The sequence below is a fragment of the Capsicum annuum genome, chromosome 11 (genome assembly GCF_002878395.1).
Source record: "Capsicum annuum cultivar UCD-10X-F1 chromosome 11, UCD10Xv1.1, whole genome shotgun sequence".
In the NCBI taxonomy this organism is placed as follows: Eukaryota; Viridiplantae; Streptophyta; class Magnoliopsida; order Solanales; family Solanaceae; genus Capsicum; species Capsicum annuum.
In genome coordinates this window covers 94,782,438-94,848,977 of record NC_061121.1, presented here as the reverse complement: position 1 = coordinate 94,848,977, position 66,540 = coordinate 94,782,438, and the positions used below count along the sequence as shown (strand labels likewise).

The 66,540-nt window shown below is 33.0% G+C and overlaps 2 protein-coding genes and 1 pseudogene across 2 annotated transcripts; 1 reads left to right on the top strand and 2 right to left on the bottom strand.

Annotated features, from left to right (window-relative positions):
* Positions 1-11,058: 11,058 nt before the first annotated feature.
* Positions 11,059-18,269, bottom strand: LOC107846452 (annotated as a pseudogene).
* A 1,316-nt stretch (positions 18,270-19,585) lies between these two features.
* LOC107847017 (peroxidase 44-like) lies at positions 19,586-21,408 on the top strand. Its single transcript, XM_016691273.2, has 2 exons — positions 19,586-19,874; positions 20,033-21,408. The coding sequence occupies exons 1-2, from the start codon at positions 19,653-19,655 to the stop codon at positions 21,140-21,142; spliced, it is 1,332 nt and encodes a 443-aa protein (XP_016546759.1). The 5' UTR covers positions 19,586-19,652; the 3' UTR covers positions 21,143-21,408.
* A 15,199-nt stretch (positions 21,409-36,607) lies between these two features.
* On the bottom strand, positions 36,608-44,970 carry LOC107847449 (copper methylamine oxidase). The gene is made up of 12 exons (XM_016691699.2): positions 44,408-44,970; positions 42,778-42,887; positions 42,401-42,706; positions 41,540-41,652; positions 41,095-41,425; positions 40,797-41,012; positions 40,474-40,710; positions 39,979-40,164; positions 38,937-39,077; positions 38,126-38,394; positions 37,708-37,789; positions 36,608-37,053 (listed from the first exon to the last, which is right to left on the bottom strand). Exons 1-12 carry the CDS (start codon positions 44,631-44,633, stop codon positions 36,940-36,942), a joined length of 2,331 nt encoding a protein of 776 aa, XP_016547185.2. The 5' UTR covers positions 44,634-44,970; the 3' UTR covers positions 36,608-36,939.
* Positions 44,971-66,540: the final 21,570 nt, after the last annotated feature.

The window sequence follows — 66,540 nt, the reverse complement described above, 5'->3', positions numbered from 1 at the left end:
TTTTGATGATGAGTAGTTAACTGCAAGGGACCAGGTCACTAAATATGCAAGATACAGTATAGTTGGCATGCATAGTCTGCACAGTTTTGTCATCTTATGTAACAAACTTGTAGGTGCTATTTTGTACTGATTAGGATATCTGGTCCAAAGATCTTTCATCCCTAATCATCCTTAACTATAAAAAGAAAGAGAGTCTTCTTCATCAAGTGGTTTTTGATAATTAAAAGAGTGAAGAGAGGCAGAAAAAACCCCATTTCAACACTGCTCAAGACCTTAGCTATTTATGAGAGCTTAAATTGAAAATTTTTCTTAAGTGAGCACTAATTTGTAATTGAAATACTCTTGCTATAAGAGTATTATTTATTTACCTAAGTGTGTTGCTGATTAAAGCTAATCAGTGTAGAAGGTCCTTGGTAGAGTTACCCAAAATAAGCTTGTAGTAGAGTTGCTACAAGAGAAAGGAGCCTAAAGGTAGGATGAAATCTAGACTGTAATCAAGAGGTTAATTACAGTGGATATTTTTAGGTTCCTGTGAGGGCAAGTCGTGGTTTTTCTCTTTCTGGGTTTCCAAGTAAAAATCTTGTGTTATTACTTTCTTGCACTGTCTTTGTTTTTCCAGTACCTCATAGTCGCTTTATTGTTCTTTTGCTTGTATTTGACTTTGATGAATCTGGTCTCTCACTGTGTATGGCAACCCCAAGGGTTCCAACAAATTGGCAATTAGAGCTTCTAAGGGTTTATTTATCTTCATAATTCTTGATATCTCAAGCACGTTACTCTTTCCCAAAGCTTATTTTGATAAAGAATATGTTTTAAATTGGGATTCAAGTGGTTTTAAATATTGTCTTTGGAATCTGGGTTGAGGGTTTTGAATAGTTGTTCTCTTAAATATTGTTCCCATGGTTTATATGAAATTTTTCATGCTTTAATAATGGTTTTAAATGTATGGGTGCATGGGCATGGTGAATAAACTAGGGGGTCGTGAATTCCCCTAATTATGTGGACTTTGATAATTGAATTGGTAATAACCTCTACCTAATATTGTGAAATTGGTTTTTAATATGAGTATATAAATATTGAACTACTCTTGAATTATGGCAATTTCATAAAAAGGCTAATGAAACATGAGAGGTTTGAAAGGCCTTTATGTCTATTGATTGATTTTGAAATTGAACTTTGGAGTCCAGATGGACAAATGGGTTTGAGTCCCAAATGTCTAAAAATTTTGAAGTCCTATTGGTTGATGGGTTAGAGTCCTATTAGATAGAGAGTTAGAGTCCCATTGGCTATTTGATCTGGCATGATGACATTCATTTGCAAGCTATTGTAAGTATAATGATCCCACTTGATATTATCGTAAAAAATGACTCTTTGATTAAAATTAATGGGTTATGTGTTAAATATTTTAATTGGGCTTAAAGAGGATTGTGTAGTTCACCATGAAAGTAGAGGCCTGAGACGAATAATGGAAACCACATTTTCCGTCATGGAGGTCTAAATGATCAGTTGCTAGAGTCACCTTCAATATATGACTGGGAGATTTGAGTCCCCTGTGCATGTATGCTTATGATTATTCTCTAATTCGTATGGCTACACGCGTCGGGGCCCGACCAAGGGGTGAGAGTTGGGGCCCATATCGCCTTTAGGTACTATTATGATGGTTACGCTAAGTCTAATGTTTTAAAGTTCTTGCTAACCCTTGTTTCCTATCCAAGCATATTATATATATATATATGTACACTATGTGTATGTGTATTTTACTGAAGTTTTGACTTAGAATTATTTTATCCCTTCCCAGAGTTATATGCTAGCACTCACCTTGCTAACCATCTCTGGATGTTATATCCCCATGTGATGCAGGGAACAGAGACACATCTACTTTTCTTTCACAGTGATGGGATTTTCTGGGTTTTCAGCAGTCATCTTTGAAGGGGTGATCTTCCATTCTCCATAAAGGCTATCATTTCAAAGTTTTGCTTCATTTATGTCTTAGACTACACTATTGTATTCTTTTGGCTATCATCGGGGACATGTCCCAACTTAGATTGATTTTGGTTTGTTTGGAGGCTTTGTGGACTACTGTGTATTAGGATTTGGTATTATGGATTCTTAGCAATTCTTATTGTTGTGTATTATATCTTGTTATATGTTCGGAATTCATCCATTGCTAGCTATATTGTGTTCTATTTGGCTAGGCAAAGGGAGTGGCCTCAGGTCCATGGCATACTTGAGATACCCACTACGGCCAGGCCCTGGTTTGGGGCATGATAATAATACTTATGATTGTCTAGAAGCTACAAGAGGACCTTCCAAATAAAGTCAAAAGACTTCCAGTTATTGGGGTGATGAAGATCATAAGAATGACAATATTGGAGATTGGTCTTTTATGGCAATTAGAGAATCTAGCTAGGTAAGAACTAATTCTTGTAATGAATGTTCTAAATTACAAAAATTTCTAGATATTTCCATAGTTGATCTAAATAAAGCCCATAAAGAAGAAAAGGCCTTATTAAGAGAAAAAAAAGACTGGAACTTAAACTTGAAGTTTGTGAAATTGAAGTAGACTTTTGCAAGAAGAAGTTGATAAATTAAAAGTCAAAATTAAAATTTTGAAAAATCTACCAGTCACAGTATTGTCAGACCAATTAAGTTGACTAGCTCTTCTAAGTCAACTAACAAATCTGACAATGTTAGATCTATGTATAATACTAGATATTATAGTTGTTAAGGATCTCAACAGTCAACTAACTTTAGTAAGTCAACCAAAGAAAATAGTCAGAGTTGTAAAACCTATCATAAGAGATATTATAGTTGTGAAGGATCTCAACAGTTAACTAACTCCAGTCAGTCAACTAAACGAACCAATCACAGTCATAATGCCTATCATACTTGTTCAACTACTGAACAATATTATAATTCTTAGTATTACTGTGGAATACCTGGTCATAAATATTATACTTGCAGATTTGTCCTAAAAATCTTGTTAAATGGGTTTAGAGTCCTAAAACTGGGTCTACAAATCTAAGTACTAACTCAAAGGGACCCAAAAATGCTTGGGTACCAAAAAATAAATAATATATCTATTTTACAGGAACTCCACTCAAAATATAAAGGAAAATGGTATCTTAATAGTAGATGTTCAATCACATGATGGGAAAAAAGGTCTCTTTAAATCAGTAGGTAACTTTGATGGAAAATATATAAGTTTTGGAGACAACTCAAAAGGAAAAGTAATAGGTATTGGTGCTATCTCTTTTAATGAATCATGTGATATTACTTATGTTTATTTGTTCAAAATCATAAAGTACAATCTGTTGTGCATAAGTCAACTGTGTGATGCTGGTTTGGAGGTAAGATTCAAGAATGGATGTATAATTGAAAGGTATGGAAGACAACTCCTTGAAGGAAATAAATATAGATATATGTATGTTCTAAACTCTATCAAAAGAACAAAAGGACACATGTGTCTTGCCTCAAACTTTGAAGACCCTTAGGTTTGGCATAGAAAGTTAGGCCATGGAAGCATAAGACAAATTGAAAAGCTAGTCAAACATGAACTTATTATTGGTCTTTCAAAGCTTGATTTCAAAAAGACTCACATCTGTGATGCTTTCCAACTTGGCAAGAAAGCTAGAAATTTTTTTCCTATTAAAGGTATTGTCTCTACTACTAAACCAATGTCGCTACTCCACGTGGACCTATTTGGTCCTGCTCTAACTACTATCATTGGTTGTAAAAGGTATGCATTTGTAATAATTTATGAATACTCTTGATTTACTTTGGTTATGTTTCTTTATAACAAAGATGTTACTTTACAGAATTTTAAAGTTTTCTGTGCAAAACGTTCAAAGAGACAAAGGTTACTATATCTCTGCCATTAGAAGTGATCAGGAGGAGAATTTGAGAACAAAGATTTTGAAATATTTTGTAACAATCAAGGTTACACTTAATTTCTCTGCTCTAAGATCTCCTCAACAAAATGGTGTGGTTGAACGCAAAAATAAAACTCTTCAAGACATGGATTAAACTATGGTCTGTTAACACTCTCTACCACATAAATTTTGGGTAGAAGTTGTTAGTAATTCTTGTCATGTTTTGAATAGGTGCCTTATTTGATCATATCTGAAGAAAAATCCTTATGAGCTTTAGAAAAACAAAGGTCTAATATTGGGTACTTTTATGCATTTGGATCTAAATATTTTTTTCACAAAAATGGCAATGATAATATTTGTAAGTTTGATCCATGAAGTGATGAAGGTAATTTTATGGGATACTCTAATTCTAGTAGATCCTATATAGTTTTCAATAAGTGTTGTTTTTGCATTCATGTTATTTTTTATGATACTAACAATATTGTAAAGAATGTTAGTACTGTGGACTATGAGCTTGAACAAGTAATTAAAAATAAATTCACTTTTACTGAAGGTGACTCTACCACAAAGTCTACTGATATTAAGACTGTTCAGCCAACTACAGCCTCAGATGATGAATTTGCACTTGAAATGGTTCCAAATAAATGGAGAAGTGAACCCAGTTATCAGGGAAATTTATCATTGATGATCCAAATGAAGGTAATAAGACAAGGGCTTCTAGTAAAGGAAATGCAAATATAGCCATAATATCTCAACTTGAACCAAAAAAAAAATCAATGAAGCTTTAGAAGATGATTGTTGGGTCAACACAATGGAAGAAGAACTTGAGAAATTTGACAAAAACAGTATGTGGACTCATGTTTCAAAATCATAAAATGCCTCAATCATTAGAACCAAGTGGGTTTTCAAAAATAAGATGGATGAATCAAGTAAAGTTGTGCAAAATAAAGCTCATTTTGTCACTCAAGGCTACTCAGAATAAAAAAGAGTCTACTATGATGAAACTTCTACACGATTAGAATCAATTCAAATTTTACTTGAATATGCTTCTTACAAATATTTTAAATTATTTCAAATAGATGTCAAAAGTTCTTTTTAAAATTTCTATATTGATGAACGGGTTTTCGTAAAACAACCCCCTGATTTTAAAAATCTAAAATTTCCCTATAATGTATTCAAAAGATCAAAAGCACTTTATGGTTTGAAATAAGCACCTCATGCTTGGTATGATGGGTTAAGCAATTTTTTAACTGATCATGATTTTATTCGTAACAAAATTGGCACTGCCTTGTTTATTAAAAGAACCTCTTTTAGAAATCTTACTATTCAAATATATATTGATGATATTATCTTTGAAAGTTCTAATGTTGCTCTGTGCAAGAAATTCTCTAACCTTATGAAAAGTGAGTTTAAAATGAGTATGATTGAACAGTTAACCTTCTTTTTGGGATTACAAATCCATCAGTCAGTTGAGGGTACTTTCATCTTCCAAGGTAAGAACATCAAAGAACTCATTCACAAATTTGAGATAGAAAATACTAAACCATCTAGTACTTCTACGAGTTCTACAGGTGTTCTTGAATAAATCAATGAAGAAAATAATTTCAATGAAATAAACTATCGAGGTATCATTGGCTCACTTTTATATCTCACTGCTAGTCAACCAAACATTTTTTAGTATTTGTAAATGTGTCAGATTTCAGTCAGCTCCTAAATAAGCTTATTTAACTGTTGTAAAACGTATTATCAGACAGCTTATTGGCACAGGTTCTTATGGCTTATCGTATCCTAAATCTAATAAAATTGATCTAAAATACTTCTCAGATGCAAATTATGCAGGCAATAAAGTTGATAGAAAGAGCACTAGTGGAACTTGTCAATTCATGAAAAATCTCGTCCTGTGGAACAGCAAGAAACAAAATTGTACTTCTCTATCTACTATTGAATTTAAAGATATTGCACTTGATTTGTGCTATTCTCAAATTCTTTGGATATCTCAGCAATTCAGTAATTATGATTTATCCTTCAAACCTATGAAAATATTTTGTGATAACTCTAGTGATATATGCTTATCTAAGAATCTTATGCATCATTCTAGAGCAAACATATTGATGTTAAGCATCATTTTATTAGAGATAGTGTTTTAAAGATGATATTAAATTATCCTTTATTAAGATTGATTTTCAATTAGCTGACATTCTTACTAAACCTTTATTGGAAGAAAGATTTTGTTCTCTTGAAAAATCTCTTGACATTATTGTAAAACCTTTTTGAAAAATATTTTTCCACATCCGCTGAGTATCTTTGTGTTAAAAGTGCCTTTTCATTAATCACAATTTGATTGATGTATATGTCTCTTAATTTTACTTCCTTTCCTGCCGCCGGACACTAGGTTCCATGTAAGGAAATTATGACATCTATCCATTTTCTTAGACAATTTTTTACTCTTCTTTAACTTTATTTCACATACTTTGTCTCTTTATATAGTTTCCCTTTCTTTTTTCTCTGTCATTATCTTCTTTCTTTCTCTAAAAGAGAGTTAAAGGCTCTAGTTCTCCTCTTAAGGCAACAAGAAGAGTTCATATCAACGAGAAAGGGAAAACCTCTTCCCTAGTCCCTCTTATCTCTGAATTTTCTGATCAAAACATCCCTCAAGCCTTCTCTGAATCCTCTCACTTTGGTAAGCATCCCATTGTTCCTGATGAATCTGAGTGTTCTAAAATGAAAGTGAAGTTCAATTTTGATAGTTCTCTAAATATCAAAACTGATTTTCGAGACCTACAAATGAAACTCTTTTTCACTCTATGAAGGGGTTATCTCTTTTTCATGGTAGATTAGTTGATCTAGATCTCTTAGAATCCCTACATTCTCCCATAAATTCTTTGTTTGAATTCCAAGGTTGGGGAAGCATCTTCTTCTTCACTCTTAAGGTGTATATGAGCCTCTTGTTCATTTGTTTTATGCAAATTTACGTTCAATCAGATCTGGTGAATTTGAAACCCTTGTCATGCAGAATGAATATTTCTTAATTATGCAATGTTTGATGCTATATTTGACATTAGCTGCTCTAGTTTTACTACTTCTTCAAGGAATCCTTGGTCGTCTGACTTTAATGTTTCTTTTAAAGATGTTAAGTGTGTTATTGCTCTGGATAATTGTGATTCTCTTTATTCTGCTCTTGGTCCTAAATACATGTTCTTTGAAATTTGTGTGATTACTCACATTGTGGCCACCGCTTTACTTTCTTGAGTTGGGTCTCTCTTTACTCTATCGCAGCGAAACACCTTACTCACTTTTTGCATTGGTAATCAGCGTAAGATTAATCACTCCTTTATTCTCAACTATATGATTGAAGCATCACTTGACCCTCCTAGTCTTCCTTATGGGCTCATCATTACCTGAATTATGGAATCCTATAATGTGCCTCTCAGTACTATTTCTTCTATTTCTGTTGAATAATTCTATAATGTGACTATCTTTCCTAGTATGGATTACATTCTCATTAATAATGCATTGGTTTAAAAGTCAAAGAACTGACTGCTCTATTGGTACTCTTTTCTTCCTTTAATTGCATTCCTCTCCTCTTCCTCATCCTTCTAACACTATTGTTATGGATGTTAAACTATGTTTGTTGAAAATTAACTCCAATTTTGAATACTTGAAGTACCTTTTATTGGCCACGCACTTACATCTTGATAAGATTAAGGATACCAGCAAAGAAACTAAAACTGATATTGCTCAACTTCGAGTCAAGTTGGATCAAGTTATCAAGGAAGTAACCAGACTTGTTGCTAAGAGCCAAGCCACCGCTGATACTTTCTCTACCACCATTGTCACTCGGTGTACGAATTTGAAAGACACTACTGCCAAAACCTTAGCTTACTTTTTCCAACACCACCCTCCTACTACTCCTAAAGTTTATGTGTGGACAATGTTTTTGTTTGGTCTATACATGGGTTTAAGCTAATGAATACTTTATTTTTTGCCTTACATTTATTAGTTCCTTTCCTATTATTTTGTCTGTACTTCTTCCTTTTTGATAGATGTCAAAGGGGGAGAAAGGTGGGATATGTTTAACTATGCAGGACAAGTAGTACTCCCTCAAGAGGAGCCAATGCCATAGCTCGGGGGGGGGCCAAAAAGGGAAGTTATCATATTATCTAATTTTGTTATCATCCATCAAAAAGAGAGAGATTGATAATAATAATTTTTATGAATAATTTGGTTCTTGATTTTATTGCAAGAATTTAGAAAAGAATATTCAAATATGTCCTAGCCAATACACAAAAAGAAGAAGTATCTCAAAAAATTATTCAACAGGGAAGAAAGATTAATGAAGAGTATATCTTGGGAGATTATCGTGTCCCTCTCTCCTCCTAGCTTTTACTTGGTTAGATTTTCCTTTCTAGTCTTTGATTATTCTTGAAAATTGAATATCCTTTACTCATTTTCCTAAGAACAAAAAAACTTTTGGGTTGACTTCTAATACTTATCTTCCAACGGCTAGTAACAGTTCAATCACACTACTTACGCAATGGAAGACAAAGAAAGAGACATACTTTTATCCCAACCTTCTCTGGTTCTTTGCTCTACTTATTCAAACATTGTATTTTCTTGAGGTTTATGGTGTATTCAAAAATAGATGAGAAAAATACATAGTTGGTGAGGCATTGTATCAAAGTGAGAAAGAAAGAAAAAAGAGTGTGAGTCAAAGCCAAAAAAATTGACTCAATCCTTATACTTTGATTTAATTCACAAAGAACTAGTAGAATTTCTTGCAACCCAATGGTACTGGAGTAAGACCTATTAGAGGTCCCAACCAATATAAAATATCTGGTGTCATTTCTTTTTTAACACTTTTATTTTTTGAACTCTACTTTACTAACTAAATAGTTGAATATCTATCTAAGCGAGTCGACTAACAATTCAAAAAAGAGTAATTCAATCCCCATTACTACTTTCACACAACCTAAGCAGGAAATAGCAGGTCTCATCTGGTGTAGTGTTGTTCTACCTAAGCACAGGTTTATTAGTGGGTAGCTGCTAAGGACAGACTACTGACCAAATGAAGGATGTAGAGAATGGGTATTATGCAGAGAATATGGTCTGTGAGCTATGTCATGACAATGACCTAGAGAATGTTGCTCATCTGTTCTCAAGGTGTCAATGGATAAAAAATGGTTGGAATGTATCACAAACATGGTTAGGTATCCAAATGTCATTACATGGAGTGCAAGACATGTTATAGATAATCAAATTAAGAACTGATATCTGTGTAAAAAAAAAAAATTGGTGTCAGCTACTTATAGAGCATTAATTTATCAAGTATAGATGGCTAGGAATTATATGATCTAAAAAATAATTAATGTAGATATAATTTTTGTTATACTGCAAGTCCAATATGAAATCAAAGAGAGCGTAGGGATGTTTAGAGGAACAAGGAAGGGTAGATTGTGCAGTTACTTAGTTGACTTACTATATAATTAGTTTTTTTTTTAGGTCTGTTATTTTGGCAAGAGGTCAAGATAATGGATGATCTTTAGGTGTCATTGATTTTGTTGGTATGATAATAGTTTACATTTATTGTAATAAAAAAAAATTATCAGCACAAGCAATATTATCTTTTTTTGTTTTTAAATTGTTTTACTAGATAGAAAAAACATAAATTTTAATCGCATAATTTGAGATGAGCATAAAATTTATCTTTTGACACGTGAATATGATACTCTTTTAACACTTTTTAGTTTTCATGTTGCTCATTTACCTGATAATTTAAACAACCTTCACTGACAAGTTGTTAAACTTATGCCTATAATTATTAATTTAAAATTATGCAAAAACTTATTGAAATATTATATCATAAGTTAATCTTCAATAACTAAAAATATGAAAAGTCATGTTTATTGCCTTGGCAATAATATATACTGGCTCGTAACTTTTTCAATCCACAACCACCCCGCCAGCTGTCTAATTCTTTTTTCTAGAAAAACTAGATATGGTTACTCGTGCGATGCACAGGCCCAACAATGAGGGACTAGCTATTAAGCAAAAAAATTTAAATTTTGGTTTGGTCATAAATTGTGAACAGAAATTCAAGTTTTTAAAAGTTGTGATTTTTAGAACTTAAAATTTTGATCTTTTGATGGCAAAATCTAATTGAAAATTCAACTTAAGTTAATTTTTGAATTTTGAAATTTAAAATTTATTTAAAAATTATTTGTAACCAAACAACAACAACAACAACAACAAACCCAGTGTATTCCCACTTTGTGGGGTCTGGGGGGGGTAAGATGTACGCAGTCCATACCTCTACCTCTGATGAAGTAGAAAGGCTGTTTCCGAAAGACCCCCGGCTCAAGTTACGAGATATCAAACAAACACATAGTACAGCACAGAAGCAGATGACATAACATAGATACTGCAGCCATAAGGAATATAAAACAGAGTAAAGCAGGAATGCAGGAATATAAAGCAGAGGAAAGCACACAGATTCGTAACAAACATAGAACACGGAACACGGAACAGAACATTGAATACGGAATCATACCAGGAATACACCCCCACCAATTACCTCCCTACATTAGCGACCCGAACAGGCCCTAATCCTCTGCCGTAATTCGCGTCTTCCAGACCTTCCTATCTAGGGTCATGTCCTCGGTAAGCTGTAACTGTAACCAAACAGATACATGAAATGAAAATTTTAAAATCTAATTCAAAATTCAAATGCTAGCTAAATAATATCCACAGATATTGCTTAAACTAAGTAAAAATACGATACACAAATCTCAAGCAAATCTATATGAATATAATTGACATGCTAATTTCGAGCAAGCGTTTCATGGTAAAATTTGTTTATCTCAATTCATACAATTTAGTCTATAATATATATGAAAAGAATCTGGTAATGACAAACATATGTATATGTACTATAAATACAAGATTCATCGAGTCAAACTATGCAAAATATATGTACACAAAATACAAGAATCAAAGAGTCAAACAATGACAAACGTATGTACTCGGAACACAAGATTCATCTATTCAAGTATCTTCCTATCATATTTGTTCACTAAACATAAAGCATCTTCTTAAAAAATTCTAAAAAATAACATAGAAGAAACACTATATCAAAAACTAAACCGACAATTATGATGGTGGTCCATGTTAATTCTTGCAAGAGACTGAACTATGATGCAAATGTTACTGTTCTCTTCCTTTTTGCTTGAGCATAAGTATAAATGTTCTCTTCCTTTTTGCTTGAGCATAAGTATAAATAATATATTCTATCACAACCTGCACGATACAAAAAAGTTATTTGTAGATAAACCTTTGTATCAAATATTTTAACGAAAATAACTCTTGGAAGACTTCCCCCAATAACTCACCTTTGTAGGATCCCACTTTCATTCAGTAAGTTTCTTGTCGTTGGAGGAGGTAATATGATATTAGGCAGAAATAGTTCAAAATAAAGTCAATTCATTTCATTTAAATGGAATGACATCATATTTTTTTACTTATAATATTACAAATAAAAGCATTAAAGAAGTCTACTCTTTTGTTAAGGATGTATAGGTTCAAGTACAACTTAAGTTTACCTACATGAGTGAATATTCAATTTTACCTTCCCTTTATTTTATCTTGATCGGAAGGGGCGCATAAATAGTAGTAATTTAAAAAAAAGTTAAAAAACTTATAAAAATTAAAATCATTTAACCTATCAACTAAAAAGTATTAAATGCTAACTAAAATCATAGGAAGAAGATTAAAGGAAATAAACAAGAAGCAAAAAGAACTAAAAGAATGCTTTCATTTCAATGAATAATCTATGCAAGTTGAAACGATGTGTGCAAAATAATTTTAAAATGACTTTGGTTTCAATGATTTAGCATCCAAAAGGAAATTGGAAAGAAGAAATAATAAGATTGGGTGATTTTGAAGAAGAAGTGTGAGATGTTGAAAGTAAATGACAATTGAATATAAGGATTAATTTGTACCTAGTCTGGTTTCATATTTGAAATGCATAATTTGCTAGCATTTTAGCAGAGCACTAAAACAAGAAAATGGGATTGGATCACACTTATATATCCAAAAAAGGAGAACAACAACAAAGTCTTGGCTTTCTCTTAGATACCTATTTATTTGTTAGTGACAAAAATTGAAATAAAGGATAATGAAGGAGAAAACAAGTGATAGGATCATAGATGTAAAGAATAAATTTTCTTTTTATACGTCTCCTACGGATGAATATCCTAAATTATTTCAGTGAGCAAGACAACCACAACATGTCTCAGTTAAACAATACGGAGAAAGGTACACATAAAAAGTAGAAAGCTAATTGAATTTTCAAGCAAGGCTAGAACATTAAAGGTGGAATCAGATACAAAAGAACAATTATTCTGAGTGTCAGATGGATTCAAAATGGGACAACACTCTGTTAAAGTTGGTTATATCAGTGCCTACAAATAAAACAACAAATATTTAGCCATGAAAATTTGATACTCCCTCTGTCCCATTTTATGTGTCGTCATTTTTTTTTTTGATCCATCCCAAAAATAATGTCATATTTCCGTATTTGATAACTATTTAATAAAAATATCCCCATTTTATCCTTACTGGGTCCCACCTAATAAGAAAAGACAACTAAAAAAATTAATAAAGTAACTTTAAGAGGGACAATTTTATAAATTACACAGTCATTACTTATTTCTTAAACTCCATGTCCGATCAAAAAGAGACACATAAAATGAGACGGAAGGAGTATAAAAGATCAAAATACTACTCATAGTTCCTTGATTTAATTACCAGCCCATCTAGGAAGAGATTTGACACATGACAACCTAAATAAATGAGAATTACCGTGTCATAATATTATGTATCAACAAGATGTAGAAGATATCCGACACCTACTCCAATGGAAAGTATACATATGCTTTTATGGAGTTCTAACTCCTAATCATTCATTGAAATCTAGATGTTTGAATAACATTTTGAGCGGGTGAAATTGACACGATATAAATTTAAGTTACTCGAACTCTTCATTTTCGGTGCCACGCCCATATTGACACAACATGGGTATGAGATTCGTATTCGATCAGGTCAATTGATTTTGGGAACTTTAACCAAAATCAACAGGTTCAGACAATTTTAACAATTATTGTAATCAAAACAAAAGCTAAAGTAAACTTGAAGAGAATAGAATAATTTGTATATAGAAATTTCTATGTTACTGTTTTATCTCCTTTAAGGATTCTCCTCTTGATAAATATTTTCTCCTCAAGTGTTCCACATAATGTCTTATAATTTAAATTTTATAAAAATATTTTTAGATACTTGAATTAGATTTAGTCAAATCCCCACAACTATATTTATACTTGGATTCATATCCCTGAATCTTAAAATTGAGATCATGAAGAATACGACCTTTACATACGCACTCCAATTGGACATCTGGAACTGAATTCAAGCAACTTAGATGTAAATAGCTTTTTTTCTATTCATAACAACAATCAAGGCTCTCACCTCCCATGGTTGTAGCTAAATTTCAAGGTTCTGTGGGATGGTACTTTGTAATTGATTTATTTTCTTATTTTATTTTTCTTGGTTAGTTGAATCATTTAACCTGCTAAAATACTTCTTGTGCGTCTAAGTGATGGTAAGACATTCACATTAATTGATCCAAAAAGGAATTCTCCTCATGCTAACAGCTAAATTAACTTAAGTGAACATAAGAAATGAATTTTGAAATTTTTCTTCTCAAAAGCACAAGCAGAGACCAACTTTCTTATTGTGACATTTTGTCAAACATCTAATATGACTGACTACAACTAACAAAATTCAAAACTAGTGATTATAGTTGAAGCACCAAATAAAGTAGCAAATTAAAACAAAAATCAAGCCAATCAAATGAAAAATTGACAAAAGAAAATCTAAAACCAAAAATGAAATAGAAGGTGGTGGTAGTCATAGTGAAGTAAAATACCATGATATTATTTGAAATTCAAATAAAAATCCATAGAAATTCCAGTGGAACTCCATCCTCCATTTTCTCTACATCTTAGAAGGTATTTTATTTCTTGATAGGTTTTGAACAAACATATATTAGGAAATAGACTATTGGATTCTGTACAAGTTATAGGAAGCAACTATACTTATCGGTATCCAATTGACCGAGTAGCAGAATTTGAGTTCGGCAAAAGACCCAAATCAAGAAGCCACCTTACCTTAGATAGAAATCCATCTATTCCTGCAGTATGCCATCATCATAATAAGTTAATTTGGATCAAGGTATTCTAACTAAAGTTGTTAAGGAACTAAAACAGAAAGCCTTGTTTTCAAAGAAAGATTTTATTTTTGTTGAAAAAAAGATTGGTGTCTCAAGGAACTACAAAATCAAATCACAATAGCTAACTTTTATAAGATGAACGTTAACCTCTATTAATAATCTTAGTGTCATTGATACTTATTTGAATTCCTCACAGTTTACTATCAAATTTTCAAAGAAAATGTTATTCCAATTATTCAGAAGTAACTTTTTTGAAATACATATCCTTAGATGATATCAAGACTATAAAGACAGAGAAAAAAAGGATCAAATTACTTCATCCAATCTTTTCAAGATGTTATGAAAAGAAGAAGGCAGGAAGGAAGAAAAGGAAGCATATAATTAGTCCTAGGTATCATTAATAAGAGAAAAAATCTTGAGGCAGGAAAAAAATGTTGTTCCTAGAATGCTTGTGCATTGATAAGGAAAAACAGAACATCATGCAGCATACTTTGCGATGATAAATTTTATAGGTAAATTAGTTCAAGAAGTAATACTGTGATTAAGAGTTCTAAGACCTTCAAATAATATAAAACAAAGCACATTAATCATTTAGAATATTATTAATGTTTTACCTAGGCGCATAGCTTCATACCAAAAATCAATTGCTCTATAGTGGTCCAGCCTATTGGGGGGAAGTAAATCACAAAGAAAATCATATTCCAAATCATTTACTTCACATTGCTGCTCTTGACATCAACAGCATCTGCTACACCTGAATTAAGCTATTCTCTAAAAGAATTATATGGTACTTCAAAATATGATGGAGGTAACCCAGTAGACTGCAAGGCAATAAGTATATTTAGTTTTTCATCAAAAGATAAATAGAATAGGTTGCAACTCCATGGACTGGTAGTTGGGCACATCTCAATCCAGTCTCAATAATTTTTTTTATAATAGTAGTGTTCTGGCCAGCTTGCGCGCACCCCAACTAATTCCACTTAATACCTATCACCTCTCAGTAGAAACAAATATCAGATAATTCTGTCAATCAAAGCTAGAAAAGATGAAAAGAAATCACCAATTATTTTAGTCTCCATTGGGATTTGAATCTGAGACCTCATGGTACTCAAGTCACTTTATTGACCATTACGCCACAACTTTGGGTGCAATCCAGTCTCAGCTATTTCATAACCATAAGGAGCTATGATAAAACCAATAGAAATTCTCTCTCAAAGCACAATAATAGCTAATAAGAAAAATAGATTCTCCCTGCAACAATAGTGGTAAGTGACAAACTATAACACAAAAATATGTAATGTCTAGCAGCTCATACGATACGTATCTAGATTACAAAGAATGGGTTAAAATCAGAGGGATCAGAGGTAAATTTGCACCTTTTTTAACAATACCTTGACAATTTCAAGCCTACGATGCAAGTAATACTAATTATTTGATGATAAAAGGTTGTGCACCAGGATCACCAGCTTTAACTAACAACTAAATAGAAGCATCCCAATTTTCATCATTCTAAATCTTCAAGCTCTGAGTGGAATTCTGTAATAATTTATCAAAAGTACTTTGGAACATCTGGTTTCCATAAATAAACCTTAAAACATTAGAAAAAATTTATTATGTGAGCTGGATGATCATGCCCCTTTAGGTTAAGTGGTTCGGACATAGATAATTTATTTTAAAAAAGAATTCTTGAACATCCAAGATCTAATTTTACTATCACTTACAGGATATATGTAAGTTTCATTTTTAAGTATAATAAATCTTTAAATAGACATCTCCCAACATAATTTATTTGCATAACCTCATTCTTTCTCTCTCTCAGTTAGTTTTACAGAATGTATCTTCTTGTTAGATAAGTTGCAATCAAAAAGTTTAGGTTTAGTTTGAATGTGTCCTCAATTTAACCAGATGCTTTCTAGTATGAGCTATAATTTTATAGACATACAACTGCAAATATAATTCAGTACCACCCGCGACTATTGGAACATGACCCCTATCAAGTATATCTTTGGTAGTTCGCATAGCATCCTCACAAAATTCTCCAACAGAATACTCTGATGACATATCCAAAAGAAAAGAAGAAAATTTATGTGTTAGAATCAAAGAAAACTTTTTCTTAAGGGCACATCATATAGGGCATACCAGCAGTTTATTAAACATGAGCAAAGAAGACAACAAAATTTCACTTTAAATTACAGTCCCACCCCACCCAAATGGCGCAGATTCTCTTGAAAACTGACTCTTGATCATAGTTTGAGTTTTGGATTTTATGTTATTCTAAAGTACAAATATCAGTCATTCCCTTAACCTCAGCAATTTGTATAAACATCGCAAACGCCTTAAGCATAAATGAGCAATGGTGAAATGATAGTTCATTGCTGAAAATGATAACAAATCCTTCTAAAAAGAAATTGAGAAGTTATCTTATACTGGATAGGGAATTACACAAAGGCTTTGTCTAGTCCTGATGTGAAATAAATTAGCAAGAGAAGCAATCAATATTTATGAACTCTCATTAAACTTTTGAGTGGTTTGGAGAGAATTCACATCATTTACAGTAAAAGTCAAACATTTTATTACTTTGGAAATTATTCATCAAGAGAAAGATATAATTGTTAATTTAAGGTTTTAACAAATTAAGGAATTTTTATGTGTACCCTTCATTGATTTAAGTTTCGAATGTTCCACAAAAATGAAAAATAGAGGACTTTTATTGGTCATGACTATCACTACACACAAGCAACAAAAATATGCACCAAAATTATAATTTGTGATAATGTAGAAGGCATAGATCACGCTTCATTGGGCGAAGAGATGTGCTGTGCAACTATTGAAATTCCTACAAATTATTGTTCATCACTTCAAACCATCTAATTTAGACAAAAATACCTTCAAATGGATCTACTAAGTCAACTATATGATCTACCACTTCCTACAAATCATATAGAAAAACAAGCGCCTATCATGGAAACACTCTAACACATAGTTATACCAAAATTCAAAAAGTATTTTTCATTCCTCAAACAAAACAACAGGTAGTAATGAAGCTCCAAAAATTAAGTCACTCAGTACACATTCTCACATGAAATCAAATCTAATATGACTACAACCAATAAAATTCAAATCTAGTGAATATAGTTCAATCACCAAATAAAGCAGCAAAATCAAAACAAAAATCAAGCCAATCAAATGAAAAATCAGTGACTAAAAATTCTGAGACACTTGCCCCTTTGATAAATTAATTTGAGAATTCACTTGGCTCAAAAATCACAAAAGGAAGTGATGGAGTAATAAAGTGGAAGATAATAATCAGTCAATCACCAATACAGTTAGACAACCTACAACTAAGAGCAAAGAACCACTTCAAAATCAAGAAACCATAATTCAAGAAGATTTAAGCGAAAGAAAGAGAATGAGAATATTTCAGAAGAATCAACAATCATTACCTTCCATAAAATTGAAGTTTTGATATAGGATGAGTATTCTATTACTCACAGAATCGAGCTTGGTATGGATGCCACAAGCATGAGTTATCCATTCTTACAAATCAAATTAAGTGAAAAATAAAGTTACTTTTACTTCTATTGAAATTAAGAATTATGGAGGAAATGAAAGATAAATTACACAAACAACAATAAGTAAATTGAAGGTAATGACCCACCAATATTAAAGTAAGAAGCAGCAAAACCCTAAAAATTAAAGGAATAAATTTAGAACTAAAACAATACATGTGGGCAATTGGTTGGTGCTGATGTACTTGCTACACTAACAGAATTAAAAATGCAGGAATGTCATTTGCAGCATGTGAAGTGAGGGCCTGAATTTCAAGATCCATTAAAATTTGTAACATCCACAAAATAAAGTCAACCTCGAGTACAAATGAATCCACACATGAACTAAGATGAAACTCAACATTGTGATGACAAAATGATGGGATATATCTGAATCAAGACCATAATTTGGCACCTGAAGAGAAGAGAGGCATAAAAGGTTGTCCGACCAGTGTGAAAAAATCTTACCTCCTGAGGACCCTGGTCACGAAGAACTTCATCTACTGCAAGTCTAAAATATGGTATATCATACCCAGTTTGGGGGTCGTAGGTCTGCTTGCATCCCATCCAAAAATACAAAAATAGAAGAGGACAAAGATTAAAGAATTGTAAAAGAACATTAGAAATAATAGCACAAACCAAATTAAACGAACATCAATCAAAGAGAACTAAATTCACCAAAAAACTTGATAAATTAGAAGCATCCTGCTGATGATGCAATTCTGGGGGAGTGTATGATCCATTGTTATCTTAAACCAACCCAACGTCTGGATAATTACCCAAATTCTCGGGACTTGAAGACTCTCTATTATCAAGAAAAAACTTTAAATTTGTAGTATAATCTCATAGGCAATAATCTCATAGGCACCATTAAAGTGAAAAATTATCAAGCTTAAAACCATCAATAGTCTAGAAATAATGGAACAACTCAAAGGTGGAAGCGAATAAGAACATGCTAAGAAAATTAAGGAGATAGAAGATTAACAACATTAGCCATGAATTTCACGAAAAAATAGAATTTGGGCAACTGAAAGAAGAGCATACCTAATTCTTAACAATAACATTTAATTGAGTTAAGGTGATGAAGAGACAGAATTAAAAAAGTTCAAGGAGAAACTTATAAGATATCAAACCTTATACTGATGGGAGAAAATATGGCTTCCAAAATCTGAAGAAAAGAGCTAATCTGAAAGAAGAAAGAAGGATTTTTTCTAGAACTATGCAGAATATTCATGATACATTATAAAATAATATTTTTATCCTCATAACTGATATGAATAATAACTCTGCCCTTGATCGTCCTAACCGTCCTGCCCTTGATCGTCCTAACCGTCTCATTTCTATATAGTAGAAAAATATCTTTTGTTTAATCTTCAATAACTTCAAATATGCAAGTCAAATTTCTTTAATTTTATTTGTTTATGAGACACATGTTGACATATAAAAATAATTTCTTTTGACATATTAGATTTTTTTTTCTAATGAAAAATTAAGTTGAGTGATTTTGGAAGATAAAAGTCTTAAGTTGAGTGATTTTTTGATACAAAACAAAATTCAATGACTTTGTAAATAAGTGATTTTTTGAGATATTAACTCCAAAATGTGGGGCTTAAAAGTAGAATCAAAAGTTTAAACATACATAGGTTCGAGTTGTATTTTCCAAATTGAACTCACACGTATTTTATTTTTCTTTAAATAGCTACTGATCATAGAAGGTGTTCATACATCAATGTTTATTCCTCAGAAAATTCTAGTATTAGTAATATTTTATAACATGGACATGCATCCCAGTTATGCTTTGACTTCCAATTTACTAACCAGTTAGTGGCCTACCACATCATTCCTCTTTCCCTCCATATAATAATATATATACCTTCAAACTGTTGTGGCTTCTTTGCTCATTGTCAAAATTTAAATCTGATCAAGGAGTGGTATTCTTTCTTAGGCGGGATGATGGACAAGAAGATATTATTATTACTGTTTTTCTTCTGCATTAGTCTGCACCTAGCAGCAATTGTATCTGCTCAACTTCAAGTTGGTTTCTACAATACTAAAGCTAGATGTCCACGAGCAGAAACCATAGTTCGAGATACGGTGCGAAGCCGGTTCGTGAAGGATCGTTCCATCACAGCTGCGTTGCTGCGGATGTATTTTCATGACTGCTTCGTGAGGGTAAGATATTAATTATATTTCCATGTTAGCTAGTTTCTTTTTGACATTAATATTTGACAATTTTTTAAATTTAAAATGTGTAACGTTGTATATGTAACGTTGACATATATAGCATTTGGACAAGATGGTGATCATTTGAAATATCATGTACTGTGTAGGGTTGCGATGCATCCATACTGATAGACTCCAAAAACACAAAGAACAAAAAGTCAGAAAAAGATGCAGGAGCAAATGGATCAGTACGAGGATACGAGCTGATTGATCAAATAAAGAGTAAATTAGAGGCTATGTGTTCTATGACAGTCTCCTGTGCGGACATCATTGCATTAGCCACCCGAGATGCAGTGGCATTAGCTGGAGGACCGAGCTACAACATACCCACAGGAAGGCGCGATGGACTAGTGTCAGATCCATCACAAGTAAACCTACCGGGCCCTAGCTCAAACGTTCAACAAGCATTCCAATCTTTCAGAAGTAAAGGGATTACAATAAATGAGATGGTGACTCTTTTAGGTGGCCACACAGTGGGAATTACACATTGTAGTTTGTTTCAAGGTGATAGGTTATCAAGGGCGGATGGTAGCATGGATCCCAAATTGTTTAGCAGTCTTAGAAAGACATGTGCTTCCAGGGGTGACCCATCAGTGTTCTTGGACCAAAACACTTCATTCATTGTCGATAACTCGTTCTACAAACAGTTGAGATTGAAGAAAGGGATATTGAAGGTTGATCAATTACTTGCATCAGATAAATCAACTGCTGGGATTGTCGCGAATTTCGCTTCTAATCCAAGAGCCTTCCAACAGGCTTTCGCAAATGCATTGATCAAGTTGGGTAACACTCAAGTTCTGGTGGGGAAATCAGGAGAAATCAGAAAAGATTGTAGGGCTTTTAATCCTCCTTCTCCACCACCACCTAAAGTTTCCATTCCTCCTCCTCCAAAGATCTTAAAAAGTCCTCCTCCTCCTCCACCACCAAAGGTTTCAGTTTCTACAACTCCTCCACCGCCGCCAAAGGTTTCATTTTCTCCTCCCCCACCACCACTGACGAAAGTTTCAGTCTCTCCTCCTCCACCACCTCCAAAGGTTTCAGTTTCTACAACTCCTCCACCACCGCCGAAGGTTTCATTTTCTCCTCCTCCTCCTCCTTCACCACCAAAGGTTTCAGTTTCTCCTCCTTCTCCACCACCACCAACTAACCTTTTAAGTTCTCCTCCTCCTTCTCCACCTCCTCCAGTTTTCACTAGTCCATTGCTCCCAGAAGCTTAACACGGCTAGCTCCCTTCTACCTTCAGCTTTGCGAGCTCCACCGTTGTCAACTGCCGGTGTAGTACTTTTTCCTTCAATTAATTTTGAGTACGTATGTCCTTCCTTGATTTGTTTGTTGTTGGTTTCCATTAGTTTTTTTTTTTTTGGAAAAATAATCAAATGCTTTATTTTTTATTATTTTCGCGAGAACTGGTCCTACGATTGGTTTACATGTGAGTTAATCTATACTTGTATCAGTGAGTGAATGTCATATTCTTACTTTTATTTGTCTCATGTGTGGATTATATTTCTTTTTTTTTTCTTTATCATTAATTAATTTAATGGAGATAATGATATCGTTTTCTCATTTGTGTTAAAAGCCATTTTCATTCTCTTCCGATTTTGGACTACGCACATCTAGCCATTGACTAATCGTATTAACTGATAGTTACCGATAATCATGTTTCCTTTGTTGCTAATCTAGCTAAGCTGCCATTTAAATTCCCTGCCAACTCAAATGGAAGAGCTATTTTTATGATTTTATTTTAAGCAATTATTTTTACTTCCCTCTCTCCTTAATTTGAATTTCGATTATTAGATTTTTTTAAATTTTTACTGCAATTGATAATTCGACTGAGATTAGAAAATTTATGTGCTTACACACTGAAAATTCTAATAATTGTAGAGTTAGGTTATAGGGTCTCGAAACGAAAAGAAAAAAAAGCAGCAGTCATAGCGGAATAATGAATATCGATCACCATGTGGTTTGTAATGGACTGGTCAAACTTCACGGTATTTAAAGTCTGTCAAGCGAGTCCGAAAAATTTTTGTGCTTATACATACCAAAAAAATCAAATATATGTGCTTAAACTTGCCAAGATAGTCATGGCGAAACAATAAGTATCGGTATCATGACATAAAACCTATATATAATGATCACTCTCCTTTAATTATACACGTCAGTTTCTAGTAGAAAATATCTTCGGTCTTATGGCAGATTGAAGCGAATCTATATAATTAAAGAAAATGACATATTTTATCTAATTAACTTAACTATCTAATAGACGAATGAGAACAGATGCAAAAAAAATCCAGAAGTAATAGTTTTTATAAGGTTTATGAAGGAGTTGCTTTGATTTTGCATTGCAATTTAGTGTTTTTCGCTTGAATCATTTACCGTCTTTTTTACAGGACAGTCACTTGAGAATATTAGCTAAAGAATAAGAGAAAATTGGGATAGTGGAGAAAATTGGGATAGTGCTAGCTAGATTGAGCTCCTCTCCATTTTCATTCTCTCCATTTTTTCCAAGTTCCTTCTTGGATGAGAGACACATGACATGAGTTAAAATAAATAGTTAAGATTTGACTAATAAATATTTATATATTTTCTTCCAAAATTTTTAATAATTCCACAATTATAACTATAAAATTATTTTATTCATAAATATATTTTTTTAAAATTCTCTCTCTTCTTACTTTTTTTCCCTAACCATACGATGTAACTAGAAAAAAAAAATTACTCTATGATTTTAAAAAATATTCTACGGTTAAAAAAATTAATAGATACACCCTTATCAATTTTAAAACTTTATTATTTCTTCCTTTTTCGAATTTCTTAACTCTTATCATTTTTCCTCTTCATCCCCCCAAAAAGTAGCTATAAGAAAAATTGGCAAAGCCAAAATCACGACGACAGTAATTTTTTTTCATAAATATGAATCTTTGAGTAGTAAATTATTATAATAATACGGGCATTATTGATATTATAATAAAAATATTCAATCAGCATAACTAAAAAGAAACTTGATTATTAGAAATATTGAAGTTCACCATTTATACTCATAACTAATGGTTAAAATAAAAAATTTACTTAAAGAAGTTGGAAGATAGACGGTGAGTATGAAAATAGAATTAGAAAAAAAAAAAGCAGGGAAATAGAAAGAATTTTTTCTTAAAAGTATATTTGTGGATAAAATAATTTTGTAACTCTAATAATTGTTGAATTACTAAAATTTTAGAAGCAAATAGGTAAAATATTTATTGATCATATCATGTTTAAAATCTTAGTTTAGTTATTAAATCTTAACCGTTCATTCTAACTCATGTCATGTGTCTCTCATCTAAGTAAGAACTTGGGGAAAATGGAGACACTAGAAATGGAGAGGAGCCTAATCCATGCTAGCTATCCTATCCGATCCCTAAGAGCAACTATTTCGACTGACTTTCTATAAGTTATATAATACGTACAAATTTTTAATGGTGAATATATTTTTTTTATTTTCATGCTCTAGTGATTTTTAAAGGGAAAGTTGATTGGATTGTACGAAAAAGAATCAGAGTTTCGGGAAAGAGATGGCAAGTATTATTATGTGCATATAGAGGACCATAATGTAAAATAAAGAGCAATGATATATGACAGACGATGAAATGTAATCTTGTTGCGTCCTTTCAAAAGCTAGCACTACACTGTAATGATTCTCCCATGGTATAATTTAGCGTGTAAAAATTTGGGATAGGATTCTCCCCTTATGAAATTTTAAAAATTTTCAGGCTAGGCTAGTCTTGGACGAATTTCAGGTGTGGCATGGTCTTAGTAAATCCGATAATGGATAAATTCATGATTCTATGATTAATATCATATTTTGTTAGCTAGGAGGTTAGGAGTTCTTAGAAACTTTTGAAATTGAATTTGAGATTGTAGAAATCCAGATATAGTGATTGACGTAAAGAAGTCAGTTCGGGAGATTGAAATCGGAAAGTGTGTTGTATAAATGACAAATAAAGGAAGCTTTCGAACTCATTGCCTCTCCTACCCTATTATAGCGGTTGGCAGGCCCTACAATGGTCCCGTTACAGCAGAAATTGTTCTGCTATGGTGGTAGTCAGCTTTGGTCAGCTACACTATAGTGGGCAGTTGTTGTTATAGTGGGAATCAGGCCTTTATAGTGGGCTATGCACAGTAAATAGCAATTTTTAGACTTGAAACGTATTTTTTCATTCCAAACATGTTAGGGAAAAAAGGGGCGATTTCCACCAGTTTCTACTCAAATTCCACCATTGAGGTAAGTTAATCCACTTCTCTAACTAGATTTTCATTCATTAATCCTTAGAATCTCTAGGTTATGATCATGGTAGAAGTGTAAAACTTGACCTAGGTGAATTTTCTGGTGCAAAGTGGTGAAAAGAGGTATAAAGCCATGAAATTTATACAGTTTCTATACACATCATATACAAAAACATATTCAACACAATAAATATACACTTTCTATACTATAATTATATAACTTCTATACACATTTCTATAAAACCTTTTAGCTACAATTATTGTGCAGAAACGTGTTGTATATAATTACTATACACTTTTTATACACATTCTATACAGTCCCCCCCTCCCTCCTCTCTCTCTCTCTCTCTATCTATCTATCTATCTATATATATATATATATATATATATATATATATATATATATTCTACAGATACATATTTTATACAACAAATATACAGTTTCGACATACATCCTATCCAATTTCTACGCACATATCTTATAGAGATACATATTCTATACAATAAGTATACTATTTCTATACACATTCTATACAATAATTATGTAGTTTCTATACATATCTTATACATATACGTATCTATACACATCCTATACTTTATATATATATATCTGTACACTTTTTTATATATATATCTTGTACAGATATATATTATATGCAACAACTATACAATTTCTAGAAAATGATATTTAATTGTCTAAAAGAACAGAAAAATAAGAAAATTCAGGTAGAGTATACAATAGCAAATCAAAGTTGATACAATGGGGAAGAAACTCTTTTTTAAGAAATATTTTTAAAAAAAAAAAATACTAAATTCAAAAAAAATATATTCAAATCTCCAATTGCATAAACATGTAAATCTAAAGATATCAATCTGAAAAAGATGAAAATATTTTATACAAAAAAACACAAATTCAAAAAGGCAAAATTCATATCTTCAATTGCATAATCATGTAAATCTAAAGAAAAAGAGAAAATTTATCAAATCAATTGTAAGAAATCGAACGACATGTGTGTGAATACACTCAGAAAAAGAAGAAGAGAGAAATTTACAATAATATGGTAAATAAGTAAGAATTGAAAGAGAAAGAAGGAATAAAAATTTAGAAAAAAGAACTTAATTATCAAATGTTGCTATTTTTATTTATTTATATTTGAGGTGGGCGGTCCATCTCTCTTGTTGCCTATCTCTAATTGGCTATTAGTTCAGAATTGTTTGGTCAAGTGGTCATAATTTGATAAAATATATAGACAAACACTGGCCATGTATTTTTAAAATGGTCACTGAGTGTCTTTTTCCTAAAATAATAACCACCATCACAACCTTATCACCACCCTCATGCCACTACCCCAACAAGGACAACACCAAATTCACCGTTCAACAAAACCACAATTCTAACACCATTTTTAAATCATTAAATAAAAAATGTAGTGAGAAAATAATAACATCTCTAACCTATATTACTAATCAAATACTTTCCCCAATTGTACAAAATCCATTTTAGCGAGATAATAACGATTGATATTATTTAATATCATAAAAATCCATCAAACAATTAATTCATTTCGATTCTACTTTTGTTGAGTCGACTACATTTTTTCCATCTATCATTCTACATTTAGGGTGTGTTCGGTAGAAAATGTTTTTCTAGAAAAACAAGTAATTATCTTAATTATTTTTTTATGTTTGGATAGTACAGAAAAAGAAATTTCTCCATGAAGATTTAACCAAATACGTACTATAACATCGGATCCTAAACCTCCGCGTGCAAGGTTGGAGTTAGATCACGCTGCAAGTTAGGATCGGATTCAAACACTAGATTGAAGCAAGAGTCGGATAGTTGGGTGGCAAGTCAAGTTTCAGGGGTCAGGGGTCAAGAATTGAATCTTGGATTGGGATCGGGATCAAGAGTAGGGTCCAAGATAGGGATCGGAGTCGGGTCTTGGTTCAAAGTCGAGATTAAGGCCGCGAGTTAGGTCCTAAGTTAATATCTAGGTCTTTGGTCGAGATTAAGTTTAGGATTAAGAATTAGGGTTGAATCCAGATTGGGATCGAAAGGCATGTCCCGATCTATTCATGGAAGGGTCCAAATTCTATATCTGGTCATTAGCCAAGTCTTGCAGCATAATTCAAAGGCACAACTAGGGTAATGATAGGGAGTCAGGTCCCAACCAGAGAACCAAACCTGGGATTCAGGTTTCCTAACACGATCGATGATCGACTCTCGCCCCCAAAACTCGACTCGACTCCCAACTCCAACCAGGGATCTAGGATCTATCTCCTAACCCCTACCCCAACTCCGTCCGGGGATCCTAGATTTGAGACTCTGCTCTAACTTGAGACCCGACTCATGACTTGGCTCCGACCCTAATCTGAGACCCTACTCATGAATCAAGACTTGACCCCAACCCCGGGACCCTACCTAGGACTTAACTCCTAACCCCAACTCTCAACCCCAATGCAGGATCCAAGAACCAACTCTCGACCCCAACTCAAGACCCTGAGTCAAGAGTCGAGATACGTGTCCTAGGCGTTATCGAATCTTGGGTCTCAATTCAGGGTTAGATGGTGCGATTGAAAGTGTTGTCAAAAATATTTTTCTTATTTTACCTTGAAAAGTTATTTTCCCTAAACTTGAGGAAAATTAGTCAATTTGAGAAAAAAATTCAAAACATTTAACCAAACCAAATATTTGAAAATTAAAAAATATTTAAGCATTTCATTAACAAGAAAAACAAAGTTTGTTGTGCTTGGTTTTGTCGTTGCTGATATTGATGGGGTTTAAGTTTCATATTTTTGTCATTTTTCTTCTTTTTTTCAGTTGAATTATTCTTTTATATTTTTAGAGCACTTACAGAAAATAGTCTATGTTTTACCGATATGGGAGTGCCCTTAGACTAACTTTTAAAATTACAATTTATAGCCTTTTTTTCTCTTTCTTTTTTTTTTTGTTTTCTTTATTTTTTCTCTCTTCCATTTCTAGCCTCTGTTTCTTTCTTTTTTATTTTCTCTTTTATTTCTAACCTTTACTTCTCTTTCTTTTTTCCCTTTTTTTCCTTTTTAGCTTCCTTTCATTTCTTTTTTGTTTTTTATTTTTTTCTTTCTTATTTTTTTATTGTATTTTATTTTACTTTTGAAAAATATGATTACGTCGAACACAAACCATATATGCTGATGAAACATCATAACCACTTATTGTATTTGTATTCATTATCTTTTCTTTTTTTTTTCCTCTTTTTTCATTTTTTTTACATTTTGGTTTTTATATTTTTGTTTTCTTTTTTTCCTTTTCAATTCTTTCTTTTCGTTTTTTTTCCTCTCTTCTATCTCTAGCTTCTATTTCTCTTCCTTCTTTCTTCTTCCTTTTCAATTTTTTTCTTTTTTGATTTCTTTTATATTCTCTTCTTTCTCGTTTTTTTCTTTTTCGTGTTTTTCCCTTTTTTTTCTTTTTTTATATTTCCATTTTTTTCTTCTTTTTTTCCTTTTATTTTCATTTTTTCTCTCTCTCTTCTGCCTCTAGTTTTTGTTTCTCTTTCTTCTTTTTTTTTTCTTTTTAATTTTCATTTTGTATTTTTTTTCCTTTCTCAATTTTTGTTCTATTTTATATTTTCAAAAAATATGACTATATCGAGCACAAGTCATGGATGATAACGAAAATATCACAATCACTAATTGTATTTGTATTCACACTATCACTTAAATTTTTATATTTGTTGATATAATTATATTTGTATTTTATAATTTGAACTAAAAAATAAAAATAAAAATGTGAACTATAAATTACAAATATAATTGTAAACTTTAAAATAAAAATACAAATATAATTATATCATACAAAAATATAAATGATGGTATGAATACAAATAAAATAAGCAATTGTGGTATTTACGTTATCGCCCATGACTTGTGCTCGAGTAGACATATTTTTTGAAAATATAAAAAATGAGAAAGAAAATAAGTACAAAAAGAAAAAAAAAAAAGAAAGATAAATAGAAGCAAGAGATAGAACAGAGAGAAAAATGAAAAGAAAATACATGAAAAATAAAAATGGAAAAAAAGAGAAAAATAAAATCATCTATTTTGTTTTTTTTTTGTTTTTATTTATTTTTACAGCCTTTTTTATTTTCTTTGTTTCTGTTTTCGTTCTTGTTTCATTTTTACCTTTTTGTTATTTTTTCTTCTTTTTTCTCTTTTTTTTTTAATTTTTTTTTTAATTTTTTCTTTTCTCTCATTTTTTATTGGTGTTGTTGTATTTTATATTTTATATTTATTCGTATTATACTATATATTTTAAATATATTTATTATTTATATTTGAATAGTTCAACTGTGAATACAATTTATCATTTATTATTGTATATAAATATATATATGGATGAATTGTATTTACTTGAGTTTAAAAAACATAAATATGAAATGTGCCATTCTATGTAAATGTATTGTTAGTATTTGTATGTCAAGTTTATCATTTATATTTGTATATAAATAAGCATTATTTGTATGCGTATGGTACAAGTTGTATAAATATGTATCATTTGATACAAATGTAATATTTGTATTTATATAATTTATATTTTTATAATTTATCATTTATATTTGTATTGTTCAATTTACATTAATAAAATACAATTCGTATCAATGAATATAAATACAAGTGTTCGTAAAAAGAAAAAATTATATTTTTTTCAGTTATTTAAAAATACAAATGATGTTATCAACTACAAATCCAAATACAAACAAATGAACAAGTGAAATTACATATAAAAATATAATATATGATCGATTTACAAATAAAAATATAAAATAATTCTTTTAAAAATATAAGTGCATCTACGAAAATAGAATACAAATACAAATACAGATAAGAACAAAATAAAACGACAAATACAAATATAATATGCAGTCAATTATAAAATACAAATGCGAAATAGTTCTTTAAAATACACGTGCAAATTTTATAAAATATAAATGATGGCGAGAATTATAAAATATAAATACAAATGTGAATTATAAAATACAAATATAATATGAACTATAAAATATAAATATAAATACATGTGCGAACTATAATACAAATACAATTGTATCAACAAATAAAAAATATAAATGATGGTGGGAACTATAAAATACTAATACAAGTGTAAATTAAAAAAAAAATACTAATGCAAACTGTAAAATACAAATACAAATACAAGCGTGAATTATAAAATACAATATAATTTTATCAATGAATACAAATAGACAAATAATAGTTCAAATACAAATCATTTAAGATTGTGATATTTTCGTTATCACTCATGACTTGTTCTTGACATAGCCATATTTATTGAAAATAAAAAAAATAAAAAAAAATAAAAAAGGAGAAATTAAAAAAGAAAAAAAAAGAAAGAGAAATAGAAGATGTAGATAGAAAAGAGAGAAAAAATAAAAATAAAAAAATGAAAAATAATAATATAAAAAAAGAAAAACAAAAATAAGAAAAAGAAAAGGAAGAAAAGAACAAAGAAAAGGAAAAAATAACAAAAACAAACAAGAAGGCAAATGCAACAACAACAACAACATACCCAGTTTATTCTCACCTAGTGGGCTCTGGGGAGGGTAGAGTGTACGCAGACCATACCACTACCTCAAGAGAAGTAGAGAGGTTGTTTCCGATAGACCCCCGACTTAGGACCAATAGCAGTATAACCAATACAAAAAGTAAGCGCATATAAACTAGTATGGTACACAAAACAAACTAACAGTATAACAAACACAAAAGATAAGTGAATAATAAACTAGTACGAGATGCAAAAAAGCCAACACCACTAGCCCAAAAAACTACAGCCACAACACTACGAACCAGAAACTCCAGACCCAAAGGAGCACTTCCCTATTACTACACGCGCTCCCACCCCCTAACTTTCTACCCTAATCCGCGTCCTCCACACCTTCCTATCAAGGGTCATGTCCTCTATAAGCTGTAATTGCTCCATATCATGCCTAATCACCTCCCTCCAATATTTCTTCGGTCTACCTCTAGCCCACCTAAAACCATCTATAGCCAGAGTCTCACACCTCCGCACTGGAGCATCAGGGCCTCTCCTCATCACATGCCCGAACCAACATAGCCTCATTTCTCGCAACTTATCCTCCATCGAGGCAACTCCAACCTTCTCCCGAATAATCTCATTCCTCACCCTATCTTTCCTGGTATGTCCACACATCCATCACAATATTCTCATCTCTGCCACCTTCACCTTTTGGATGTGGGAGTTCTTAACTGGCCAACACTCCGCTCCATACAACATAGCTGTTCGGACTACTACTCTGTAGAACTTACCTTTAAGCTTCGGGGGCACCTTCTTATCATAAAGGACTCCCGAAGTGAGCCTCCACTTCAATCACCCTACCTCAATACGATGCATGAAATCCTCGTCAATCTCACCATTACCCTGAATTATGGACCCCAGATACTTGAAACTCTCCCTCTTCTGGATGGCCTGAGAGTCTAGCTTCACAACCACTCCATCTTCTTATGACATATCACTGAACTTACACTCCAAGTACTCCGTTTTGGTTCTACTTAACCGAAAACCTTTAGATTCAAGCGTCTGTCTCTAAATCTCCAACTTATCATTAACTCCACCCCGAGTCTCGTCGATCAAAACCACATCATCTGTAAATAACATATACCAAGGCGTATCCCCTTGAATATTTCACGTCAAAACATCCATCACCAAAGCAAATAGAAATGGGCTAAAAGTTGATCCCTAGTGCAACCCTATTAAAACTGTGAAGTGCTCCGAATCTCCACCTACCGTCCTCACACGAGTCTTCACACAATCATACATATCCTGAATCAACCTAGTGTACACCACGGGCACCCCTCTATACTCCAAACACCTCCACAGAATCTCCCTGGGAACTCTGCCATATGCCTTCTCTAGATCAATAAACACCATGTGCAAGTCCTTCTTCCTCTCTCAAAACTGCTCCACTAATCTCCTCACAAGGTGAATGGCCTCAGTGGTAAAGCGACCAGGCATGAAACCAAACTGATTCTCAGAGATTGTTACGATCCTCTTTATCCTCAACTCTACCATCCTTTCTCAAACCTTCATAGTATGACTTAACAACTTAATACCTCTATAGTTGTTACAACTCTGAATGTTTCCTTTGTTCTTATACACTGGAATCACCGTGCTCCACCTCCATGCTTCAGGTATCTTAGCATCTCTAAAAATAATACTAAACAACCTTGTCAACCATTCCAGACCTACCCCGCTAGTGCTCTTTCAAAAATCTACTGGAATCTCATCTGGCCCCGTCGCCCTACCCCGCCGCATCTTGCGAATAGCTCCCTTGATCTCCTTAACCTCGATATGCCTACAAGAACTATAATTACGACCCTCCTCAGATATCTCTAAGTCTCCTAATACAGAACCTTTATCCCTCTCGTCATTCAAAACTTTATGAAAATAGGACTGCCACCTCTCCCTAATGAGGGTATCCTCAACCAACACTATACCATCCTCTCCTTTGATGCACTTCACTTGGTCAAGGTAATGAGCCCTCCGCTCCCTGTCCTTGGCCATCCTATACAACTTTTTATCTCTATTTTCTCCTCTAAAGCCGCATATAAACTCTCAAAAAATATTGTCTTAAGCGTCGTAACCGCTAACTTAGCCTCTTTTCTAGCTACTTTATTCTCCTCCTTATTCTTCTGTCTTTCCTCACCATCCTTGCTCCCAACCAACTTAAAATAAGCCACCTTTTTAGACTCAACCTTTCTCTTGAACTCTTCATTCCACCACCAGTCTCCTCGATGTTTGCCAGATCAACCTCTCGAGACCCTTAACACCTCTCTAGTGGTCTCCCTAATGCAACTAGCAGTCGTCTCCCATATATTATCCATACCCTCTCTACTCTACTAAGCCCCCCTACTCTTCAACTTCTCTTTCATCTTCAAAGCACTAGCCAAAAGTCAAGCTACCCCACTTAATCCTGGGTCGTGCCTCCCCACTTCTCTTCTTTTTGCCTTTATTGATAACCAAGTCCATCACCAATAACCTATATTGAGTCGAGAGATTCTCGCTAGGTATGACTTTACAGTCTTTACATAGCGCTCTATCCCCTTTTCTAAGAAGTAAAAAGTCTATTTAAGTCTTGTCGACAGAACTACGAAACCTAATAAGGTGATGCTCCTTCTTTGGAAAGCTCAAATTTGCTATCCACAACGCAAAAGCCCTAGAAAAATCCAACAGAGAAGCTCCTCATTCATTCCGCTCACCAAAATTGAAACTGCCAAGCACATATCATATCCTCTCGACAAAGACCCAATATGTCTATTGAAATCTCCTCCCACAAAAAGCTTCTCAATGCTCGGGATGCTCCTCACCACGTCATCTAAAACCTCCTAGAATTCCTTCTTCTCCTCTTCATCCAAACCTACTTGCCGGGCGTAGGAACTAATAACGTTCATCGTAGACCCTCCCATGACCAACTTAATAGATATCAGTCTATCACTAACTCTCTTTACCTCTACCACCTGCTCCCTAAGATCTTCATTTACTAAGATACCTACCACATTTCTATGTCTCACGCTACCCGAGTACCACAACTTATATCCATCCACATCTCTCGCTTTAGTGCCTACCCATTTAGTTTCCCGAACACACGCTACACTAACCCTCCTCTTTCTGAGAATCTTCACCAGCTCTATAGACTTACCCTGCAAAGTACCGATGTTCCAAGACCCAACTCACAACCTAGAAGCTTTCTTATCCCACCTAACCTTACTACCCCTAGCCCCTAACCCCAAACTCGATCCTAGACTCGACCTAGACCCAACCCCCCAAACCCCGACCCAGACCCAACACCTCTTAACCCTGACCCCAACCCCGACCTTTGACATGACCCTAGTCTACCATCGTCAATCACAGCCACTATGCAACAAAGGGGGATCAAGATAAGGTAAAAGGGCATACTAGTTAAAATGAAGTCAATAAAGGAGCTAGGGGTACTGACAAAAAAAAATGAAAAACTAAAAAAAATAAAAAAGAAAAAAATAAAAAATAAATAGAAGTTACAGATAGAAGAGAGGAAAAAACGAAAAAAGAAAAAAAAAGTAAAAATAGAAAAAAATCAAAAAGTAAAAAAGATGATGGTGAATACAAACACAAAAAGCAATTATGATGTATCTGTCATCATCCATGACTTATACTCGATGTAAGAATATTTTTCAAAAGTGTAAAAAAAATATAAAATACAACAAAAAAAAATAAATGAGAAAGAAAAAAATAAAAAACAAAAAAAAGAAAAAAGAAAAAAAGAAGAAGAGAAGTAGAGGCAAGGGATAGAAGACGAAAAAAAACCGAAAAAAGAAAAGAAAAGAAGAAAAAAAGAGAAAGAAAGCTATAAATTATAATTTTAAAAGTTAGGGTAAAAACACTCTCATTTTACTAAAAATTAAGTTATTTTTGAAAGTCCTCCATTTTTTTATCTTGTATGGTGTAATTTTGGGGTTCAAGGAAGGTAAGAGTTCTTTGGCTACATAATTTTCTGACATTTATAATCTATAATCTATAATATATTAAAAGTGTGAAGACCCTTAAAAAAGTAATTTAAACTTTTTGTCCTTCATTAAAAGGCTCCATAATAGATAAAATTATTTTTTCATTATTTTTTTAAATTATAATTTAATTATTTTAATAATATTAACTATAATATTGAATCCTAAAATATATATGAAAAGAAAAAATTAAGATTTCTTAAATATATGCTAATAAACAAATATTAGGCTAAAAAGAATTAGAAAAAAAAACTACTAAACTCCTAAGATTTAAGAACCATACGTGTGTATGACTTTACATTTTTTTTAAAAAAAAATAAGACAATCAAACCTATTTTGTATTAAACAAAAAGCAAAGCAAAAGTCTAAAAGAATTATAAACAATGTACAGTAAATGTCCATTTGTAATTGTTTCTAAAGTTGGTAGTTATCTAGAGGAAAAAAATATAAATTTACCATATTTAGATAATTTCTTTGAAAAGACTTTGGACTTCTATAAATTGAGAATTCTTCTACAACAATACAATAGCATCTTCAATAAACATATGAAAAATAAAAAAAATATTTTTGGTCTTAGATCATTCTTTATTGTTTGCTTTAGAATTATTTTTTACGTTAAAAAATATTTCTGTAGTATTTAATTTACTTTAAGGTGCATTGATTTTGTAGGTATCTTGAAAATGGATGATGATAATATATATAGACAGTTGATGATTCGAATTTTGAAAGGTGATTAATTTCGCGTGACACTTTTTAGTTTTGAATGATATAAATTATTGTAACTATTCATTCTTATTCTTTTCATTTAACGATCTTTTCTTTATCTTCTTTTATGATATGATATGTAGTTTATCAAACATTACGATAAAGAAAAATTAGTATGATGAAAAGCATAATTAAATCTGGTCATAGAAAAATACAATAATGGACAAAGAGACACAACAAGAGATAAAGAAAAGAACGAACGAACGTTTCTCCAAAAGTATTCACAGTACGAAAGAGTTGATAAGTGTTTCTCCAAAAGTATTCAAGAATGAAGTAAAAATTCAACGTATAGTACAATCCTTGAGTCTATTTGAGTGTATTTGACAGGACATATGAAGCACGAGGTTTGGCTCAATTAAACTCACCTTTTGAGATTAGCTTCTTTTTTTTAGTAATATTTCGAAAGGTGGAATTGAGAATATTCATTATTATATGGGAATAATTTCTCTTTTGATTAAATTTGGTTCATCTCATATACTCCCTCCGTTTCGTTTTAGTTGACCCTCTTTCTAAAATTATTTGTTTCAATTTAGTTGTTCCTTTGATGAAATCAAGAGAACTTTATTATGTTTTTTCAATACTACCTTTAACATTAAATGACTAAACAAAACGTATTTACTCAAATTTATATTTTTAAAGCATAATTAATAAGGCTAATTTGGTAAAATAAACTTCCTAACTAATATTTTCTTAATGGGTGTGCCAGTCCATAGGGGCCAACTAATATGAAACGGAGGGAGTACATTTAACATTACTTGAATTAAGAAGTAATGGTTGATAGATGTTGTCACCAAGGTAAGTTAGAGATGTTAGGCATTATGCTTCGATTTTGTTAAATATGTGTTAGGATTTCTCCAAAAGTATTCACAGTACGGAAGAGATCATAAACTTTTCTCCAAAAATATTTATGAATGAAGTAAAAATTCAACATACAATACAATCTTAGGTCTATTTGGCAGGACATACGAAGCACGAGGTTGACTAAATTAAACTACATCTACAAAATATTAAATTTACTAATCACTTGAAACTTTTAGTGGTAAAATATATATGTGCGTACAATAAAATATATGTTTTGAACTTTTTTCACTTCATTAAAAATCTTCACATTAGATAAAATCATCTAATTTTAAATATTTAAAAGTTACACGTGCGAAGCTAAACTAGTTAGAAAGAATAATGACTGGACCAATTTGTCTTCGCAGAATTAACCAAAGTTCGGCATGAGATGCATAAAATAGAACCAAAAAGGCAGTTTTGTCATACAGTTTCACATGAGATGCATAAAATAGAACAAAAAGACAGTCCAGTATATTAAAATTCCTGCTATAATAGAACAAAAAATAATATTTTTTTCAGGAATGGAAATTAAGGATAAATAAGTTCACAGGTGTCAAAAGTTAAATACAGCCCGTGCAAATTACACAGAAGAGAAAATTAACAAATTAGAAACAAGATTAATTCAAACAAAGACGAAGTAGGTTATTTGGAGGAAATGACCAATGTAATACACTACGTTAAAAGTGATCTTTAACCAACCCGTTTGGACTCGACAAATTTTGGGAGGGTAGGTAATAACCAGACATAATGCAGAGCTCAACCCTACTAATCCCATGTTCTAGTGTCACAACTCGCAGCGTACTGACCTTTAAGAGACAAAATTGGAGTGTTGCTTTCTCTTAACGCTCCAACACTAACCAGTCGAGGAGCCAGCTTCAAAAATCATTTACCAGTCATGTGCATATCTTGATTCGCTTTTGGCTTTTCAACTTATAAGCCGTAATCCATGACTTATTTTTTAGCGTTTTAAGCCAAAAGTCATAAGTTAGATTTCTAACTTATAACTTTTGACTTATTTTTAAAATTTTAGCTTAAAATTAAGTACTTACTTTTAACATTATACGCATTTTTTAAATATACCCAAACACTTGAAAAGTGCTTAAAAGTCTATTTTGGCTTAAAAACACTAAAAACAAGTCAATCCAAATGGGATCCATATCAGCAAACAACAGGTTTTCACTACAATGGTCCACACCCCACTTAATTCCGGAGTTTCTACTGAACTCGGGCTTCTACCATAGTACATATGGTTTTAGAAAGCTAACTTTCGAAGGGACAGTTCATTCAATAATAGATTGGAGCACCGAGTATATTAAATATACATAACCAGCAAGCCAAGTCTTTACGGAACAAATGAAACAAGACCAGATCCACATTATCAGCAGGGGCTGTGTTCCAAATGGAACCGCCATTATGTAAAGAAACAATACTAGTAGAAAACAAGACAACTTCAGACATAGAACTTGGTCCATAGAAGAATAATATGCCAACTAGCTGTCGAATGTTTATCAATCCAAATACGAGGATAACAAAGCAATTTTTGCAGAGCAGCATGGAGCGAAGCGATCCCAGAAGACAAAAGTAGATTGAATCTCCTTCAAAGCTTAGCCATTATACCATCACTGTGGCAAGACTTCCCATTTTCCTTATCCAAGTAAGCTATGCTGGGAGGAACATCAACAGCTGGGGAGCAATTGAAGAACCCATGAGGCTGCATCATGAACAATATTTATTTATCAACAACATAAGTAACATAGTGACACGGAGCATAGGATAGAAAAATAATTGTAGGTGTAACAAAAACATGGATATCACCATATCCTCAGAAAAGAAAAGCAGAAAGATCCATTTATTTCTTTTGCTTCAAAAAGGAAAAAGAAACTTGCAGGCTGGGCCAACCGATCAACTTAAATGCAGGTATATAAGTCGCAGAAATATTATACCAACAATAACAAGCTGTAAAGATATGGAACAAATGTCCTGTTCAGCGCTAGTTCAGACCCCAGTTCTTTTTTGTTAAAAAATTGCTAATACCCAAGGACGACAGCTCGAAATCCAGCATATCAGTGGGCCCCCCTCTACCCATTCTCCACTTAAACGCAAGACTTCAGCTGCAACAAGGTTCAAATCCATGATGCCACTAACCCACACATCACGTGTTATGATCATACCACTAGAACAAAGCCGGCCCTCCCAGCCACAATCCATAATGAAAAAGTAAATGGATGAGAATTACATAAAGCTAGACACCTCTGGATGGATAGGTTTAACTGGGCACATGTTCACCAATGAAAAGGACGTCTAACATATGTGTGAATTGATTATGGTGATCAGAAACAAAAATGACATATCCCAGTTATTATACCTGGAGCATAAAACCAATGTGCTCTACTGGCATGACAGGCCAGTCCTCTAGCCGCGGAACATGTATAAGTCCAAAATTATACCTGAAAATTTAGAGAACTTAGTCAGCATCCCTTTACAGACAGCATAACCAGAAACACGTAACGAGCTTGATAGCCATGTCGTTTCATTTTAACCATACTAATTGGTGTCGTCCATTTTTTCATCGTTCCACCAAACCCTCCCTCCCCTCTTCCCATATTCCTTTTGCAAATGTAAATTACATATTTCACTCCAATGGTTCATCTTTTGCATCTCCTCTTTGTGACACATGAGATTGGCCAAGATACATGATAAAACAAGTAATTATGAAGTTCATCATCAACTAGCATATTCTTAGTTTCCATAAGAACTTTAATATATATCGAGGATGGACTAACCAAAGAACTATTTGTGTTTCTTCCAGGGATCGATTCTGCTGGACCCAAGTAGCCAATCCTTCACCAACCCGAGGATTTTGATTTGGAAATTCTCCTCCAGGAAACATCTCATCACGAGAGTACGGGGTGACCCAAAGATTATGTTTCAAGAAAGCAGCTCTCCTCAAGAATTTTGCCTCTGAGCCAGCTAGTGGCAGACAGTTTGAACCTGGTACTAGCTTGTAACCGGTTAGCTGCCCAGTGCGATTGACTGTTCTTGTGTTCCGGATCTAAATATCGGGAAAAACACGGATCAAACATAATTTCCAAATAATCGGCAAACTGCTCCCCATAATACAGCAGAGGTACACATACATAAGACAATGACGACGACAACAACAACTAAGCCTTAGTCCCAAACAAGTTGGGATCGGCTAAGACATTGACAAATAACCTAAAATACACAAAAATTTTCAGATACAGATGACAGAACAGCCGAATACAACAAGAAAACAAGTGTTGACTTCACAACTACCAAATTGACAAATTACTACACATTAACCATGGCAGATTTGCAAAATGTATGACCATTGCCATTATTTAAGACTGCAGCATTTCTTTATAACGAGAATAGCCAAGATGGAACCCCTGCCTTCAGTTTTGCTGGAAGGATAAAGGACTAAAGTACATCATGAAACAAAAAGTTCATGTCATAATATTGTTTAGGCAGACCATAGGAGCTTCAGCATTTATGTAAGAGAATTATACAACCCGTTTAAGCTTTACTTTATCCTTTGATGGAAAAACTCCAGCAAGAAAAAAGGAAACTTACAATCCAATGACGTGCAGTTAGAGGATTACAATCACGCATTGCTTCCAGTTCAGTTCTAAGCAATCTCTCTTCAGCATAAAATGCATTATTATGAACATTATTTTCTCCTGGTGGTTCAACTCTAGCGTTTACTTCAACCACCTAAATAAAGAAACCTTACGATCAGCTTTCAGATGAAAGAAAGATACTGGGGAAGGTGTGTGATGTGCACATGCCTGTACACTAGAAATGGAATATTGAAGATTCATGTGTCGATATAAAATTAAGGAAAATCACACTCTTTGGTACTTTTGATATGAAATTGTAGTTCTTTCATCAAAAGTAGGGTGTACAAGGTGAATACTATTTTGTCCACAGCAAGGCAAATTATAATAAAAACTAAAATTCAGAAACCCATAAATAAATTCTGAAGGGACTGCTCGTGAACAAAAAGCTAATTTAGTCTTCATAAATGATTTCATTTTCATTGTCCCAAGTCATCAATATATGAACTGCTTCAAGTGGTATGTCAATCTCAGCTGTAGGAGCACCAGCCAAACAGTATTTCACTCTTACAGTGCAAACATAATTTGGACATTCCACGAATTTTTCCAATTTTAGCAGATGTCTAACAGCAAAAAACATATAGCAGTCAAGCAAAAAGGTTACTAGAAGGACAGCATGAACTGAAAAGAAACCTGTGGTTGAAGCTAAATGTGTTGCATACTGAAGAAACATAAGACACTTGCACTCATAAGACCAGAAGGTCCACGGCCTTCCAATATGGAACACAATTCCTAGAAATGACATTAATTGATCCAGCAGCCATGATACACCATCACAGTATGCTTTAGGAGTTGAATAATACAGGTGTGGGAGAACAATCAGAAAGATCTGGAAGGAGAAAAACAAAGTTGCACCGAAGAAAAAAGGGAAGAAATAATAGGAAGATCAGGAAAATCAAGCGGACGATTCCCAAGGGTTTGTGGGAAGACCAATGTAAGGGTGTACTAGAAAAAATGAGTCTACATCACTTGCAACAACGAGAAGACAGACAAGATACCTGATTATGTGATTCCCCTGCTTTGCAATCAACAGCCATATCCATGCGAGCCACAAAGAAGTGCTGATGTACAGGTGCATACAAGCCAGGTGCAATAGTTGTCCCATATTTTCGAACTTCCCCTGGTAGAAGAGCACCTAAGCTAAGAACTCCAGTCAGCTTAACCTCAGCCTCGATTTTCCCATCCTGTGGTGAGAAATAAGAGATTGATGATTCAATATCCAAATCTCAAAATCAAATAGCTCCACTTATCTCTTTCAGATAGGAACAACGGATTTCTAATGTGATTTAAAGTGGAATCCCTGCCTTATTGAAGTGATGAATGTGCAGTTTAGAAACATACAAATGCATGCCCAAATGAAAAAGAGACGATGCTACAAATGACGCACCACCAGCTGAATTTAGCTAAAACAAGCAAATCACAAATTCTCAGGAAAAAATAATGCAACCAATGAAACCAACAAGTTAACTATTACTTATAGAGGGGCAACCCACCTGATAAAAATGCCAGTAAAATCCATATTCATAGTTTGCCACAGTACAGATGAAAGACACAGTTAGCCGTCGAGAACGGCGTACTTCAGCTAAACCTGTTCTCCAATCTTGATGCTTCCATAAGATTCCGTGATCCTCCTCATGTAAGCAGACACAATTTTCAATTGTCTCAACAACGCCTGTGAAGTTTGTAAAATGCGCATCGAAATATTTAATATAGCCTAAGCAATCACAACCCTGCAATAAAAGTAAACATTCACACGTGATCCCAAATCTAATAAATGGAAGATGCATTGCTCAATGCCAATAAGATATTTCCTGACCTTCTTCAAGGAATGTGCATTTTTACCAAGCCCATCTTCCCCTGCATCAAAGGCATTTTTCCTGTAATGTGGCTCATTTGGATCCCCATAGGGAACTACCATTTCAATGAAGCTCAGTCTATGAGCAACAGGTCTACGGCCTCTGCTACCATCAATATATGCGACAGAATGGATAACTAGACCCTCCCTGGGGGTAAAACCAATACGAAAGTTCCACTGCATAGGATAATAATTGGTGTAAGAGAAATCAAATCATCGACAGAAATACAGCAAGATGATATATTGGAAAAAATTGTACCTTCTGCCATTCAACAAAATGCCCATTGACACGGAAGCTAGGACCTTCAGGCTGACTAATTCGAAGAGGTTTAACATCACTTCGATCAACCCCTCCTCTTGTTTCACCAGGAGTGTAATTTCTCAATGGATCAGCTGGTGGTAATGGAACCAGTTTACGATCTTCAAATTCTATCACAACCATATTCTGCATATCAACCAGTATATGAATTCCTTCAACTGGCCGAGCATAGCCATTTTCCATTGGACAGTCGCTCTCAGTTCTGCAAAAGATAAGAGGTTTTCCTAGACGGCGGTTAGGGGCATCAGCCTCACTAAAATAACCTGCACACCTGAATGCCAAGGAGTGTTATTATATCTAAGCCACACTATAGACAGTGCTTTTCATACTAAGAGATCTCACGCAATGATGTTTACAGAAAGAAGTAAAGAACAGAGCAACCAACCAGGCATCGACCATCACAAGATCCATATCATCAATCCCTCTCTTCTTCATTGCATCACGAAAAGGAGGGAAATCCTTCACAACAGCTTCACATTCAGCATATTCAACAGCATCCTACAATTCAAGTTATAGATGATATTACTCTTTTGGGTGCATTGGTAAAGCAGGGTTCTAATTCTTGTGTTGCGATAAAACATTATCGCCGGATTTCTTCCATTTGGAAATAAAAAAAGAAGCCAGAAGCTAAGTTACTCGGACTCTTCACTTTCGATGCCGCACCCGTGTCAACACGACATGGGTGTGGGTGTGGATGTGGGATACTTCAAGAAAATGGAATACTTGTATACAAAAATTTCTATGTTATTGCTGTTTTTTAATCTCCTTTTAGGATTTCTTCTTGAAAAATATTTTCTCCTTAAGTTTTCCACATAATATCTCAAAATTTATGTTTTATAACTCTATTTTTAGATATTTAAATTATTTTTCGCCAAATCCCCGCACCCGTATCCATCCCTAGATCCATATCCCCGAATTTTTAAATTGTGACAGTGAAGGATCCAACCTCTAGATCCGTACCCGTATCGGACACCCGCACCCGAGTCCGAGCAACTTAGGCCAGAAGTTCGTCGAGCACACAACTAGTGCAGCCATTGTTGTGACTATCTAGTCACTAGTACAGATGAGCACAAAAGTACTCCAAGCATCAAAATAACTTTCTTATATCTCTTGATAATTCACTCAGGCCCAGTTTAATGAACATAATTGGTGGAAATATCAATCAAGGCCCTGGCAAAAGCACCTAGCAAAATTTCTTAAAACATTCAATATGATATTCAACTTATAAGTTAACATGGGCACCTACCATTGGAGGCTGTATATCAGGCACAACCTTAGATGAAATGACTTTGCCACGGTGGTGGCCTCCTCGAGTGACAGCATGAACCTCAGAGAGCTCAACAATCCATATGCTGGTCTCATTTGATTTCTTGTTATAAACAATCAATTTAGCCTGCCTTGGAGGAAGTTTACTAGGAATTACAGGCCCACCTTTTGTTCTCGGCAATAATGATGGTTGGAAAGGAGGGAAGAAGTATGCATCAGCTAAAGCAACCACACTCCTTTCTGGTTCCACCAAAACAGCCTCGACAAAGCGCATGCTATCTCTCACCTAAACATCAAAATACTGATGATAAAAGAGTCCGACACAAAATCATCTATACACATAGAGCAAATAATGACCTCAGGAGTGCTTCCAGCTGCCCTGACAGTTGCCACGGCCACGGAAATTTCCGCAGCAGTTAAGGGATCCAAGGGATGGTGAGTTTGAGCCCTCAACAAGATAGGCAGTCCTGTCAACATCAAATTAGAACAATTGTTTCATAATGAGCTGCAAATTTTCCCAGCATTCAATACACACCAACTCTTGATATAACCTTGTAATTCCAAGTTGATGACTAAACAGTCCAAATACCTAAAATACCTTCCGGTCAAGCCTTGGATTATTTGAAAGCCTCAACTTTCAAGCTCTGCAAGTTGATGACTGAACAGTCCAAATATCTACAGTGCATCCCGGCCAAGCCTTGAATTATTTCAAACGTCTTGAATATAGGTTTTTGCAATTAAGTTATCAAATTTGTTCTATAGGTTTTGGCTTCCAAGTCTTGACCACTTTGGTGCTAGAATACTAGCCTGACTTCAGCTATATAAATATTCTCTGGTGCTTAAGTTGTGATTGAATGATACAAGGAAAATGAAAAAGGCTTAGAAAACACCACTGCCAGATATAAGAGTAACATATAAGCCACATTTCATCTATCCAAAAATATTTTCTTTTACACAAACCTATTTTTCTAAAAGATTATCAGAAAACTTTTTCCAAAAATTGTCAAACGAAAAGAAGAATGGGAAATGAATAATTCCAAGCAACTTTAAAACATATAAAGAATCACTGAACTCGCAAGAAGTAGCAATTGAGACAAAGAGCCAGTTTGGATGGGCCTATAGTTTTTGGCTTAAAAACAAGTGCTTAAAAGCATTTTATTTATTTTACTCTGACATTAAGGAAGTGCTTAAGGTATTTTGGCTTAAAATACTTAAAATATGTCAATCCAAACAGGCTAGAAAGAAAGACAAAGCACGGATGATCTCCCTTGGCCTGGGAACTGAACACAAGAGTGACAAATAAACAATTCTGAGTTGAACTCTGGGAAACACGTTTGACCATGAAAATTTGTCACCTTTCTCCAGAATTGAACTCCGGAAAACACATTCGGCCTTAAAATTCTGTTTTTTGTTTTTAATAAAGTGAAATAATTTTCCGGAAAAAAGTGAAAAATTCTTATGGCCAAACGGGTAATTACTTTTTTCAAGAATTTTAGAAAATTCCAAAAACAATAGAAACCTGTTTTCACTCCAAAATTACCCACAAAAATCGAAAAACAACTTTAATTTATTTCATGGCCAAACCCAACTCTAATCTCCAAGCATCATTTTTCACTTTGATAACAAAATCTATTAATTTTTCTATTTTCACAATAAAACATGGCCAAACGCCTACAAAATCAGTCACGATTTTTCACTTTTTTTAGGCTATCTCCAAATTAGGTAAATCGGTAATGAAGAGGATCAAGGTGAAGTATTCAAGTTTAATATGATGAATAAAAGGAAGAAGGTTAAAACAGCTGGCATGCAGCTCTGCATAAAGAAAAAGAAATCACCGTGAAAAATCACATGTATTTTCACATTTTCTCGCAAATGAAAAGGAAAAATCAACCTACAAAAAGCCAAAAGGGTACGATCGCACGAATAAAACATATCACACTCTGCATGTGCATATAGAGCGACAAATTAACCAAATCATAAATTATACCTTTGACGGCAGGTGGCTTTTGCGTAGAAGGACGATCAATAGAGTCGATCACAGCGGTCAAATTAGTAGACGGAGCAGCAGTAGAAGCAGCGGTGGCTTTGACTTTGGCCGATCTGGTAGCAGAAATATCGGAAACATCAGCTACGGTTCCGCCAGTCCATTCCGTTGTTTCAGAAGCGGCGGAAGAAGCATTTCGAACCGTCGTCTTTTCCGTAATTGAGGCCATTGTAATGGATTTGTAAGTTCACCGTAACCGCCGTAGTACTTGTTACTATAATAGTAGTAGTAATCCTCTGACATACAGCACTTTACTATTCTCCCTTCTCCGATTTCACTATTCACCACCTTCGATTCCAACAACTCGACTGATTCTTCTCTCTCGTTCTCTTTTTTTCTCTTTGAGTTTCGTATCAATGGAGGAGAATTGCAGGAAAAAATAATGATGAAAAAGATGAAAAGCGTGAGTAAATGTGGGGGTGCGGGGTGGTATTTATAGTGGCAGCAGATGATAATTCGGTGTGTACATAGATCAAGTTGGTTCGATTTTTCATTAAAATATAACTAAATCAATCTATAAATCAAATCAAACCAACATACAATTGATTTTTATATTTCAGTTTTAATCAGTTTTTTCGATTTTTTAATTTTTTTTTTTTGGTGTTTTTACAATTATAATGTGATTAAAAAAATTAAATGTTTTCACTAAAAATATATAAAAGAAAATAATGGTTATAGAGTAACTCTAATTAAAATTAAGTTGGCAAATTACTAACACGTTTAAACTATTATCTCTCAAAGTAATATTATGTAAAGTCACTAGTCACAATAACTTATCTGAAAGTTTCCTTCACATAAAATGTGAGTTATTAAAAATTTAACTCCATAAAATAATTAACTATAATATAATTCCACAAGAAAAAAGAGAAACAAACCTAAATCAAAACTTGACAAATAAGGAGAATGAGAAAAGTAAGATGAGGAAATAATGAGAACTCTCTAAAAACTTGAAAAGTAAAATGTAAAGTGAAGTAATTGAAAAGTTATAGGTTTTTATATTAATATTGAGTTTTGTATTAATCTGTTACTAATGGATAAATATCAGGGAAAAGGACAGCAATAACATATAAAATTAAAATAATATCATAAAAATAGCACTCAAAATTAAATACCTTATAAATAGCCACAAACTAATTTCACTAGCTAATCTTCACTGTTATACACTTAAACATAATCGAAAATATCGTTAAAGTAACTTTCTCTTTCTTTCTTTCCTTTTCATTCACAATTTCCTTTCCATTCAAACTCCCAAACCTCCATTCTTTTACCTTTTTCGATACTTCAATTAATCTTTCTTATTCCATAAATTTTGTATAAAATCTCCAAAAATCTGCATTCAATTAGCTTCCTATAATTTTTTCCCATTGTAAATTTATTCAAAATTGATGCAAAATAATGGCTTCAACTTCAATTTTAGTTTCAATAATGATAAAATACGGAGGTCAATGGATATCTAATGTTGAATTTAAGTGTATCAATGTGGTATAAAAGAGTATTAACTGGGTATAGGGATTGCATGTGCATGCAAAAAATTTCCTCTCCCTTTTTTAAAAAGTATATCAATATAGTATAAAAGTATATCAATGTGACATAAAAATATATTAAATGGGTATAAAAATTGTATGTGCATGCAAAGGTTCCCCTTCTCTCTTTTAAAAAATGTGTATCAATGTGGTATAAAAGTGTATCAAACTGCTATAAAAGAGTATCAATTGGGTATAGAGACTGTATGTGCATGCAAAGATTCCCCTTCTCTCTTTAAAAAATGTGTATCAATCTGGTATAAAAGAGTATCTATTGACATATTCTTTTTTTTTTTATCTTTACATGCATCAAAACATCTCCGACTCACCGTGATTGAGTCAGCCTCTAAGAAGCCGACTCACCGTGATTGAATCAACCTCTGAGAAGAACATGGACCAAGACATGACTTTTCTCTTACCTTGAGACCTCATTATTTTATTTTTTTCTTCTTCAAGTTTAAAGAACTATGACATTGCTTCAAGTATAAACCTGTATGTAATGATTCTGTAAAATAATCATCATTAACAACAAATTTGCGGTCAAAATTGACCGCTTTACCCTTTTATTTTTTATTTTTTACTTCATGTCCATAATTTTCAATGCTCCAATGCAAGAAACAACAAATCAATCTTTGATATTGATCATAACAGTAGATTGATCGATGCATAATAGAGGAGAAAAAAATAATTGAGAAAGTATATTTAGAAAAGAAAAGTGATTTAAGAGTGACAACTATAAAGAACATTTAATTTTCTTAATTGTGTAAGGAGAGTGGTTTTGAGCCAAGTGGCTAAAAAAAGGAAATAAATTGGGTCAACTGGCTCCAATTGTCCATATTTTCATAGTGTGGGCCATTTCTTTTTAAAATGATCAATTCATGTCCTTTTCTCTAAATATTATAACTAAAGACCCAAAAATATATATCTATTTTCTGAATATAAAAAAGTTATAAAAGTAATTAGAAAGTAGATTATAAGTAATATTTTTTTACGTGTAAAAAATTAAAATTATATATGTATTATATCGGTTCGATTTGATTTTATTTTTGCTAATACCAAACCAAACTAAGAATGATCATTTTTTTGTTTTTGAACACCAAACCAATCAAATCAAACCATAAATCGATTTTTTTCCTCGATTTGATTTAATTCATCGATTCGATTTAACTTAACGATTCAGTTTGTACACCCCTAATGATAATCATGATATTAGGGGAGGAGGGAGGTAGGGCCTGTAAGGGTGTACATTTTGGTCATATATATATGGATACGAATAGGTCTGTTCTAGAAACGATTAAAGATGAGAAGTGACATCTCATTTCGTTTTTTTACGAAAAATGGGTTTATATCTTTTTCTCCAACTCTCACAAATGAAGTTACTAACCGTTTGACAATGAAAATTATTTTTTTTTTCAAAAAATTATATTAATTTAGTGAAAATAAGATATGTTTGGCCATGAAAACTTCAAATATAATTTTAAAATTGTATTTAGAAAAATGAAAACGAATTTTACTTATTTTCACTTTTTTCATTCATATTTCTCTCACAAGATTTCAAAAATAACTTTAATTTGTATTTATGATCAAACACAACTTCGACTCCAACTTCGAAAAATTATGATTTTCATGATCAAACGGGGTCTAAGTTAGCTATTTGTACCTATTTTATGTGTAATATTAAATATTTTTTATCACCTATTGTATTTTCTAGATCGAAAAAATTATTATATTTAAAGAATATTTTTTAAAATAAAATTTTTATTATATTTATAGGGAGATATAGTAAAAGTATTTTTATATTTATTTTTAAGGCGTGTGTTAAAATTTTTTAAGATTATATCAAATCAATAGTGGATAAATATTATTGTATGAAGTGTGTTCTTGCTCAGTATATCATCCTTTAGGGGTCGTTTAGTAGAGTGTATTAAAATGTTAATGCATGCATTAGTTTAATATGTATTAGTAATACCTTGTTTGGTATACCTTTTTACCTTATGTATAACTAATGGAAGCATTAGTTATACACTCTATTGTGTATTAAGGAGTGTATTACTAATACCTCAAAATCCATGCTATTACTAATGCAGCGGAACTAATGCATGCATTAACAAGCTTAAAGACCCTATTACCCCTAAAAAAAAATTTTGCATCCTTTCCAATATATATATTGAGAGTATTATGTAAATTTTTTTTTTTTATAAATTATGTAATTCATGTTTTTTTTAATACATCGAACCAAACACTGCATAAGAAAAATACAAGCATAACTAATGCAAGCATAACTAACATAAGCATTACTAATACATCATATTTTGTATTATTCTTATACACTCTATCAAACGAGTCTAGTTTCATAGTACTATATGGGGGTCATTTGATAGAATCTATATCTATATCTATAATCTATAATTTATAATCTATATCTAAATCTATTATCTATAATCTATTAAAAGTGTGAATGACCTTAGAAATATTGTTTGAACTTTTTGCCCTTTATTAAAAGTCCTTACTTTTGATAAAATCGTCTTTTCACTATTTTTTTCTAATATTTAAGAGTTAAAACTTAATTAAATATATTTATGAAAAAAACTTTCCTTATTAGAAGTCATCAAAATTTCAATATTTTTTCTTAATTTAATAGTTAAAAATTAATTAAATATATTTATAGCAAAATCTTCCTGCTTTAGACAAAATTTTCTTTTCACCTTTTTTTTCTCTAATTATTATATTATTATTTTTATAATATGATAAAAATTTAAGGGGTTCTAAAAATATGTGGTAACAAGTATTAGAAGGATTAAATAAGTAAGGAGTCCTAAAATATATGATAAGAAAAAAAATATAATTTAAAAATTTAGCAATCCTAAAACATGTGGTAAGAGTTCCTAAAATATATGATAAAGAAAAAAAAATTTAAAAATTAATAAATCCCAAATAATATGATAATAGTTCTAAAATCAATTTAGGATGTAAAATAAACAGTGACTTCTAAAGACATTGAAACATTTAAATTTTTCCAAATATTAGGAAGAGTAGTACTGTGTAGTATTACTTAAATTTTATTTACTTTAATATACCACTTTTGTTACAGAATGTAAATTTAAATGTTAAGCACGTGTAGCAATTATTACAAAATTTCGTTTAACTTTGTTTTTTTTTTTTTTTTATTACACCAGTTTGTTACTTTAGCTTTAAGAGTTTGTTAAGGATTAGAATTTATTTAATAATTAATTAATTAGTATTGTTTAAATAACCTATTTACGTTAGAAAAAACACATCTATTCTATTATTTAATATTATTATTATTATTATTATTAATAATAATAATAATAATAATAATAATCTATATCTATATCTATACTATACTAACAATATGAAGAGCCTTAAAAATATTCTTTGAACTTTTTACCCTTCATTAAAAGTTTCTGCTTTATACAAAATCGTCTTTTCACTATTTTTTAATATTTAAGGATAAAAATTAATTAAATATTTATAGTAAAATTTTTTCTTATTAGAAGTAATCAAAATTAAAGGCAACTATTATTTTTTTCGTTTAAGAATTCTAAATCAACTAAAATTGATTCTAAGAAGTATCAAATTTTTAAAAGTTTTAAGTTTCAAATTATAATTACATTTAAGTTTTATTGATTTGATCGCACCATAACTGTTAAGCTCTACAAAAATTATAATTTTCAAGTAACATTTATGAGTTCAGACATGTAATACATTCTTGATAATGAATTAATACATTTTTGATAATACAAGTAGAGAATTTTTTTCCAGAAAAAGGCAAAAACTTAAAACTTTCAAATGACTATTTTTGTTCGAAGATAGAACTACTAATAGATGAAAGTTTCAAGTTCATGGAAGCAGTAAAAGAAATTTTGTTATTTTTCTACAAATAATATGTGTTTACATTATTATATTAGTGTGAAAGATCATTAAAAAGTGGTTTAAACTTTTTTCACTTTATTAAAAATTTTCACAATAGATAAAATCGTCTAATTTTAAATAATTAAAAATTACACGTGCGAAGCACGTGCGATTAAACTAGTATATAAAAATATAACGGAATAGAATATATTAATAACTGAAATTAGTTATATTGAAGTCATTTCTTATTATTTGATGTATTAAAAATATTATGAATTGCTATATTTTTAAAATAAAATTGTTTGTTTGAGAAAATGGTCAAAAGCCCCTCCCCAACCTTTACCCCAAATTCCAACTACATACTTACATTTTTAAAGTGAAACTAGTTTAGGTGTACGCGCCTTGCGCGTGTACTCCACTTTCATGAGTTCAAACATTACAGTAAATAGAATATTTATTTAGATTATAAAGATGAATATAATAACTAAATTTAATATCTTTTGAGTATGTAAAAATGGAGAATTTATTTATTAAATCTAATCTTTAATCGACATTCATCTACTGTGTGTAAATTGCAACAAAACAACACAATGAGACATCAAAATAATACAATTAAATCTAATCTTTACACACAAATTTTTTTTCAAAGTCATCTGACACTCATCTACCATCTGTAAACAATAATAAAATAATATGATAATAGAGATATCAAAATAATACAACTAAACCTAACCTTTATGTAAAAAAATTCATCAAAGCCAAGCAACATTTATCTATCACCTGTAAACTACAAAAAAATAATATGATAAAAGTGATATCAAAATAATACAATTAAACTTAAATTTTACATACAAAAATTTCTCAAAACCGATCGAGATTCGTCTACGAACTGTAAACTACTACAAAATAATGAACTAATAGTGATATTACGATAATACAATTAAATCTAACCTTTACCTAAAAAAATTCAAAATCGACCCACATTCATCTAGCATCAGTAAATTAAAATAAAACAATAAGTTAATAAAGATATCAAAATAATACGATCAAACCGAACCTTTACAAAAAAATTCTTCAAAGCCAATCGACATTCATCTACGACCTGAAAACTATAAAAAAAAATAATAGTGATCAAAAAGCTTTGATTTTGATCCAACTAATTCTTGTCTGAGCGAAAATTTTGATCATAAAGAATGATTTTGAATGAAAACAAAGAATATATATATATATATATATATATATACACACACACACACACATGTTGAATTCTATTATACTGACAAAAACAGTGAAGAAGTTGAGGGTTAGGAAAAAAACATGTTTAGGTATAGAATTTTATCATCAATTAACTATTGATAGTATCAATGATTATAGAGATAAATATATTTGTGATTTACGTTATGTTTTTTAAAGTGTTAGTATGTTCTGATATTAACAATAATAAGTTATCATGTATTATTGATAGATAACTGCTAATTGAGAAAATTCCTTCTAAATAGGAATACCTTGGATATCAATAATTTCAACAACTTGGTGTTTGTTTCCAATTAAAAAAAAACGTGATCCTATAAAATATAAATTCAAGTTTGAGATTGAACACATCAATAAAAGAAATTAATAAATAAAAATTGGCATTCGATTCATACAGATAAAAAAAAGTGTGATTCTATAAAATATAAATTCAAGTTTAAGATTGAACACACAAACAAAAGGAATTCATAAACAAAAATTGGCATTCGATTCCTATAGAATTTATGTTAGTGTTTATATATACTGTTGTGCCTATAATTGTATGGAAATTTTTTAAATGGAGTAGGCAACTTTTTCTTTCCCCCAAAATAATCATAGTTTTCCAATAAAATAATAACAATAATAATAATAATAGCTTATCAAGTTCATGCAATTTACGTACAACATAATAACAACTTTTATGGTAGTTTTTGTTTCTTCAAAAAATATATTTTTTATATTTTAGAACTCTTGATTTTCCCCCATATATCTTAGGATTCAATATTAATTAATTTTTCTACCATATATTTTATGAGTCTCATATAATTTAGGAAGTTTAGTAGAAAGAAAAATATTAATTAATTCTCCTACCATATATTTTAGAAATTTCATATACTTTAGAAAGTTTAATTAATATAATAAAAATATAATTAAATAATAAATTAAAAAGTAGTGAAAAGACAGTTTTGTCTAAAGAAGAGTCTTTTAATGAAGGGTAAAAAGTTCAAATCACTTTTCTAAAGGTCTTCACACTTTTAATATATTATAGATTATAGATTATTACCCTCTGAATGCTGACATGACAAGAGAATGCGTTTCACTCTCTTTAAAGAGAGTGAGAACGGATTTTTTTATTAAAAATTTATTTTAGTATTTTTGATACAAATAATTTTAATTATTACTTTTCTTATTCATTTTCTCATGTCTTCTCCTTCTCTTTTTTAGAACAAAAATTCAAGAACTCATTAATGGAGTTCCTCATCTTCCTCATCTCCAATTTTATTTTCTCATCTTTCTTGAACTCATTAATGGCGAAGCCTCATTAATGATATTTTTTGATAATTTGAAAAATGTTATTACCAAAAATAAGAAATACTTGAACTAAGGAAACAAGAAGATTTTTCCGATTAGTAAATTCTTGAATGAGGAAGATGAGGAACTCCGATTAAAAAAACTTAAAAAAATTCAAGAACTTTGATTTTCTCTCTTTTTGCTCAAGATCCGCCATTAATGGAGAGCTCAAAGTTTTGAATTTCCATAATGCCATATATAATTTCCAACATAACCCACAATGCCATATATAATTTCCAACCCATTTCTCTGATTTTCTCTATTTTTGCTCAAGATCCGCATTAATGGTGAGCTCAAAGCTTTGAATTTCCACAATGTCATATATAATTTCCAACATAACCCACAATGCCATATATAATTTCCAACCCATTTTTCCGATTTTCTCTATTTTTGCTCAAGATCCGCATTAATGGTGAGCTCAAAGCTTTGAATTTCCACAATGCCATATATAATTCTAACATAACCCACAATGTCATACATAATTTTCAACCCATTTCTCCGATTTTCTCTTTTTTTTTTTTTTTTCTCAAGATCCACCATTACAGAATTCATTAATCGGAGAATTAAGCAACGTTCGATAGAGGGACTTTCGAACGAATGACCCGCCTGTCATTAATCCGATTTTCCTGATCTTGGGACTTTCCTAAGAATTCATTAATCTGCCATTTTTCCCCAAAAATTCTATCTTTGACCCAAGAAGATGAAATTGGATTGAAGAAAAAAGTGAAGCAAAATGGGAAAGAAGAAAGGAAACAATAAAGTTAAATAATTAATTTTTTTGGAGTAAAAAAAGAAAAAAATAATGTGGCAGCGTGTGCATCACACCACATCCCAAATAACTGGTTGTCAGTTTTCGGAGGGATAACAATTCCATTTTAAAATAGTTCAGGAGGGTCATAGAATCCCTGCAAAGTATAAGTGTGTAGTTGAGAATTGAGGTAAAGGGGGGGGGGGGGGCTTTTGACCATTTTTCTCTTGTTTGTTTATAAAAACGCTCTCTACATCCTATAACTTTGCATGATTTCTTTACAAATTTATTATTTCTTCTTAAAAGTAAAAAACAAAAAAAATTGTATTTTCTCGTAAATTATCTTTTTGATGAATTGATAAGAAGTGATTTATATTATATAAACTAGACATTGAGGAGACCATGCTAGAATTTATGTGACACAAATAGAATTTAGATAATCAATCATATTTTTAATATATTTTTAGATAATTTAAATTGTTAATTATCGTAATTTGTAGTACTTTCTTGTAATTTTCAAATAATATATGTTACTCTCCTTGTCCAAGCTTTTGTGGCATTGATAGTCGATTATATTTTTAAAAGAATATTAAGTTTTTAGTTATTGAGCTTTATAATATTTTTTCTTCTATTCTAATTTAAGTGGCACTGATATAATTTCGATAATTAATCAAATATTTTATATCTTTTAAATTGTTAAGTTGTTAATTATTGTAATTTATAGTATTTTTTACATATTTTTTTTTTAAATATATAACATAATAAATTTTCTTAGATATTTTAAGTTGACAACTATTGTAATTTATAATATTTTTTATATAATTTTTAAATAATATATTGAAACACCCTGGGTTCTGGTCCTTGCAAATATCTCGAGTCTTGAGCTTTTTGATTATCATATGACTCACCATACTAGTCGTATGTGTAGGTACGAGTCAGGTGACCCAACTCGTAAGGTGTCAAGTGTCTGGTGGTTGGATTTCTGTTGTGGTTACGGGTTGGTGGTGATGAGTCATATGTTGATGAGACGAGAGAGTTGAGTCCAATCATGTGTTGTCCAGTGTCTAGCTTTGGATGTTATACCTAGGGTACGACTGGAATGGTATTAGTCGTATGGTGATGATATGAGTTGGGCAAGTGAGTCGTATGTTGGACAACATGTGGTGTCCAATTTTTTGATCAAGGTACGAGTTGAGGGTACCACTCGTATGATATAGATACGAGTTGTGGGGTCCAACCGTACCCTCTTGTGTTCTTTTACAACTTTTAAGCTGAGGGTATTTTGGATATTTTCCCACCCAAGACCTTAAGACACCGCGTCTTATAACACTATTTGTTCCCTCATTCTATGCTTTAAAAGATTAAAACACTCTCGAAACTCTCTCAAATCTCTCTCAAGCTCTTGGGTCAAGAAAAGGCTAGGGTTTCTTCAAGTGAATCAATTTAGGGCATTCAAGAGGGATTTTATCCATTTTCCTTGGTGTCTAAGGAATGTTACTCCTTCCTCATTGTTATTTCAACTAAAAGCATGTTTTAATGAATGGTTTTCATGTTATTATTGTAGATTTATTTTGATTTGAAATAGATATTTGGGGTTTTGGTTGTTCTTGGTTGGATAATGGTTTTCTATGCTTTTCTTATGGTTTTTCATATTATAATTCTTATTTGAACATATGCTTACATTCAATTATACTTTGTTTTGCTTTTGGAAACTATATGCCCTCAATATGTTTGTTAAAATGCCAATGAGAATGATTTGTTATGTAGTTTGACTATTCTTGAAATCTTTGCATTGCATAAAAGGTAATGAAACTTAAATTGGTTTGATTGGTTTTAAATGATTTGGAACTGCCTTTATGGCTATGGTTTTGGTTTAATTGTAAATCTTAGGGGTACATGGAAATCCCCTAAGTGTTGGCTAATGACATTACTTGCAAGCTATAGTCGGTATGACGATACTTCTTCATAGTGCCTTGATAATTAACTCTTGGAATTGGTGGTTTGATTATCTGCTAAATGTTTTAATTAAGTAATAATGGTGGGTTGTAATAGCTAACTATGAAGGTGTGAGTTCGATGAATGAACACTGGAAACTCATGTTTTTCGACATGAAGGTTGGTTATGGTGATCATATACTTGTGGGGTACATGAGAATCCCCCAAGTTATACTTGTATATATGTATCATAGAGGGCGAAGGGTACACGGGAATCCCCGCCCCCTATGATATTTTTGGTTCGTACAACTGCACATATTGGGGCTCATTCAGGGGGTAACACTGGACCCATATAGCCTGTGGGTGGATTATGAAGATAAAGCTATACAACCCAAGTTAAGGTTTTAAATGCATGCTAAACCCGGTTCTCTTTACCAGCATGGTATATATGTATGTATGTGGTTGCACGTGGTTATTTACTTTGGTTTTAAATAACGCCAAACTCATCGGTGGCCCCCTAAACTTGGCACGATCTTTTACTTAGGCACCTCAAGTGGACATTGTTCATTTTTGACACCTCAAGTAGCTTGCAAATATGTCATTTTGGCACTTTTTTACATCATCTCTAGCACGTGAATTACACTCACTTTTCACATGGATTAAATGACCAATTAATTTATGCCAACTCATTTTAAATTGCCACGTCATTATATGCATCCACAATTCCTTTTAAAAAGGAAACAAAATACATTATAAGGTGTTCAATGAATTAATGACACGTGGATTTTGACCAAATAATTACAAAACTTCATCTTTCTCACCCAACCATTCTTCAAGCTCTCCATCAATGGAGTTTGCTACTTCTATAGCATTTGTAATATCAAATATCTCAAATCTCATTCCAACCAATTTAGCAACAACTTAGTCTGGATCTATTTACTTTCACTCTAATAATTGCTTCAACAACAATGTGGCTAAGATAACACATACACAAAAAATTAGATATTCTAGATTAAACTAAAATCAAGCAAATTGTAAACTTCTGAACTTAGGGGAAAAAAATCATATACAACTACATTGACGTTTGGGAACTTAAAATAGATTAAAATATTACAAATAATCTAATCATTCTCTAAATTCAACCAAGAATTTAATAAATAAAAGATTTTCAAACTTGATCTTCAAGATTAACCTCCATATTTTCAATTCACATTAATAGTTTCTCGAATTTCAGATATATGACTAAAAAATATGAAGGAGAAGAGGCCTGCTTTAATTAGAAAATTAATCGACAAAAGAAAATTAATGGAGGTTGAAAGATGTAGGATACTCCATTAATAGAGGTTGAACGATGTAGGATGAAAAAATAGGGAAGAAGATGGTTAATTTAAATAAAAAATAGGCTAAAATAGCGTTACCATGCGCCCAAAAATGAGTGTGATGCACTCTCTTTGCTAAAGCAGCAAAAGGTGTTAAAGTGACACAGTTTATGGATACTTGAGGTGCCAAAAGTGAACAACGTCCACTTGAGGTACCTAAGTGAAAGATTGTGCCAAGTTTAGGGGGCTACCGACGGGTTTGGCTTTTAAATAATAACATTATTTTATCTTTATTCTTGAGTACATGGTAGCATTCACCCACTAACTATATTCAGTCAATGTATCCACACGCGATGCAGGACCTAATCATACTACTCTTCCTGCATAGTAACTTGGATTCAGGGATAATATTCGTGTCAGACTAAAGTGGTGAGCTTCCATACTCTGGAAGACTCAATTTTATGCTATGGACTTCTTTACAGTATTTTTGTTTCTTAGATATTGGTTTTGGCTATGGTCGGGGGCATGTCCCGATCGGATGTTCTTGATTTTTGGATAGAGGCTTTGTGTGACTACTATAGGCATAGGCGGTATTAGTATTGGTATCAACCTTGGTATTGGTATCGGCATTGGAGGTGACACCAGTTGGATATTTGATTAAGGTTGTTGGAATATGGTTATAGACTTAATTTAATGTCTTTGATTTATTCTTGTTCTATCTTGTTACATGGCCAAAATTCATCCGATATGGGGTGAAGAACAGTTATGATTGGGTATTGGGGGCAGTCTCCGGTCTGGATCAGACTTGAGATTCCCAACACAGCTAGGCCCTATTTCGGTCATGTCAGATTAGTATCAAAGCCCTAGGTTCATGGTCAATTTGGAGTCCACAAATCCGCGTTGACTAGAGTCTCTTTTAAGGGTGTGTAGCGCGCCACACTCATAAAGGAGAGGCTACAAGGCATTTAGGAATGTTTCTCTTTCTTGTGTTCTATTTTCAAGCTGTAGAGTCTAAGTCCTGAAATCTTCTCTAATTTTCATTTATTTGCTTTTTAGATCATGTCTTCTCGATGATCTAAAGCTTACAAAAACTCCTATGTCCCACACAAGGACAATGTTGATGGGACACATTCTACTTATGGGGACCAGACCCTGTCTAGAGGCCTGTCCTCATGGAGTTTCACTGGTTCTCTCTAGTCCTTCTCGAACACCTCAGGCTGAAGTAACGAATGTTGAGTTTCATCAGTTCATTCATATGTTGGTATAATTAGTAGCTTCTCAGTCTGAGTGTAGTATTCCAGTTACTTTATCTTCTGAGGCTACAAGGGTTCGCCAGTTTATGAGGCTGAACGCTTTGACATTTACTAGTGTTAAGGTAGAGAAGGATCCTCAAAGTTTTCTTGATGAGATGAAAAAGATTTTTCATGTTATGCATGCCACTAATATGGATGGTGTGGAGTTTGCCGCCTACCAACTAAAGGATGTAGCATACCAATGGTACGAGAAATGGGATAAGTCAAGGAGTGACGATGCTGAGTCATCTCTGTGGGAGGATTTTTCTAATGCTTTTCTGGACCACTTCTTTTCTCATGAGTTGAGAGAAGCAAAAAAAAGATTTTATTAATCTGAAGCAATGCAAAATATCAGTCAAGGAGAATGCCTTAAAGTTTCATTAGTTATCTTGATATGCTCTTGAGATGGTTTCTAGTATGAGGGCAAGAATGAGGAAGTTCGATTTCGATTTGTCCCGATATTTGATCTTAGATAGCAAGGGTGCCTTTTTAAATAAGGACATAGGTATCTCTAGGTTGGTTGTGTACATGTAATAGCTGGAGGAAGAAAAGAAGAAAAAAACTGAGATAGGGGAAAGGTTTAGGTTTTCTGAGTAGTGTGGTGGCCAACAACAGAGTAGAAGGTATGGTGATAAGTGGCTAAGAAGAAGTGAGGCAATTCTGGGTCTTAGTCGGTGGTTAGTGCTTCCTACCCAAAATCGTCGAGTGACAGATGCCTACATAGTGACGATAATTTTATGGCACAGGGTGCCCAATATCAGGCTAGTGGGGTCAATTTAGCTCCATCTTATCCTTCTGCAGGTTTTATGATAGATTACATCAGGGGTTTTGTGATGAGGAGAGGGACAGGTGCTTCAACTGTGGTCAGCTAAGGCACATACTTAGAAATTATCCTTTTGGTAAGGTTACCTTTGGGGAAAATAAGGTTTCAGTTGCCTCTTCTTCAACTACGACACCAAAGAGTGCACCATCTAGTTCCGACACTAGTTAGAACCATCTTTATTCTCTCGCTACCCTCCAAGAATATGAGGTATCGCCTGATATAATGATTGATATGTTGAAACTTTTTTCCCGTGATGTGTATGATTTACTTGATTCGGGATCCATTCTCTCTTATGTGACCTCATTTGTGGCTGTGCATTTTTGTTTTGGTCCCGAGTGTGTTTTAGACCCTTTTTCTGTTTTTACCCCAGTATGTGACTCTGTGATTGCTATAAGAGTCTATAGGTGGTGTGTGGTATCTGTTTATAGAAAAGACACTATAGTGGATCTGTTTGAATTAGATATATTGGACTTTGATGTTCTATTAGGGATGGATTGGTTGCACTCATGCTATACTTTTCTTGAATTTCAAACCCGTAAAGTTGTTATTAAATTCCTTAATTAACCGGTTTTTGAGTGGAAGGGTGGTTCCCTAGATCCTAAAGGGAAGTTCATATCATATCTTATAGCTCAAATATTAATCTCCAAGGGGTGTCTCTATCATCTAGTCCGATTAAGGATTCTAACTCAGAGGGTCCTTCCTTGCATTCTGTCCTAGTGGTGAATGAATTTCCTGAGGTCTTCCCTGATGACCTCTCTGGTGTTCCTCATGATAGGGAGATTGAGTTTGGAATTGATCTTATTCCAAACACTCGTCCAATTTATATTCCCCCGTATAGAATGGCTCCAGCTGAGTTGAAGAAACTAAGGAGCAACTAAAAGATCTTTTACATAAAGGTTTCATCCGTCCTAGTGTGTCTCCGTGGGGTGCACCGGTGTTATTCATCCATAAAAAGGATGGTTCCCTTCGGATGTGTTTTGATTATAGACAGTTGAATAAGGTGACGTTAAAGAATAAGTATCCTCTTATCCTCTTCTAAGGATAGATGATTTATTTGATTAGTTGCAGCGTGCTATATTTTTCTTCAAGATTGATCTTTAATCCGGGTACCATCGGTTAAAGATTAGGGAGGTAGATGTCCCTAAGATTGCCTTTTGTACCCGGTATGGGCATTTTAAGTTTTTGGTTTTGTCACTTGGGTTGGCCAATGCCCCAACGACATTCATGGATTTAATGAATAGGGTCTTCCGTCAATTTCTGGACTTGTTCGTGATTATTTTCATAGACGATATTCTAGTGTACTCTAAGAGAAAGGTGGATCATGCGAATTACCTCTGCATTATATTGTTGACCTTGAAGGAGCAACAGTTGTATGCTGAATTTTTGAAATGTGAATTCTGCTTGAATGTTGTACTTTTCTGGGTCAGATCATTTCTAGTGAAGGGATCATGGTGGATCTGCCGAAAGGTGCATTGGTAAAGAAGTGGCCTAGACCCAAGACTCCAATTAATATTCAGAGTTTCTTAGGTTTAGCGGGGTTACTATAAGAGGTTTGTAGAGATTTTTTCAACTATAACTGCCCTGTTGACTAAATTGACTCAGAAGAACGTAAAGTTCCTTTGGTCTGATGCTTGTGAGGGTAGTTTTGAGAAGCTGAAGGATAAGTTAACTTCAGCTCCGGTCTTAACTCTGCCTGAAGGCCTTGAGGGGTTTGAGTTCTATTGTGATGAGTCCCATGTGTGGCTTGGTTGCATCTTGATACTACATGGAAAAGTGATAACTTATGCTTTTTGACAGTAGAAGGTGTATAAGAGGATTTACCCAACTCATGACTTGGAATTGCTAGCTGTGGTATTCGTACTGAAAATCTGGCGTCACTATTTATATGGGGTGTGTGTGGATATCTTTTCTGATCATAAGAGCCTACAACATGTGTTTACTCAGAAAGTGCTTAACTTCATGCAAAGAAGATGGCTTGAGTTTCTTAAAGATTATGACTTAAGTCTTCACTACCACTCAGGTAAAGCTAACGTGGTATTTGATGCTCTTAGCAAGTTGTCCATGAGGATTCTATCTCATGTGGATAAGGAAAGATGGGAGTTGGTAAAGTATATTCACCATTTGGCTAACCTCGGAGTTTGCCTCTTGAACTTCAAGAATGGTGGTGTATTTATGCAGAACCCTGCAGTCATCTTTTGGTGCTGAGATTAAGGAAAAACAGATGTTAGATCCTGTATTGTTGAGGATCAAAGGTGATGTAAGTGGGAAGAAGGTGATGGACTTCGAGATTAATGGTGATGGTACCTGGCAGTACCAAGGGAGGTTATGTGTTCCCGATATAGATGGTTTGCTAGAAAGGATCTTGGCTGAGGCGCACGAGTCATTATGCTATTCATCCTGGTTTGACAAAAATATATCATGACCTCAAGGAGATGTATTGGTGGAACAATATGAAGCGGGATGTGGCTAATTTTTTTATCAAGTGCATGGTGTGCCAACAAGTGAAGGTTGAGCACATGAGGACTGGAGGATTGTATCAAGAGATTGAGTTTCCTATTTGGAAATGGAAAGTGATCAACATGGATTTTATTATCGGTCTTCCTTGATCTAGGAATTAATTTGATTCGATTTGGGTCATCGTGGATGGGATGACAAAGTTGGCTCCTTTTTGCCAGTGAGGACTAATTTTTCGGCTGAAGATTATGCATGGTTGTGCCTCCAAGAATTTGTAAAGTTTTATGGGGTACTTGTTTCTATTATCTCTGATCGTAGTATGCAATTTTTATCTCACTTTTGGCGGTCATTTCAAAAAGGTTTGGGGACCAGGTGAGTCTTAGTACTGCTTTTCACCCGCAGTCGGATGGGCAAGCGGAAAGGACTATTTGGACATGCTTAGAGCATGTGTGATTGACTATGGTGGTAGTTGGGTTGAGCATTTGCCTCTTATAGAGTTTGATATAACAATGGCTACCACTCTAGCATTGGGATGACTCTGTTTGAGGCCTTGTATAGTAGGAGGTGTGTGTTTCCTATTGGGTGATTCGAGGTTGGAGAGGTGGACATGTTTGGCTCGGATTTGGTTCACCAAGCTATAGAGAAGTGAAGGTGATTCAGGATAAGCTTAAGTCTGCCCAAAGTCACCAAAAGTCCTATGCAGATGTGAGGCAAAGGAAGTTAGATATTGAGGTTGGGGATAATATGTTCTTGAAGGTATCTCCCATGAAGGGAGTAATGTGGTTTGGAAAGAAAGAGAAGCTTAGTCCCCGATATGTTGGTCCATACTTGGTTTTGAGAAGGGTTGGTAATATTGCGTATGAGTTGAAGTTTCCTTTTAGTTTGAGCTTCATTTACCCAGTATTCCATGTTTCAATGTTGAGAAAGTGTGTGGGCGATTCATCGCAAATAGTGCCTATCAAGGATATTGGTATTCCACATTCTCTGTCCTACGAGGACTTTTTAATTGAGATCTTGGATCAGTAGGTTCGTCAATTGTGAACTAAGGAAGTAGCTTCAGTAAAGGTTCTATGGAGGAACCACAAAGTGGAAGAGGCTAATTGGTAAGCGGAAGAGGACATGAAGTTCAAGTATCCATTCCTGTTTTCTGCTCCAGAAATTCATGCGTAAGGTATGTGTTGATCTTAACGTCTTTGTTTTCAAACTTTGTTAAAGGAAAGATTGAATACCTTAGTATCTTTGTTTCCTATCTCAGTTAAAGGTAAAGGTAGAGACGTTTGGGGTTTTAATCGTGCTAATTACTGCCTTGTTCCGTTATTCGAGAACGAATGATCCAAGTAGGAGAGAACTGAAATACTCCTGGTTTTGTTCCTTGCAAATTTCTCGAGTCTTAAGCTTTCTAATCATTTACAAATCACCATACTAGTGTTATGGTGTGTGTACGGGTCAGGTGACCCAACTCTTAAGATGTCCAGTGTCTAGCGATTGGGTTTCTATTGTGCTTACGCATTGGTGGTGACGAGTCGTATGTTGATGTGATGAGAGAGTTGAGTCCAATCTTGTATTGTCCAGTGTCTTTCCTTGTATGTTTTACCTAGGTGATAAGAATCGGGTTACGTTAATAAACAAGAAAATAATGCAGAGGCGAAAATACTAAGATTAAAGACAAGAAATTAAAGATAGGAAAAATTGGAGAATAATCCCCAATTTCGAGGTTAAGTGCTAAGAACCCTAATTGATCTTAGGATTAAAAATTAGCGGATTAAGACTAATTATGATACTAATAGAGTCAATTCAAGAACTTAGTTCAAAAATGATCTAGACCCCTATTTCAAAGAAACTAAAGACAACAATTAGTATAAGACTAATCACCTTCTTTAATTAACTTTAATAGAAATCAAAGATATCAAATTAAGAATTAATCTTACCTTCTAAAGAATCGTTCTTATTGGGTTGAAAGATAAATCTCAATTAGCCACACACAAAGGTGTAAATAAGAGAAACTCTCAATTAATAATAATATTGTCTGATTGAAAATAACAAAATCCATCCTTATATATAGGAAAAAAACCCTATCCCAAATAGCACGGGATTGGGATCTACCTTTATCAAATCTAACAAGGACTAGGAAAAGCTATCCCAAATAGCACGGGATTCGAATTCTACTTTTATAAAAATAAATAAATCTAGAAAACTTTAAACTAGGAAACTTTTAATCTAGGAAACTTTAAACTATGAAAGCAAAAGTTTATGATTTTAATCAAAACCTTATGGGCCTAATCTTCTGCATTTAGACTTGAAATTGAATCATGAAATATGTGTATCACTTAGCTCATGCTTCTCCATAATTCTTGGACTCATTCTTAGGCTCTTCTTCCATCATAAGCATCTTCTTGATTCACATTAAAGCCCATCAATCTTAATGCAAGTAGGCCAGCCTGGATGCTATCATCCCCTTCTTCTTGAAAATAATTCGTCCTCGAATTTGAATCTCGCATAATTAAGACGACATAAAATAGTAAACAACACCCACTACTTGAAAACAATAATAGGAACAAATAGAGATAGTGACCATGAATCCAATTAACCCAATTAATCCTTTCATGTATAAATACACCTTTATAAAGCATGTGGACATCATCATCCCAATAGAAAATTATATTCCTTATATGAGCACAACAATATTTATGTTTAGATGACTTAGGGTGATACTGTAAAAACTTGGAAGACATGAAATTGGCTCAAAACAGTCCAAACACACTCAAAAAATAGTCCACTAATTCAAAGAACTGAGGACCCTTTTGGAGACCACTCTCGGATTCAAGAATGCAATACAAGAAAGACAGTATTACTAGGTGTTTGATACATTTGCATCCAACAACAAACTAAGTTAACAACAAAAGATTAAAACACAATGAGAACAACAACAACAACAAAAAAGGCTTCACAATACAAGATACAAAATGGATACAAGATTACAAAAGGAAAAGGATAGATAGATAGACCACATGAAGGTATAATGTTAAGAACCCAAGAATGGTAACTCTTGGACCCTTAACACTACATACAACAATAAACCTATCTCTTACAAAGACACAAGAACGGAATCCACCTTTCTAGTATCAATGTTTCCAAGAAATCAACAACAAAGAGAATCCACCCTATTGTTGTGTCCAAGTTTCGATTTTGCCTCATTAAGAGAAGAGAGAACTTTGTGTTTTTCAAGTGTTTCTTACTTCAACATCCATAAGAATCTAAGTAAATAAAACCCTACATTGTTCTTTATATAACTATTACAAGATATAAGTTAAAATAACCACAAGGGCTTTCAAAGAGTGGGCTTCCCATCAAGTGTAAGTTATGGGCTGATTTTGGTGTGTTTTGGGCCTCTTCTACACTTAAATTGCACACACCAAGTCTCGAGACCAATGTCCACCCTTATAAGTCCATATTCATAATTATTCTTGTATTATCCACTCTATCTTGAGAGAAATTTGACCTCAAATTCACGACTTTATCTCGTTCAATTGGCCATTTCAAAAGAAATCAGTTAAAACAGTCTGCAAAATATGAAGAGCCAAAAAGCACAATAATAACAAGGGATGTATAAAAAATGAGCCAAAAACATCCCACAAGAGATGCACAAAAAATAATCCATAAGCTAGCCAAACCCGAGAGCGTAATGACCAAAAGTCTCGGATCCAACATCTTCATTTTGAACCTCAGCTTCCTCTCCCTCTTGAGATTAGCATTCAATCTCATCCGACTCAAGTCTCCTTCTATCATATAAGCATCGTCATAGACTCTATATCCTTCGTGTCTCTCTCTACCATGTTCCTCTTCTTGGATGTGTCAGTTTTGGGAAAGGGAAGTTTCGGTTGAGAGGCTCGATTTGGTAATGTGGATCTTCGGTTGTGGAGCTAGGATGGGAGGAAATTGGCTTCCAAGTCCTCTTTGTTGGAATTAATCAACTTGCAGGGGAAGTGATCTATCTTGTTCTCGATTTTGAGGGTAATTTAGAGCTTGGCTTGTGTCATTATGTTGTGATCTTGGAGGATTGGTCATTGGAAGTAAAGTTTTGGGAGTAAAAGCATGGGAGTTCCTTCGACTCTCTATTTGATCCAACCTCTCACTCATAGTTATCATATCCGAGTTAATTTTTTCAAGACCCATATTTGCCCTAGCAAGGTCTTGGGACAAAGCATCAAAGAGGGCCAATATGGTTTCCATTATGCCCAAGGAGTTACCTACATAACAACAAACAAGTTAGATGTACAAGAATGGTCCTCACACTCCCTCTCTATTATTTTGTCTCTCAATTTTTTTTTTACTTTTGTCTCATAAGTGTCGTAACCTTGCTTGTACACGAAGAGGTATTGAGAGGTGGACCAAGTATTACAATTACTCAAAAGAATAAGACACACAAAGAAACGTATACACGAAGGACGGTTTCAAAATTAACTGACAATCTAGTACTAGCTTGTAAGTTAGTAATGGAATCAACAATGAAACTAATGGAACAACACAATGAAACTAAAAGATCAAAATTTGAGCAAAAATTTTTGCGTGAACAGTGTATATGGTGATGTGGCGGTCCACGTGGCAGTCCACTAGTGGTTTGGTTCTTGACAAATTTTAATTCACAATTTGGACTTTGGTGGAAATTGTTCAATTTAGGGTAATACAAACTAGTCTTTGGAGCTCCTTTTTCAATTCAAATTTCAAGACTTAAAAGTCTTTGACTAAACTTGTACTTCTACTTAAAACATGGACCCTTGTTTTATGGAAAAAGGTTGAGATGTGATGTAAAGTCTTTTTGGTGGTTGGGGGTCTTTCAAGATTCAACAAATACTACACCTTGTCTTTCACCCTTTTAAGATCTAAGTTCACTTTAATATTAACAAGGTGATGAATATGGTGAAGAACTTCAAGAAAACAACAACCACAACAAGAAAAAAAAACAACAATCTCCCAAGAACAACAAGTCCACCACAATAAGGTCAATAATCTCACGGCCAAAACCACAAGGATAGCAACAACAATCGGCTAAGTCCCCTTTGTGTTGTGTTTTCGGTTTTACAAAAGGCGAAGGTTGTGATGAACAAAAAGAACACAACAATAATATTTCAAGATCTATAACAACACCACAACACAAGGCCTTCAACTCGGTCAAGGCTAGAACAACAACAATATCCAATCGGCCACACTTTGTTCACAACAATAATATTAACAATTCAAGCTCAAGTTTGGATCGACTCAAAGTGTTAGTGAGGGACAAAACTAACACTACAAACACACAAGACAAGTAAAAGACTCCTAGACCTAGAACAAGAACAAATATCGGCCAAGAACATAATTTCGGCTAAGACAACAACAATGGACAGATTGAAATCTTTTGAAATTTTTAGCTTTTCAATAATTTTTTTTTCTAACAAGAAAGCCCAAGATTGATCTTGTAGGAACAAGATCAAGCCATGCTCTGATACCAAATGATACTGTAAAAACTTAAAAGACAGAAAATTGGCTCAAA

What these genes read in the sequence shown, in the direction of transcription:
- LOC107847017 (XM_016691273.2), top strand. Translation starts at nt 19,653, where the DNA reads ATGATGGACAAGAAGATATTATTATTACTGTTTTTCTTCTGCATTAGT. An exon ending in TTCATGACTGCTTCGTGAGG is followed by an intron (nt 19,875 to 20,032) that starts GTAAGATATTAA and finishes TGTACTGTGTAG; the next exon opens with GGTTGCGATGCATCCATACT.
- LOC107847449 (XM_016691699.2), bottom strand. Translation starts at nt 44,633, where the DNA reads ATGGCCTCAATTACGGAAAAGACGACGGTTCGAAATGCTTCTTCCGCC. An exon ending in CTGATATACAGCCTCCAATG is followed by an intron (nt 41,653 to 42,400) that starts GTAGGTGCCCAT and finishes CTTGAATTGTAG; the next exon opens with GATGCTGTTGAATATGCTGA. An exon ending in ATTTTGTTGAATGGCAGAAG is followed by an intron (nt 41,013 to 41,094) that starts GTACAATTTTTT and finishes TATCCTATGCAG; the next exon opens with TGGAACTTTCGTATTGGTTT.